Source organism: Delphinus delphis, chromosome 6 (assembly GCF_949987515.2).
Source record: "Delphinus delphis chromosome 6, mDelDel1.2, whole genome shotgun sequence".
Lineage (NCBI taxonomy): Eukaryota > Metazoa > Chordata > Mammalia > Artiodactyla > Delphinidae > Delphinus > Delphinus delphis.
This window is the reverse complement of record NC_082688.1, coordinates 19341222-19412091: the sequence shown is the minus strand read 5'-3', so window position 1 is coordinate 19412091 and position 70870 is coordinate 19341222. Positions and strand designations below refer to the sequence as shown.

At 45.5% G+C, this 70870-nt stretch overlaps 3 protein-coding genes across 5 annotated transcripts in view; 2 read left to right on the top strand and 1 right to left on the bottom strand.

Moving 5' to 3' along the window:
- Window positions 1-4382, top strand: part of ATP6V1G1 (ATPase H+ transporting V1 subunit G1) — a 6022-nt gene extending 1640 nt beyond the window's left edge. Inside the window, exons 2-3 of the mRNA XM_060014263.1 lie at window positions 2083-2183; window positions 4084-4382. Of these exons, the coding sequence (XP_059870246.1) occupies window positions 2083-2183; window positions 4084-4257 (275 nt within the window). The 3' untranslated portion in view covers window positions 4258-4382. The remainder of the gene's footprint in view (window positions 1-2082; window positions 2184-4083) is intronic.
- A 7526-nt stretch (window positions 4383-11908) lies between these two features.
- Window positions 11909-40947, top strand: TMEM268 (transmembrane protein 268). Of its 3 annotated transcripts, none has more exons than XR_009519811.2 (10): window positions 12051-12151; window positions 15389-15575; window positions 20660-20769; window positions 23204-23311; window positions 24369-24518; window positions 28867-28977; window positions 29785-29865; window positions 31085-31270; window positions 34038-36650; window positions 36893-40947. XR_009519811.2 is itself a non-coding variant. In XM_060014261.2 (10 exons), the coding sequence occupies exons 2-9, from the start codon at window positions 15467-15469 to the stop codon at window positions 31255-31257; spliced, it is 906 nt and encodes a 301-aa protein (XP_059870244.1). In that variant the 5' UTR covers window positions 12051-12151; window positions 15389-15466; the 3' UTR covers window positions 31258-31270; window positions 34038-34170. The 3 variants fall into 3 exon arrangements, 2 of the variants coding, with proteins under 2 accessions (XP_059870243.1, XP_059870244.1); XM_060014261.2 differs by lacking the exon at window positions 36893-40947 and adding an exon at window positions 25544-25607 and having other exon boundaries at window positions 34038-34170; XM_060014260.2 differs by having other exon boundaries at window positions 11909-12151; window positions 34038-40947.
- A 2620-nt stretch (window positions 40948-43567) lies between these two features.
- Window positions 43568-58940, bottom strand: TEX48 (testis expressed 48). The gene is given in 4 exon segments (XM_060013661.1): window positions 43568-43671; window positions 45068-45196; window positions 47502-47624; window positions 58772-58940. Coding segments are annotated over 4 exon segments (525 nt in total).
- Between the last annotated feature and the right edge of the window lie 11930 nt (window positions 58941-70870).

The following is a 70870-nucleotide window of genomic DNA, read 5'->3' as shown; positions in this document are numbered from 1 at the left end:
TCTTTTACTTTTTCAATTAGGGGTTGTGTGGTACTCTGTATTTCATTGGAAAAGCTTTCTTTGAGGGAGCTGGAGATGGGAACAAGTCTTCTATTCTTGCTCTGGTGACTGGGAAGTTCTGTGTTCCTCATGGAGTATTTCTGATCATGACCTTGACGCAGTATTTCCAGAATGACTTCTCAGAGTTTGTCCTGTGATGGCTCATCAGCAGCGGAAGTTGTATCTGTTGGGAAGCATGTGAGAATATTTGGGGGAAGTGCAAGAACAGGTATTGGGCATATGGTAAGAATGATTCTGAGTGCCTTGGAGGTAGGGGTCATATTATACATCTTCCTTTATCCCATCAGAACTGGTGCAGGGACTTGTATATCTCAGGTAGCTATTACATAGTGACTGAAAGAACTTGTTTTAAAGGAGTGAGTTTATGGCTAATATACACCTCAGAATTTGCAGTGGTTAGGAACAGAAGTATTGAGCAGACATATAATATGAAGAAGTTACTCTCTTTCTTGATCTGTAATTATGGTTGACACACCCAGTTAGGAATTGGGAAGAGGCAGCGCATGATGTGGTAAAATGGTTCAACCCCAGTTTTTCATGAAATCATTGCTTGGACCATAAACTTTTTAAAAATTTTGTATGTGGTTTGTCATTGGGAGTGAAACAGAACGCTGGCCTCCACATGTAAGGCCCACAAAAAAACAAGATTTAAAAGAAATGATTTCCTCCTCAGATATTTTTAGGTTTTCAGAGAAGCCAGTGAAAATTGAACTTTGAAGGTGTTTGCTGACAGGCGGAGAATGGTTTACTAAGTAATTAATTCAGGGAGCCATAGTTGTTGGGAGTCATCAGGACAGTGGTATTGTGAAATTATGTGGAGCTACTGCATAATGTTCAGGCTGTGTTAAAATTTGTTGGTTTGGAAAAGAACCTTGACTTTGGAATATGGCTTTGAATATATAGCAGATGAGGAAGACAAGCATGTGGGGCATTGGGATAGAAGTTGGCTCCAGCAGACCTTAAATAGTAGGCACTAAATAGTACTGGAGTAAATATATACTTGGAGAAATAGTCCTTGTGGGGCTTAGACACCTATTGTTTTAGACTAGCCTCATGGAGGATTGATGTCATGGGGTCATCACCAGTTCAAAATCCTGTTGTTAATCAGGAGGTGGAAGGTTAAATTCAGTTTCATTCACCTACATGGGTTGACTGGGATTTCGGCAGTTGCTATACAATGAATTATAACAGCTTGCTTTTAGATGCAGGATGTCTTTTACTCTGAATTAAATCCTCAATCGATTGTCTAGGACCTGCCCCCCTCCCCCACCATCCCATTTGGGTGTCTTAGAAGTTTGGTGAACAGGGAAACTTGTTGGTTGATCTTGTGGTCTGTTTTCATAAAGCCTCTGATAGAACCTAGAGAATTTTTCCAGCTCTATGTTAAACTATGCTCTTCTAAAAACCAGAGCCCCTGTGTCTCCTCACTTCTTAGATGCTTGTGCAGTCTTATGTCCAGTGCTCCCCATTCAGAATTCCTTCCCAGAACCACTTTTACTTATTTCCTTGTGCACAGGCATGGGTTTTAGTTTCCAATATTACATCATCTGTTTCATTAGTTACAGTTTAGGTTGATGTCCCTTGGGAGTGTGTTAGCCTCCCTGCTAAGCTTCTAAGCCGAGCTCCAGTTGTAATCAGCAGCATACTTAGGTGTTTACTTCTCAGGAAGAGAGAGAATTCCCCAGATGGCTAATGTCGCCCGTTTTATGTTGGTTCTTAGTAGTTGAGATTGAGAGAATATTCTGACACATTCCAAAATTTTTTGCATCATTTTTACGGTCTACTGTAGGTATAGAAGGCGGTCCTTTTTATCTAGTCACTCCTTCTGAAGTACAGTCTAGTTAAGTACAGGAGGCAGGAGCTTGTACTATTAGTTAGCTCTGAATTCTCTCTCTCTCCCTCTTCCCCATGCATGTCTCTTGAGACTGTATCTTTAAACTTTTGTGCTTGTTTATTAGAATTTACCATCTCAGTCTCTGCTTCCTCTTCTGCTTGTCTCTTAACCACTTCCTTTGAAAACAGGAAAGAACCGGAGGCTGAAGCAGGCCAAAGAAGAAGCCCAGGCTGAAATTGAACAGTACCGCCTGCAGAGGGAGAAGGAATTCAAGGCCAAGGAAGCTGCGGTGGGCTCAGTTTATTTTCATTACTGCCTTAGTTTCCTGAGGCTTCCTTCTCCTCCTCTTCCCCTTAGGCTCTCAAAATATCCAGCGTAGCTCAGAGATTCTGATTCTGGTAGAAATTTGAAAATTTGGTTACTGGATGCTTAGGCTGAATCTCTTAAGGTGATTAATTTTTAACTAACATTTGAATCCTAGTCTTCATTTATTCAGTTAAATTATTAATAGGTATAATTAGATATTAAATATAGATAATTTATAGAGATAAGTTATTTAATATATATATTGAATATAGATATTATTAAATATCTTTTGAACAGTTAATGTGTGCCAGATGCTAGAGGATCAGCTGTGAACAGAAATAGACATGGCCCTCATGGAGTTTAGCGTACAGCCTGGTGGTCAGGGACACTTAGTAATAAAATGTAAGTGATGCAAACCAACAACTGAAGAGGGCTGTAATGGTCATAAACATAAACCACATGGAGCCCCACTTTAGTATAGTCACTTATCAGTAGTATAGGCTAGACCACAATGTGTAAGATGCATATAATAATAGTACAAAAACAGATACAGAAAGTACAGAGGAAGTAGGGAAAATTCTGGAAAAGGGAAAGGATGGAGGAGGTTTCGTAGAGAAAAGAACCTCTATCAGGACTCTTGGATACAGGCAGCAGAAAACAGTTCAAACTGGTTTAAGCAAAATGGAATTTATTGACCTATATGCTTGGAAGCCCAGGTAAAGGCTAAGGTTTTTTTGGGTTTTTTTGTGGTACGCAGGCCTCTCACTGTTGTGGCCTCTCCCGTTGCGGAGCACAGGCTCCGGATGCGCAGGCTCAGCGGCCATGGCTCACGGGCCCAGCCGCTCCGCGGCATGTGGGATCTTCCCGGACCGGGGCACGAACCCGTGTCCCCTGCATCGGCAGGCGGACTCTCAACCACTGCGCCACCAGGGAAGCCCCACTTGGACCTCTTTGAGCCCTGGTTTCCTCAACTGTAGAAAGGGGAGTGATAGCCTCCTCATAGGTTATGGAGGAATAGGTAACAGGTCATATGAGAGAATGCTGTGTAAACTGATGTGTTACACAAATGTGAAGGGATATAGTTGTAAACCTTCATAATGAGGCGACAGCAGTTTAGGTGATGAAAAAATTCAGGCACAAAAAAGTGATACCTTAAGAACCTGATAGATCACATTCTAATAAATTAGGCATAACAGTTAACAATGAGAAGACAGTAGACAGTAAAAGAAAATCTGTCCATCAGTGTGTGTGTTAAGTTGTAAATGGAAACTGAAGAGGTGAGACATCCATGCATTAAAAATTTCAAGCAATAAAACAGGGCAACAATGAAGGGATAGTTTCCCTCTCACCCAGACCCACAGTCCTCTTTAGAGATAACCACTGTTAACAGTTTCTTGTGTATTCTTGTAGAATATTTCTACTTGAAAGAACAGATGTCACGTATTCTTAATACTGGTGAAACCACTGTTGAACTTAAGGGCTAAAACATTAACCAGTAATGGTGAAACTGTATATTCTTTCTAAATTGTATTGCCCTTGTGTTTGTTATTTTTTAAGAGCTTTTTTTTTTAAAAAAAAAAACAAAACACCATGTATCTACCCCCTTTAAAACCACACAAGGAGACATATTACTAACCACCAGGCCTCAGTTGTTAGGTCTTTAGGTTCATTCCAGTCTCTGGTTAAGGCTGCACGTGAGGCTGTAGAGGGATGTGACTGTGGAACCCTGACTTCTCTCACGCTCTTCAGTCATGCTGCTGATTACTTACATTCATTATGAGACTGGGTTTCTTCAAAAGTCAGAACGTTGCTTATTAAATGTTGTTCCTGCCCAGCCAGAGCGTCGTCCTGACGTTCCCTCTGTCATTGCTCCCCGACTCCAGGCTCTGGGATCCCACGGCAGTTGCAGCACTGAAGTGGAGAAGGACACCCAGGAGAAGATGACCATCCTTCAGACCTACTTCCGGCAGAACAGGGATGAAGTCCTGGATAACCTCTTGGCCTTTGTCTGTGACATCCGGCCAGAAATCCATGAGAATTACCGCATAAACGGATAGGGGAAGAGCAAAAGCGCTGTGCTGTGGATAGGCATTTTAGATGCCTTCATAGAATATGAGGCTTCGACAAGGCTTGGGTTATATTCTTGTGAAAAGGCATTAAATTATTTCTGTATATTATATAATAGGTCCCTTCACTTTTTGCAGAATAGCAATCATAGCTTCTTTGTACAAACTTATGGCCTATGCAAAGATTTTATCTTTTTACCTCACATTTCTTAGAAACTTAATGGGTATATGTTGTCTGTTTTCCTGTGCCTTTTCGCTCGAGTGGCATATTAGGAACACTGACTTTTTCTTTCTTAGATATAGTTTTGTTTTTTCTTTTAATTTTATGTCATAGCTTTATGTTGCAACTCTACTTGTTCAAAAGTTAGATCATGAAGGTTCCTTCCTATGACCTTAGATATAGTTTAAAAAAAAACAATTTTCTTAAGAAAGAAAGGGATTAAATTTTTTTTTTTTCCCTAACTCTTTCTTGAAGGTCAGGGGCTTTATCTATGAAAAAGTAGTAAATAGTTACTTGTAACCTATGTGAACAGCCAGCCTTAAAATAGTCCTTTCTGGCTAAGAGTTAGAACAGTGGGGACTAGTATTGGGCTGCTTTTGGTTTCTCTTATTTAAAATTACTAGATGATAGAATTCAAGAACTTGTTGCATGTCACTACTTGGTGTACTGATACTGTACGAATAATCATTTAAAAGTCAAGACTCTGTCATGCATATTTTTCCCCTCTGCTTCATCCTCTTTGATAATGCAAAATGCACTTTGACCCAGATGTTCTGCAGAATTTCACTAAGGAAATTAAATTAGCACATGTATCACACACATTCACATACATACTTAGAAAATATTCATGGTGCATATCTTAGCAGGAAGGAAATCACTTCCTTGGGTGATTTCACCCAACAACTGTTTTGAAAAACAGCAAGCAGGGGACTTCCCTGGTGGTCCAGTGGTTAAGAATCCACCTTCCAGGGCTTCCCTGGTGGCGCAGTGGTTGAGAGTCCGCCTGCCAATGCAGGGGACACGGGTTCGTGCCCCGGTCCGGGAGGATCCCACATGCTGCAGATCGGCTGGGCCTGTGAGCCATGGCCTCTGGACCTGCGCGTCCGGAGCCTGTGCTCCGCAATGGGAGAGGCCACAACAGTGAGAGGCCCGCATACCGCAAAAAAAAAAAAAAGAATCCACCTTCCAATGCAAGGGACAAGGGTTCAATCCCTGGTCAGGGAACTAAGATCCCACATGCCGCGGAGCAACACAGCCATTGCTCCGCAGCTACTGAGCCTGTGTGCTCTGGAGCCTGCTCGCCCTAATGAAGACTCATCGCAGCCAAAAAATTAAAAAAAAAAAAAAACCACACGCACACACAAAACAGCAAGCAACTAGTAGATCTGAAGTTTGCCTTTTATCTAGAGCACCCTGTCCTGGGGCAGCTTTGGACAGGTTATCAAGCGTGTTTCCTTCCTGGTGGGCTAAATGCTGAGTGCAGTACCTATAGTAACTTCACTCTAGCACTTAAGAATTAAATGCCCTCTGGACTTCCCTGGTGGCACAGTGGTTAAGAATCCGCTTGCCAATGCAGGGGACAGGTTCAAGCCCTGCTCTGGGAAGATCCCACGTGCCGCGGAGCTACTGAGCCTGCGCTCTAGAGCCTGCCTGCTACAACTACTGAAGCCCACGCTCCTGGAGCCCATGCTGTGCAGCAAGCGAAGCCACCACAACGAGAAGCCCACGCACCGCAAAGTAGAGTAGCCCCCGCTCGCCACAACTAGAGAAGGCCCGTGCAGCAACGAGGACCCAACGCAGCCAAAAATAAATTTATATTAAAAAAAAATGCCCTCTGACCCACTAGAAGCTGAAAGTCTTCCGCTGCAAGATAATTTCTCGTACGTAGAAACAATTGAAAGAAGGTTGTGCTGAAACTACGGGGGAATTAGAGGGCCTTTTAAAAAATTGTATCTTTTATGTGACTGAGGATGGGTGGATCTCAGGCCACTTCCGTCTCTAGTTGCTGTTCCCTCTCGCAGAATTCCTCATAAGAATTTTCTATACGAGCTTTTCCATTTTTTACTGTTCAGGCACTCCAGTTAGGCTTGCCATGCCATTGAAACTGCTTGCTCGCCAGGGTCAGCAATGATGACCTAGGTGGGGTCCAATCCTCTGCCTGCTTGACTTTCAGTATCATTGGACAGGGTTGGCTATTCCTTTTTGAGCCACCTTCTTAGCCTCCCTTCTGCAGCCGTGTGCTGCCTTGCCTCTCCAGTCTCTTGCTGGTTCCTCCGCATCTTTTCCTGTGGTTTTGTTCTTGTGTGTCTCTACGTCCCCATTTGAGACCATCTACATTTCATGGCTTTGATACCATCTCTATTGAAGACCCAAATTTGTATCTCTAACTGTTCTGAACTCTAGAATTCTCAGATTGTTTATTTGATATTTTCATTCAGTTATCTGGTAAGCATCTCGATCCTAATATGTCCCAAACTATACCTGGTTTTGTTAGGACTTTACTCTGGTATTGCTAAGTGTATCCAGACCACGGTCAGCAGTGTCCTTGACTTCTACCCACTGGATGCCAGTAGTACCCTGTCAGTTGTGACAACCAAAAATGTCCCCAGACATGGTCAAATGTCCCCTGGGGATCAAAACCACCCAGTTGACAACTACTGTTAAAGCAACAACAAAATTATTGAAAGTACCACACGATCCCTGGAACATTCTAGGTACTCAAAAATTGTGTCCTAATTTTCCAAAATTTGGTTCTCCTTTTCTCACCCTAATCATCCTTGATTATATGTCTAATAATAGCTCTTATTTGTTGGTATAGGATATACTCTGAAGTCTCAGTGGCTTAATGCAACAAAGATTTCTTACAATGTTTGATACATGTTGGGTGACCAAGGCAGCTGTTCTCCATGTGGTGATGCAGTGATTCAGATCACCTCCACTTTGTGGTTCTACCATTTTAGCACATGGTTCCCATGATTCCAGAGGCAAGGGAAGAAAAAGTTGGCAAACGTGCACCAGCTCGTCTGTGCTTACATCCTGAAATGAATGACATTTGTTCTCAGCTCATTGACCCTCGTGCATCACGTGAGCCAACCTAACTGCAAGGGAGGCTAAGAGATGAGGCAGATCCTGTGGTTATTTGGTGAGTAAAAAATCTCTGTTTTAATTGCAAACAGTAGCTTTCTCCATGCCAGCTAGTGACCACGTGCATTGTTCACGAGCAAGAATATTTTGAAAGGCATCTTTTTTCCCCAAGTAGTGGGTCTCAACAGTGGGTTTCAAATGTTCGGTAAACCATGTTGTAAACAAATGTGCTGTCATCTAGGCTTTGTTCTATTTATAGAGCACAGGCAGAGTAGATGTAGCACAGTTCTTCAGGGCCCTAGGATTTTCAGAGTGGTCAGTGAACATTGGCTTCAACTTCAAGTCACCAGCTGCATTAGCCCCTAATAAAAGAGACTGTCCTTTGAAGCCAGGCACTGACTCCTCTCTAGCTATGAAAGTCCTAGATGGCATCTTCTTCCAACATAAGACTGTTCTGTCTACATTGAAAACCTGTTGTTTAGTGTAGCCACCTTCGTTCATTATCTTAGCTGGATCTTCTGAGTAACTTGCTGCAGCTTCTACATCAACAATTACTGAATCATGGAGATGGCTTCCTTCCTTAAACCTCACGAACCAATCTCCACTAGCTTCAAACTTTTCTCTGCAGCTTCCTCACCTCTCTCAGCCTTCACAATTATACAGACTTAAGGCCTTGCCCTGGATTAGGCTTTGGTTTTAGGGAATATTGTGGCTGGTTTGATCTTCTTTTTGACCGCTAAAAACTTTCACCAGGGACTTCCCTGGCGGTCTAGTGGTTAGGACTCCGAGCTTCCACTGTAGGGGCCCCGGGATTGATCCCAGGTTGGGGAGCTAAGATTCCGCAAGCTGCACAGTGCAGCCAAAAATAAATAAAAATTTTAAAAAACCAAAGTATTTCTTCTGGTTTTGACCCAGTTTCCTGACAAATAGCATGTGACTTGTCTAACTCCCTGCACATCCCTGCCAAGGACAGTGGTGTGTCTAGGCCCAAGCTCTCGCGTGCATATCTTACAGGGGAGTACTCACTGTGTGATGTGACTCCCAGGATTTCGAATCAATGTAATGGAGCCAGGAGCAATGGAACGTACTGTGGGGCGTGCTTTTGGAAATACCCTTTAAGATGGCTCTAATTAGTGGCCAAGCCTAGATTTGAACCCAGGTCTGCCTGACTTTCCAGCCTGGGTTGCTGTATGATTCAGTTCAGTGTGTTCTATGGCAGTGTTTCAAGCAGTGTGTTTCTAAAAGAGAAAGTCAATGACTCTACAACTGGCAGACAGGTTCCAAAAAACAAGATCTAATTTTTGATCTTTGCCTTTTCACTTACTCATCCCATGGTTCTGAGGCTCTCTCCTGTCCTGTCTGCTGCCACACTTGAAGATTCTTCCAGGCCAGGAAGAAGTTCTTTCCCTCTTGCTTCACCAAGGTTGCCAGCTAATTGGCAGCTAACCCTCAGACATGGGCCTGTAACCCTTGCAAACATGACAGGACGAAGGGGCTAAATGCTGAGTAAGGGTGGCTTTGGCTGGGGTTTGTGGTTATTTGGATTTGTCTGTAGTTGAGGCCCTGATAATTTCATTCATAGCCATTCATTCACTAACTCAGATGTGTGTAACAATAGCTGGGGGCCAGCTCTGAGCATGGGCAGAAACAGCCCTGTGCCCCAAAGGTCTATTCTCCTCTTGGGAAAGGGGACACTGAACATTGACCATAGCGAGTGCTAGGTGTGGCCATAGGTTAAGGAAGAGTAACTATAAGGATGGGGGACTGGCCTGGGCTCAGGACAGGAGAGGGCTCCTAGAAGAAGGGCCCTTTCAGCTGAGACCTGAGAATGTGTCAGTTATCTGGGCAACGAGGTGAGGATGAGGTTTGAGGGTTACCTTCCAGAGGGAGAAGGATGGCAACCACTGAGAACTGGAAGTGAGAGAGAGCACAGGTGTAGGAGGAACGGGAGATGGTCTGTGCTCTTGGAGCTTAGGGTTTTCAGAGGTTGGGGGACAGCGGGTAAAGATGAGTACAGGATAGGCTGGGGGGTGGGGAGGGGCTAGGGCCTACCACAGAGAGCCTTGTGAATCCATCAAGATAGCGCCACTGAAGACTGCTTTCCAGTGGACTTTACTAGGTATTACTCACCTTTTGTCAGATTTCATTCATCTTTCTCCATTCTCCATGGAGCCCCCATTCCCTCACGCCATAGTGCTAGGCCTTGCCATTTACTGTATTTTCGGAGATGCAAAAGAATTGCCCAGAAATGCAGTTCACTTTTTTCTTTTTTTAAAATTTATATATGGCTGCATTGGGTCTTCGTTGCTGCACAAGGGCTTTCTCTAGTTGTGGCGAGCGGGGGCTACCCTTCGCTGCGGTGCGCGGGCTTCTTGCGAGCCACAACTACTGAGCCCTCGTGCCACAACTACTGAAGCCCGTGCGCCTAGAGGCCATGCTCCGCAACAAGAGAACCCACCACAACGAGAAGCCTGCAGTTCACTTTTACTCAGCACTTTCTGCTAAGCACTTCATCATCTCATTTAATTCTTAAAATCTCTCAGTTTAGCAGATATCCTTTTTTTTTTTTTTTTTTTTTTTTTTTTTTGCAGATATCCTTTTATAAATGAGGGAATTGAAACTCAGAGAGGGGAACTGGGCTGTGCAAGTTCACATACCAGTGAGTGGTGGAGCCTGGTCAGCCAGTTCCAAAGGTCCACGTCTTTTGCCTCCTTAGCAAAGGAGGCTGATGTGTCAACATTCAAGCTAGAGAGACAGGCAGTGAGAATGCAGAGTGAAGGTAGCTCAGCTGAAAGGGCAGGAGTGTGACATCTGGCTTCATGTAGGAGGTAGGCCTTGCTGGGGAGGCAGGATTTATTTATTTATTTATTATTAAAAAAAAATTTAAACCTATTTTAATTTATTTATTTTTGCTGTGTTGGGTCTTCGTTTCTGTGCGAGGGCCCTCTCCAGGTGTGGCAAGCGGGGGCCACTCTTCATCGCGGTGCGCGGGCCTCCCACTTTCGCGGCCTCTCTCGTTGCGGAGCACAGGCTCCAGACACGCAGGCTCAGCAGCTGTGGCTCACGGGCCTAGTTGCTCCGCGGCATGTGGGATCCTCCCAGACCAGGGCTTGAACCCGTGTCCCCTGCACTAGCAGGCAGACTCTCAACCACTGCGCCACCAGGGAAGCCAGGGAGGCAGAATTTAGATGGTCACCAGTTCACACACCTGTCCCAGGATCCCTTTCAACATCCACTCAGCAGGTGGGAGAACTCCAACAGCCCATGAATCTTGCTCCCATGCCCCCAGATTGTGTTTTGGGAAATTAGGCAAACTAAATAGAGATCTTGTGTGTCTTGCTCAGTGGTACCCAGAACAATGGCTGGCACTCGGCAGGCACTCGGTGTCGATCTTTTGATGAATAAATGAATAAACTAATTTTTAGTAGCCTGCTTCCTGGATGCTCACTTGTCTGATGAATGAGGATCCTGCCTGGGCAGCATCAGCTGCTTATTCCTCAATCACTGCTCTGCTCGTGTCCCCAAGCACTCCACCTCTGCCTCTGGCAGAGCATGAAGACAGCTATATCTGCCTAAATTAAAATTGCACCCATATTCTGACTCGGCAAGTCCACTTGTAGATAGGCAGCCTGTGGCATGTACCCGGCACTGTGGCTATGACCATCCCAGCAAGGCCTGTGAGCAAGAGTGGGAATTCCCCTTACATGTCCACGAGTGGAGAGAGGCAAAGGAAAGAAAGCCTTCCTATTACAATACATGGAGGTGTGTGCGCACCCCTTAAAAAGAAACCAGACAGAGAGGAGTGTTCTGGCATGAGGTGAATGCCAAGGAACTTTGCTGAATGAAAAAGCAGGGTGTCCAACAGAATAGAACAGGTTCCCTTTTGTGGAAATGCACAGTGTACACATCTGTCTATACCTTTCTATGGAAATGTACGCAAGGTTAGTGCTTTTCTCAGGGAAGGGGTTAGTTGTCACTGTAGACACCCCTGAAGTCTCGAGTGATGGTGCTGGGGGTGGCAGCCAACGTCTAGTGAGCGGCCATCATGTGTCCTGCAGTTGTGTACACTTCACACCAATTATCTGATTAGAGCTTTACACAATCCCATGAAACAGTATCATCTGTTGTTTACAGAAAACTAAGGCACAGAGAGGTTAAACACTATAGCGAAGATGACTTAAAAAATCGGAGACACCTGGCTTAGAGCTCAGGGAGCCTGATCCCCAAACCGATGCTGTTAACACAGTGCACATATAACTTTTCATTAAAAAACAAGTCCCTAAGAAATTTCTGGTCCAAATATTTCTTCATCCACCGGGTCCCGTGACTGTCAGACATGGGCTGGACCTCAGAGGCAAGCCGCTGCTCTCACGAAGGGGAGACGGAGGCTCCGAGGGGGGTTGGAACTCTTTCCGTCCGGGGCGCGGAGACCCCCCTCGCCCCCGCGCCCCAGAAGCGACGTGCGTGGTCGGCGAGCGCCGAGGCGCTTCCCGGCGTCCCGGGAGGGAGCCCGGCTTATGAAAGGCAGCTCCAAGCTCGGTTCCGAAGCGGGTCCGGGAGCCGGCTTCCCTCTGGGCCCCGAGGCGAGCCCGGCGGGCGGCTCCTCCCGGTGGGGTGACCGCGCGGGGCCGCCCCGGCCCGGGGGCGGGACCCGGGAGGGCGGCGCGCGGCGCGGGCGGCGGGCGGAGCGCGGGCAGAGGTGCCCCGAGGCTGCGGCGTTGTGGGGCGGCGGCGCCGCCCGACCTTCGGCATCCCCGGGACCCCCGGGCGGCGGTGAGGCGGCGACGGCGGCGCGGACGGGTGAGTGTGCGCGGGCCCGGGGCGCGCCCCCTGTGTTTGCGCGCGGGCCCGGGCGCGGGCGGCCGCGAGCCCTGATTTGAGGCGCGCGGGTCCCGTGCTGCCGCTGGGCTCCCGTGTCTTGGTCTGGGGTGGGCGCCGCGGGCCGCGTCCGCGTTCTTCCTGCGCCTTTGGGCCCCATTTCCCTCTGTCGTGCGTGGGAGCTGCTCTCGGGCGGCTCCTGGGAGCCGGTGGGCTTGGGACAGTGGGAGTGATTTCAGGGTGAGGGAGGCCCAGAGGCAGCAGACCCGGGAGGAGACTTGAGGGCAGAACCTGAAGCTAGACTCAGCTGCCCAAGGCCAAGGCCAGATGCGGCGGAGCATCCCTTGCCCGAATGAGCTCGGTTCCGTTGTGGCTCCATCCCCCACCTGGCTCCTTGACCTTGGAGAGTTCACTTTCGTTTCTGGGTCTTAATTTTCTCATGTGGAAAGTGGAGAGCTTGGAGCCATTGTCTCTCAAGGCTTTTCCACCGCAAAACGACTGTGACAGACCCTCTGTGGTCCCTTGTTGGGACTTTCCAGTTTAACAAAATGAAACCTGACTTGTGAAAACTGTAGGAGTCCCCTTCTCCCCCAACACACACGAAGGCACACATGCACACCCCTCAGTGAGGCACAGGGCCTCCTGGGGAAGCTGGGCACTCAGTGTCTGCAGAAATGGAGACCTTTGCTCAGCGGGACTTTTAGGATATCTTCCTTTGCAGAGGCTTGCCACTCAGCTCAAAAAGATGGATAACTGGAAGGTCTGGTTAAGTGGAATCAGCAGTGGGAGTTAAGGAAGCTGGGGAGTGGATGACCCGTTAGTTACAGGAACCTCAGGGCTGTGCTCGCTCCCTGGCTCTGACTCCACCCCTGGTGCCTCTCCCTCCCTCCCTTGTCCCCTAGGGCTAGTGCAGGGCTGAGTGGGGTGGCAGGTCAGGACACACTGATGGGTGATGGGTCAGCACCTGCCCTTGGCCAGTCTTGCCAACAGCCCTCGTGCCCTCTGCAGCCTCCAGGTTGGATGAGGAGCTGCAGGGTGAGTGCACAGGCTGCCCTGATTGGGCCCATCCTGGCCTCTGGTTTGTACCTCTCCCTACTTGGTAGCCCCTTCTCTTGCTCTACCTTTGCCAAGCCAGGAGCCTCTTTCCCTGCTCCAAGAAGCCTCCTGAAACACTCTTCCCTCATTCCAAGGCGCTGCCGGCTCCCTCTGACTGCCTTCTTTGGTCATTGTCTGTTTGTTATTTCTCTTTCTCTGAGTTTCTCTTTCCCACCAGATGGTGGTACCCAGCAGGGAGGGCTGAACAGGGACTTAAAATTTTATTTCTGGTTTTATAGTTTAGAAAGCACAGGGCCTGGCACTGGAAGGTTCTTAGGGAGTGTCTGTGGAGTAAAAATAATGATTGCTATATTCCTTTTTGCCCCGTGCTGCTCTCAAGTGATTCAGGTATGAATTCTTTAAACCCCACGACAGCCTCGTTACATTATTCCCATTTACATGTGTAGAAACTGAGGCAGGTACAAGTCACTTGCTCCAGGTCGTACGTGTGGGAAGTGGCAGGACTGTGCAGGTTGCTTTTATCCATTATGCTAAATGCCCTTCAGGTGAATGAATTCTCCTGGTTGGGACTTTGTGGAGGCTAATTGGGCCAACTGGGGTGCTGGGATTTCTTCTTCCCAAAGACAATGTCTAGTTGTGGGATTTTGCAGCTAATGAACCTTCCATGCAGTCTGGAAGGATGTCTGTGCAGCCCCAGCTTGTGGGTGGTCCCTCCTGCCTGGAGGAGGGAGGGTGGGCTCAAGGACCTTTCTGAGATTCCAGTACAGCTTCTCCGGGCAGCAGGTTCCTAGCTATGATGTCCCTGGGTTCCTGGTCTGGAAAATGGATCCAAAGATTCTGTTTGTCTCCTGGGCCTAGGATATAATCAGGTGAGGCAGCAAAGGGCCTCAGTTATTGCCAAGTGCAGGGCAGACATCCTTGGGCTGTTGTTGCTTTCATGCCTCTTGGGGGGTACGAGATAAGAAGGAGGAAGTAAGGGGTGATATGACTGACCTGTACTCAGTGATATTTGGGAGTGCCTGCTGTGCGCCAGGCTTGGGCTAGGTAAGGGGAGGTGGTCCCTGCCATCCCACAGCTTGGCAGCTCAGATGCCAACTGGAGCTTGTTACTAGATCACACCTGGGAAATGCAGTCTCCCTCTACCCAGTCTTTTTTTTTTTGTGGTATGCGGGCCTCTCACTGTTGTGGCCTCTCCCGTTGCGGAGCACAGGCTCCGGACGCGCAGGTCCAGCAGCCAAGGCTCACGGGCCCAGTCGCTCCGCGGCATGTGGGATCTTCCCAGACTGGGGCACAAACCCGTGTCCCCTGCATCGGCAGGCGGACTCTCAACCACTGCGCCACCAGGGAAGCCCGACCCAGTCTTTTTTAAGGCGGTTTAAGGAGGAGGCTCAACGATAGCCAGACCTGGGTGCTGAGGTTCAGGGGCATGGGCATGAGGGGCTTGTATTCTGAAGCTGGATAGCCTGGTCCATCTCCTGTCTCCACAGCTCCCAGCCATCCCACCTTGGGCAGGTCATGTTACATCTTTGACCCTGTTAAATGGGAGAAACCTGTGAGGAAATGGGCCTTATGATGAGCAGGGTACTGGATGCCATACTTATGTTTCCTTGTGTTACCCCCACAGCAGCTATGCCAGATAGGCCTCCCTGAACCCATTTTACAGATGAGGTCAAAACGGCTCAGGGAGTTAAGTACCTGACAGTGAATGTCCCAGAGCATGTGAGGGCTGAGTGAAGGTTCAAATCTAGGTCTTTTGGTGCTAAAATCCTTGCTCTTTTCTTTTCATAACATTCTGCTGCTTTGTATAAACACGGCTCCCCATGATGAATATACCTATCCTGTACTCAGTCAGGAAGCGAAATCCCAGATGCCTGGGAGTGGGGCCTGGTCAACTCGTGAGTTCTCTGTGGGTCCCTCGATGTGTCTGAGCTGGAGAAGGTCCCAGAGCAGAGGAGGTCTCAGCCAAGACCTTGAAGGGTTTCAGCCCTTGCCCCTCACTCCCTCTGAGAACGTTCCTCAGCACGATCAGCAAGTTCACAGTCCAAGGGAAGACTCTGGGTGGCTCTCACTGGTCTGGTGATGGCTTTGGCCTTGAGAGCCTGAGGAGCCTGGCCTGCCCAGGACCAGGCCTGAAGTTCTTTCTCGTGATGTTGTTTTCTGAAGGCAGGCGAAGCTGAGCTGGCTGCTCCAGGATGCACCACAGCTCTGAGAAGGGGAAGCAGAAATCCTGCTGGCTCTGCTATGGCGTGTGAACCGCAGATGGACCCCGGCGGGGCGGCTGGCCCCTTGCCCACCTCCTCCCCTGGGTGGAGCGCCCTGCCTGGCGGGAGCCCTCCTGGCTGGGGGCAAGGTAGGATCATGACCCTTAATTCCTTCCTCCCCATCCCCCCAGGATGCTGAACTGGACTCACATAGTATGATTGAGGGGAGGGGAGCGGAGGGGCACAAAAGTGTCTTTAGATAAGAGCGGGCATTTGGGGATGTGTTTCCAGGCCACTTTCTGTCATTTCTACCTCTTCTCTCTGTCACCAACTCCTTAGATTGCCCTCTGCCAGGATCCCTGCTGTAGCTTCCTAGCACCTTTCCTCCTTGCCTCTTCTGTTCTCTGCATGGTGTCTCAGAGAGATTTTTTAAAATGCACAGCCAACCAAATCGCTTTCTGTTTCAGTGTTTCCCATTAGGCTTAGCATGAAGATCTATCATTCTCCAGCTTGCCAGGCCTGCCTAAATGGCTCTTGCTGCCCCTGTTCTCTGTTCCTGCCATGCTGCCCTGCCCCAGGACCTTTGCACCTGCTGTCCCTGCTGTGTGTTATGCCCTTTCCCTGCCTCCTTTTCCCTGCTTAATTTCCATCCATCCTTCAGAGCTAAGTTCAGATATCCCTTCCATGGGGAATCCTCTCCTGATGGCCCAGCCTAAGCCGGGACCCTCTGATATATTCCTGTTTCTCCCTATAGCAATTACCAGTCTGTAATTAAATAATTACCTGTGTAATAAAGTGTTGAATGTCCAGTTTCCTCACTAGAATGTAAGCTCCACGAGTGCAGGGTCCCTGTTTTGCTTTGTTCATCACTGTGTCTATAGTACTTAGCACATGGCTTGGCCCATAGTATTATTATTTTTAAAATTTTATTATTATTTATTTTATTTATTTATTTTTCACGGCATTGGGCCTTTGTTGCTGTGTGCAGGCTTTCTCTAGTTGCGGTGAGCGGAGGCTACTCTTTGTTGCAGTGTGCGGCCTTCTCATTGCAGTGGCTTCTCTTGTTGCAGAGCACGGGTTTTCGGCACCCGGGCTTCAGGAGTTGTGGCTTACAGGTTCTGGAGCGCTGGCTCAGTAGTTGCGGCGCATGGACTTAGTTGCTCCGCGGCATGTGGGATCTTCCCAGACCAGGGCTCGAACCCGTGTCCCCTGCATTGGCAGGCGGATTTTTAACCACTGCACCACCAGGGAAGCCCTTTGCTCATAGTAGATGCTCAATAAGTATTTTGTTGACTGAATGAATGAGTGGCTGGGCATAGGCAAGGGGAGATGGCATTTTGCATTGTGGCTTGTTTCTTAGATGATTTAAAACTTAAAAACAAGGGTTCCTTTTATGACTACTGTTATTAGGAAAGCAGTTCACATACACACATACCAGTAGAATGAAATGGAATGGAATAATTTACCTTCAGCTCTTTGAAGATATAGCTCTACTGGTTTTTGGCAAGCCAGTTCTTGCCCCTTTATAGGAAATAGCTCCCTGTACACACACACACACACACACACACACACACACAATAGCTCCCTGTACACACACACACACACACACACACACACACACACACACACACACACACACACACAGTGGAGGACTTGCAGTTCTCACGTTGAGGAGCAGATGAGAGAGATTATTACCAAGAATCCAGGAACTCATGGTTTGAAAGGGAAACAGAGACACTATGAAAAGTCCTCACATTGCTCAGGCAAACACTGTCCTCATAGTGCAAAGAGCCAGGCTAGGGGAGTGGTTCACAACCTCCATGCCTGGGATCCAGCTCAGTGTGTGTTTTCTGCTCTGTGCTGTGCAGTGGAGGGCTAGTCTGAGGCTCCGCACAGCATGACTGCCTGCATTTTGTATGCTACCCTTTCTCCTCACTTCTTCTCTTCTTACTTTCATTTCCCCTGGTACCACCAGGCAAGCTGGTTCTCCTTTCCGAGGTTCAGTTTCCTTTTCCATTGTAATGGTTTTCCACCTTCTAGGAGTCTTGGAGGATTAAATGGAATCACGACTGTGAGCCTAAGTCCGTGCCTGGTGCATAGGATGGGATCAGTCCCTGGAAGCTATTCTTATCGCATTTTATTGTTCTATTTTATTTTGGTCTTGATCTTCTTTTTGTCTGTTTTCCCTCATTTGCTTATTTTTAAATCTAATTTTATCTTTTCATATTTTATTTTATGAAGCCACCTTAAATCCTTTCTGGAACAAGGTGTGGGAAGGTAAAAACCAACACAGCTCAACTGGTGTGCCTTTATGTTAACTTAGGAGCTTTGACAAGCTGGCTTTTAAATTATGACAACAGTAGCAGCCAGTCATTCAGTACCCATTTTGCACCAAGCGCTTAATTTTCATCATCTTAATTATTTGCAAAATCCTCCGCGGTGGATATAATCATCCTCTAAGGGGATGGCCAGGGTTAAATTGTTTCTTCAAGGTGCTCTGTTAGTGAGAGGCTGAGTTACCATTTGAACCCCAAAGCATCTAGCTTGTGCTTTCCCCACCTCATTTATACAGGAAGCATTTATTTAGTGCCTACTGTACACCTGGCACTGAACCCAGCTCAGGGGATTCAATGATGTGCAAAACCAATGTGGAAGTATATAGTCTGATGGAGACAGTGGACTTTAATCAAGTAATTGCATACACATGTGCTCATCTTTGATAAGCATAAAGGAGGAGAGCATGTAGTTATGGGCAGGTTTATCAGACAGATTTGATCTGCTATGAGTTTAGAATGTCAGGGAAGACTTCCTGGGCAAGGGATTAATGAGCTGGAACACAAATGATGACTTGGATATAACGGAGTGAGGCTAGGTGGATGTGTTCTAGGGAGAGAGCCGGAAGAGCATGCACAAAGGCCCTGGGGTGGGAGAGAACACTACACGTCCAAGGGGCTAAGGAGGCTGGGGTGGCAAGACACAGAGTGAGGCTGAGGCTTCAAGGTGAGCTTGGCAGGAGGCTAGTTCTTCGAAGGGCCAGGGGAGCTTGGTAAGGAGGTTGCTTTTTGCCAGAGGACTGGGAGGCTCTTGAAAGTTTTACTCAGAGAATTTGTATTAATCTGATCTGTGCTCTGGCTGCTGTGTGAATGCATCGTAAGAGGAAGAGCAGGTTGGAGAAACCAGTTAGGAGACTACGGCAGGGAGAGGTGAAGGGAGCCTGGCCTAGGGTTGTGGTGAAGATACCAAGGGGTGCACCGAGCTGGGAGAGATTTTGTTGGCCCAGGTGGCAGGGCCCAGGGATGGACGGGGTGAGGGGTTAGAGGAGCGTTTGGGTGGGCCAGGGATTCCCAGGAAGGTAGAGCTAGTCATTTTGCTTTAAGACTCAGGGATTAACCCCGAGCTGGGCCCTGAGCCAGCAGGTAACATGTTCATGGTTTAATCCCTTCAGTCCTGCCTCCTTTTCTGAGCAACAGCTACAGAAAACGTGCTGAAATATTCAGCTCCCAGCCCTGCGTGGCTGAACGCTGGGATCCTAGAATCTCAGGGCTGGACTACCCTGCAGCAGCTGCCCTGGCTGCTCTCTGGTGGCTCCCTGGGCCTCATACGTGATGGAAGGAGATCTCGGTCCTTCTGTTCAGAGTTTCTCTACTCAGAAGGGAAGTTGGTTTGGCTTCTTTCTGCTGCCCTTCCTCCCTGGACCCGAGGGGATTTCACTGTAGCTGGCCTCCCTCGGGTCTCCTGGTCTGGCTTCATTGCAGCCCTGCAGGGCATCCTCGAATAAATTTGATAGCCATTGTGACAAGCCTGAGATGATGTGTGTTTTTGAGGTATGACTTCACTCGATATATGCTTTTAAAATGTTGAGCGAGTGCAGAGACACGGGGGAGGGCTTGCCCGTAAGTCAGCGGATTAGTTTTCTGTGACTGTTGTAACAGGTGCCACTAACAGTGGTTTAGCAAATGCAGTTCTTCTCTTACAGTTCTGTAGGTTAGAAGTCTGACACTGGCCAGACTGTCGGCTCACAACCTGACAGCCCTGGTCAGCAAGGCTGCATTCCTTTAGGAAGCTCCAGCGGAGAATCTGTTTCCTTTTCTTTTCCAGCATCTAAAGGCCACCCACAGTCCTTGGCTGCTGAAGCCTTCCGCCATTTTTTTTTTAATTTTATATTTATTTATTTACTTGGCTGCGTCGGGTTTTAGTTGTGGCGTGCGGGCGGCACACGGGCTTCTCTCTAGTCGTGGCGCGCAGGCTCTAGAGCACTTGGGCTTAGTTGCCCCGTGGCATGTGGGATCTTAGTTCCCCGACCAGGGATCGAACCCGCGTCCCCTGCATTGGAAGGCGGATTCTTAACTATTGGACCACCAGGGAAGTCCCCTTCCGCCATTTTAAAGCCAGTAATGTTCCATCTCTCTGTACCTTTCTTCCGTACCTTTCTTCCGTAGTCACATCCCTCCTGGCTCTTCTGCTGCCTCCCTCTTCCACTTCTTTTTTTTTTTTGCTGTGCTGAGTGGCATGCGGGATCTTAGTTCCCTAGCCAGGGATCGAACCTGTGCCCTCAGCAGTGAAAGCGTGGAGTCCTAACCACTGGACCGCCAGGGAATCCCCTCTCTTCCACTTTTGAGGATCCTTGTGATTACAGTGGGCCCACCCAGATAATCTAGGATAATCTCCCTATTTCAGGCCAGCTGATTAATACCATTAAGTTCACCTGCAACCCCCATTCCCCTTTGCCGTGTAAGATAACGTATTCACAGGTTCTGGGGGTTAGGGTGGGGACATCCTTGGGGGTTCACTGTTGTGCCTACCACATTGTTACCTCTTACTTAGACTCCGAGCCCACCAGGGATGTAAGTTGTTTGGTTGCACTTCCTTTGCCATCCTCGAATAAATGTCTGCTGGATCATCTCCTCAGTGTAATTAGTTGTTCAATCTCTGTTTAAATATCCCTTGTGAGGGGAGCCCACTACCTCCCAGACTTTGTGTGGACAGAGCTCACATTCTCGAGAAGTTCTTCCTTTGATGGTCTCAAATAATGTCCTAAAAGCCTCCAGCCTCAGTTCTGTCTCCTGGGAGCTTTCCAGTCAAGTCCAGTCCTTCTCCCGTAGGAGTTGGAGGATGGCAAGTCCCTCCTCGCCATGAGAATGTTCTCAAGGCCAGAGGAGGTGATGCCGTCAAGGTCTGGGCTCACCCAAAGTCCTTATTGCTCAGCCCGATGAAGCTCCTGGTCTGCTTTCAGAGCTCCACAACGGCCAGGTCCTCACAGTTCTCCGGATTGACAATACCTGTGCACCCATCTCCTTCGATCTGGGAGCCGCCGAAGAACAACTGCAGACCTGGGGCATTCAGGTGAGCGCTGACTTTATGGAGTCCTTAGTACTTTTTCTTCCATCCATCCATCCATCCATCCACCTGTCTGTCCGTCTATCTATTCTATCATCCAATTATTCACAACATTTTTATTAAATACCTACCCTGTGCTCAACATGGTAGGGAATATAAGGAAGATGTCCTCTCCTTCCAATTAATTTACTTAACAGATGTGTGTTTTGGGGTGTCCACCCTGTGCTGGCCACTTAGGCGGTCACTGAGTACTACAGAGGTGACTAGGTCCCCGTGCCTGGTGTCACACTGCTCACAGAGCCCAGTGGGTGAGATAGACATGCGTCAGGTAAAGCAGAACAGTATGGTATAAGTGCTGCAGTAAAGGGATGCACAAGACATTGAAGACATTCACAGGAGAAAGTGATAAACTCAGCTCAGGGAGCAGTGGTTATGAAAGTGTCCGCCTTATAACTAAAGCAGCCCGTTATTATACTGGCAAAATGGGTTTATTCGGTAATAGCAGAAAGTTGCAATTCGGGACAGGCATGCTATAGTAAAAACTGGGCAAGTCTGGAGAAACGAAGGAAAGGACTGTTGTTTTATAGAGGTTAAAGAGAAGTTGGGAGGGGCTCTTGTAAACAAGGAGGCCAGTGGGGGAAACTGGGGGTTCCAAGTGTAGTGGCTTTTCATTGGCTGAGTTGTGACAGCCTCTGGTTGGCTGGGCTATTGCCAGGCGAGGAGAAAATCTTCCTCCTGCTGAGGTAGTAAAAGGCAGAAACCGACCTTCTTCCTGTTGGAGATGCAAGGTGATTCTCTTCGCGTTTGGAGTCTGCGGATGACAATGAGTGGTAGGGCATGAGAGCACCTCCTTCTGGCCTTCCCAACTCCAGTATAAATGAGCTTTCCTTTATTCATTCTAACAAAAGCTTTGCAGAGGAGCAGATACTTGACCTGGGCTCTTGAAGGAAAAAAAGGAGTTTGCTGGGTGGACAGGAGGAAGGGCATTTTAGGAGAAGGAACTGCTTCTGCAAAGGGAAGGGTGCGTGATCATTAGATGATAATGCAGTACCTTCAAGCATAGTGATTTGAGGCATAGGCTTCACGGGGGTTCATAGATCTGGATGCAGATCCAACTCAGCTGCTTACTGCCTGGGTGACTTTAGGCAGGTGACTTAACCTCTCTGAGCCACAGTCTCATCATCTGTAAAACGAGGGCAATATTAATACCTATTACACAGGGTTTTTGTATGGATTAAGAGAAGTAGTGCTCGAGGAACACTTGCACTGGTCCTGGCACATAGTAAATGTTCAATAAATTGTGGTATTGCTATTAAGTTCCCACAGGTGTGGTTCTTGCCCTTCTCAAATCCTCCAGCATGATGAGGCCTTCATCTTCACTGCCCAGGGAGGATTATTTATGGCTGAGGAAGCTACACTGCTAATTTTACCTTGAAGATTTGAGAGTTTACTCCTTTAAAACAGAATTGCATTATGGTTTAAAACAACATTTTATCACCATTAAAGGGAAACTTTCCAAGTTGACAATACTAGCCCCACATCAGCACATGAGCTGGTTTTGCTTCCCACGCTTCCTTTCAGCCTTTGTACAAAAGAACATTTTTCTTAAACAGTTGTCTTCAGATTGGGTTTTCTTAACTGATGAACAGTTTACATCTTGTTCTACCATGCTCCTAAATATCTCTAATGATTAAATTCTGTGTTCTTAAGCAATCCATTCTCATAGGACCTTTGCTCTATGACATTTTCTGTTTGGGCAGGAAGATGTGAATTTTCAGTATCTTGGGCTGTATTAATAGTTATTGATGGTACAGTTTGAGAATAACACCTGTGTATCAAGTGTTCACTACGGAACCAGCACCGGGCTTGTGTACCCATACACTTAGACACACATATCTATCTAAGTAAGAGAACAGAGGCCCCCAAAGATGTCCAGATAATATGTGTCTACATACTATATGTATATTTATTGTAAATATTGTATATGTATTATCTTATTTAATATGCCTGTCACTTCTACAAGTTGTACTTTGATTATCCTCATTTTATTTTATTTATTTATTTTTTAAAATTTTATTATTTTATTATTGATGGCTGGCTGACTCCATGGCCTGCACCTTAACCATTAGGCTGTCCTGGATCTGCTGTGAGGTGCTGAGCCTTGGGCTACAGGGATCCCTCTCCTGGATGTCCTCCTGGATCTCGAGCTGTCCCACCTCCCCAGTGGTGCCTGTCCTTCTCTGAGCTGGAAGCTGCACCCTGTGATTGCCACGCCGTGCTCCATGCTCCCCATTCTGCCTTTGGGGGCAGCCAGGAATGCACCTCATCCCCCTTCCACGTGATAGCCACGTGAACTGGCCACAACACCCCTGCTGGTGGGAAGGAGTGGGGTGTGGTTCTCCGTGGCTGACAGGTCTCTTTCCCTTGGGTGGCCAAGCAGGTCCCGGCTGAGCAGTACAGGAGCCTGGCTGAGAGTGCCCTCTTGGAGCCCCAAGTGAGAAGATACATCATCTACAACTCGAGGCCTATGCGGCTGGCCTTCGCTGTGGTGAGAGCGAGGGAGGCCTCTGAGGCACTGCTAAATTCGGAGCAGTGCCCTGGAGCCTGCTGGTGTGGGTCACGGGTTTGGGGGCTGGTGGCTGGGCTGCCTGGGAGAGAGCAGTACACCTGGACCTGGGTTTGGTGTAAGAGGAGATTCATGGGGGAGAGTTGTAACCAGCTCCCCATGCAGAGGATGGGAGGCAGGGTTTATTAAGGCCAGAGCTGGGGGATTGGGAATCTGTAGACCCACCCCTGAGGCTCTGGACTCAGTGTCTGGCTTTGTCAAGGCTTTCCTCCTCTCTGGCATTTGGTTTCCCCATCTGTTCAACAGATTGGTCTATTTCGGCTCTAGTCACATATGTGTGTGTGTATACATATAAACATATGTATACACCTATATATATACGTAAACACACACAGGCAGACAGAATATGGCGCAGCCGGTGTTGGAACCCGGGCACCCTGGTTTCTGCATCTGTGCTCTTAACCACTGTGACCTGCCACTCCTCTGTATGTATAAATGGTCAAAAAGCACTCTTGACTCCCATGTCCTGCTTCTGGGAGGGGAAGGGATGGCCACTGGCAGTTACTGATTTCCTAAGAAGTGCTAGGCTGTTACATAGGTTATCTTATTAACCCTTATAACAACACTGTGAAGTAGGTATTATTATCCCCATTTTACGGATGAGGAAACTGAGGCCCAGAGAGTTGTTACAACTTGTCTAAGGCCACCTAGCTGTTGAAGGATGAACGTGGGCTTCTGATTGAAATTTATCTCACTCCCAAGCCCCCCCTCCCTTCTCTGTTTTATTTGAATTCAGAGTAAGCAAGGATTTGGAGTGGCTATTCTAACCCCTTGCCTCTCCCTTTGCTTTTGAACAAAGAACAAGGGCCCATTCTCACAGACCACCCCAATCTCCCGCCCCCATCAGTCTCTGACTGGCCTTGTGAACTCGCACATCCATGGAGGGCGTCAGAAGTGGCCAGAGGGTGTCCCTTGGAATGGAGCTGCTTCGTTTGAGGACTGGTGTTGCTGACGGTGCCCTTTCTCTGGCTTCTTGCAGGTGTTCTACGTGGTGGTATGGGCCAACATCTACTCCACCAGCCAGATGTTCGCCCTGGGGAACCACTGGGTGGGTGTGCTGCTCGTGACCCTGGCTGCCATGAGCCTGACCCTGACTCTTGTGCTCATTTTCGAGAGACACCAGAGGAAGGTAAGACATCCGGGGACTCCAGCCATGCTCCCTCCAGAAAGGCTGTGTGGACAGGATAATCCCAAGTCAGATTTTTCTTTTACCTGCTTCAAAGAATTTCCCCAACCATGAAAATTCACCCTGGCCCGTGTGCCCAGTGACTAAAAGAAATCAAATCACACGTGTGATTAAATCCTTCCTGTTTTTCTCTCTGATGCCTGTGGGTTGTTTTTCTGGAAGCAGGCTGTGTTTTGAGAGAGTCTGGGAGCGGGAAGGATGACACTTTGAGGCGACTGAGCCCTTCCATGCACCTCCTCTGCCTGGGTGCTCGCCACGGCCCTGTGAGCGAGGGTGTTTCCTGGACCCACCTCACAGCATGGGGTACCTGGGGAGAGGTGGATGGACTCTGCCTGGTGCTTGGTTGACAGTTGTGTCTCATTTAACCCCAGTAACGACCTCTGAGGCAGAGAGTGGGTGGGTGATCAGGGAGTTTAGGTAACTTGTCCCAATCCCACTCTGAGTGGCAGAGTGGAGGTTCAAAGCCTGAACCCTGTGATTCCTGATCTCATTCACAAAGGAGATCGATACCCCCGGCTTAATGTGTGGTTTGCTAATTGTCTTCTGCTTCTTCAACATCTGTCTTTTGTTACTGTTGAGCACTTCATATGTGGTAGGTCATCACTAAATGCTTTACATGCATTAACTCATTAAACCCCCCAGTAAACCTCTGGGTAGAGGCTTTTACGTTCATTTTGCAGGTGAGGAACCCGAGGCTCCGAGAGGCCCAAGAAGTAGTCCAAGGTCATGCTGCTAATAAATAGCAGAGCTCGAATTCAAGGCCAGGAGGCTCAGATTCCAAGCCACATTCTCAGTCAATACCCAACTGTATTGGTGTTCTGTGGCTGTAACAGATAACCATAAATGTAGTGGCTTAAAACAACAGAAATGTGTTGTGTTACAGTTCTGTAGTTTAAAAGTTTGACGGGGCTGGGCTGCCTCCTTTCTGGAGCCTCTAGGGGGGGAATCTGTTTCCTTGTCTTTTCCAGCTCCTGGAGGCCACCTGCGTTCCTTGGCTCATGGCCCCTTCCTCCATCTTCAAAGCCAGCAGTGGTGGGTTGAGTCCTTCTCGCATTCTTGACTCTGAGTCTTCTGTCTCCCTCTTCTACTTTCAAGGCCCCCTGTGATTACATTGAGCTGTCTAGATAATCTGGGACAATCTTCCCATTTTAAGGCTAACTGATTAGCAACATTAATTCCATCTACACCCTTAATTTTTCAGTGCCAAGTAACATAAATTCACAGGTTCTGGGAAGTAGGATTTACACATCCTTGGGGGACCCTTATTCTGGCAACCACCCCTCCACTGTCTTTCCAGCTGCTTCAGAAGCTCCCCCAGCACCTGGCACAGAGCTGGACTTTGAGATCTTTAGCAAACACTCCACTCTTGCCTCACTCAGGAGGAGAGGGCGGGATGTTGGGAAATGTGGTCAGGGTTCAGGGGTATGAATTCCATTTAGTGCCTGTGCTCACAGGGACAAATAGGAACTTCATGGCTTAATCATTCTGAAAGGATCTTTGTCGGGCTTTGCGATGAGACTGACAGAATAATGCTGCCCTTGGGCTCTGCTGAAGCTCTCATGGCCCCTGTGTTTGGCCTATAAAAAAATCAGTGGGGCTGGCTGCTTCTGCAGCAAGAACCTTCTCTTGGGGAGGGGGAAGGAGCAAAGTGCCCTGCTTTATCAGGAGCAAGCAAAATATCTGGCACCTGGCAGGTGCTTCAGGGAGGCAGTTCAGGGAATGCCTGCTGTGGCTCTCTGCCTCCTTCCTCCCTTTCTTCCTTATTCAGCTGGCATTTATGAAGCCTCCGCAAGTGCCTAGGAGATGTGCTAGGCACAGGGCACAGAGACAAACAAGACCCTGGATCTTTACGTGTAGGGGCAGCGTGGAGGCCCCAGGTACATAATAGCCCTTCTGTCATCACTGTTTGTTGATCCCCTCCAGGATCCTTACTTTCTCATAAGACCATCGTTTAATGAGCACTTACTATGTGTTCTGTGTTTGGGACCTGATATCCATGCCCAACAACAACCTCACAAGGAGGCAGGTACCTCTGCCATTTGCTAGCCCTGCAGCCTGGGGTGATTTATTATTTAACCTCTCAGGGCCTTAGTTTTCTCATCTGTACAATGGGATAATAATTTTAGCTCCCTCATAGGATTGTTGGGAGAACTAAATGACTTAATACATGCAACGTGCTTATAATCTTACTTGGTGTTACATAAATGCTCACTATGTATCAACTGTTATGATTATTTACTCTTCACTAGTGGTGAAACCAAAGCTCAGAGAGGTTAAGTAACTAGTCTGTGGTCACACAGCCTTGCTCAGGTCTTCCTCTGAGCCTCAGCTCAAGGACTTCTTTATCCTCGGATCCCTCATCTCTCAGGACCATGCAGATCCCCCTTCCTGACCATTGTCACTCTTACTGTTTGTGTCCTACCCGCATCACATAGCATCCTTGAGAGCCTCAGCATTTGTACACACTGCCTTGTTTTCCCCTTGTTTGGGTCATTATTAGCCTTTTTCAAGATCAGAAGGCTTATGAAGGCAGGCAAGACTCTGTCTTTTATCCCCTAAAGAGTAAAACACATCACTAGGGTATGTTGAAAATTCCTAAAAATATTCGTTTGTGGCCAACATGGTACAGTGGAAAACATGGTGTTTTCAGTTGAGTATCGTCATCATAAAGATATTACTAGGTAACATATATCGAGTGTTCATTCTTCCAGGTGTCCTATGTGTATTAACTCATTTCATCCTTATTCTAACCCTTATTGTTCGGGGGTGTTATCTCCAATTTGGACGTGAGGGTGTGGAGGCAGAGATGGTGACTAATTTGCCCAGGGTTATATAGGTAGTTAAGAGATGGAGTCAGGACCTGAAATCTTGGTGATAGGGGTTTCTGAAAGGGTGAACACCCTTGCTAAAGTTCTAGGCAAAACAAAATATAATCACCCCTTGATTTTTATAATACAGGCAAACTTTGGAGATACTGTGGGTTTGGTTCCAGACCACTGCTATAAAGCGGATATCACAGTAAAGAGAGTCACACGAATTTTTTGGCTTTCCAGTGCATATAAAAGTTATGTTTACACTATACTGTAGTCTATTAAGTGTGTAAAAGCCCTATGTCTAAAAAAAAGCAATGCACATACCTTAGTTAAAAAATAACGCTAGTGGAAAAATGGCGTCAATAGACTTGCTCGACTCAGATTGTCACAAACATTCAGTTTGTAAAAAAAAAAAAAAAAGGCAGTATCTGTAAAGCGCAATAAAGCGAAATGCAATAAACGAGGTGTGGCATTCCTGGAAAATTCAATGTATTTTAAAACCTATTCACAAAACACTTTAGGTTTATATGTAAAATGGAATTAGGTTGGCCAGTCAGAGAATTAGGAAGAGAGTTTTTCACATGTGCTCGTGCCCAGTGGGACATTTAGGGTTCAGGTAGGCTGGGGGACAGTTCTTCCACGTGCAAAATTCTCTGTCATGGGACGTGGCCTACAGTGGAAGGCGTGTGTTTAGCATCCCTGGTCCTCGTCCCTAAGTGCCAGCATTGCCTGTCCTGTGCCTGTGACAACCGTAAGGGCCTTCTCACACATTCAGAAGCTCCCTACAGGGATCCTTCCTGTTTTGGGGACCATTGTCCTCGATTGGGTTGCCTTCTAATTGCATCTGAAAGTCCTTGTAGGGTCTTATAGAGCTTTGGGTCCTGTCACCTTTCCTCTCCTCTCCTGCCCGGTCTGCTTAGCACCTACTTTGTCATCCATGGCGTCAGTTGGTTCTGGTGGGAAAAGAAGGAGATGGATTCCCAGAGCCCCCCTCCGAGGGCCAGTCACTGGGTTAGGTAGTATGGAAAGTAGGTGCTTTATTTCCACGATCGATGCTCAAAGCTCTCCAACCCCCTCCTCCCTCAGATATGTGTGGCCCCCGACTGTGTCCCAGGCACCGGGTTAAGTGTGTCACACACACAATCTCAGTTCAATCTCACCATGTTCCTAAGGGCCGGAGATGCTTTTTATCCTTCTTCAACAACTGAAGAAAGCAAGACTCAGAAGGGACACATTTGTCCAGGGCCACACCGCCGGGAAGTAGCAGAGCTGGGCTTCACCCGAAGCTCTCTGACACTGTTGAATTTATTGTCCCAACAATGCCACAGTCTGTTTTATGGGGGAGACAATGGATGTGTCTTGGAGACCAGGATTGTCCCGTGGTGTCTCGGGGAGGGACAGTGTGTGGTTATTGCTCAGGCCCAAGAGCTCCCCGGCAGCATGGAGGTTGGGCCATGGGGCTGGCGTTTGTCTTACAGGCCAACGCCAACACGGATCTGAGGCTGGCGGCTGCCAACGGAGCCCTCCTGAGACACCGGGTGCTGCTGGGGGTGACAGACACGGTGGAAGGCTGCCAGAGTGTGATTCAGGTACTGTGTCTCGGAGTGACCTCTCCAGGGGACCCACTTCGGGGCTGGGCTCTCCCAGTCTGTGCAGTGTCCCCCGGAGTCTGCTAATGGAGATGGCGTCGGCAGCCCCTCCTTCCTCTCTGCTCCAGTGTTTCTTTCTGGAGACTCCTCTCTGGGTGGTAACCAGCAGCCTAGAACCTCCACGAGGCGGGGCTGGAAGGGAAGCTCGGCGACCATCCAAGCCACATTCCTCATTGAACATTTATTCAGCAAAGAGATGGGGCCTCCTCTGTTTCGAGCCCTCAGTACCCAGACAAGGTCCCTGGGGAGGCAGGTCAGACCCTGAGGGCCTTGTCCTCCTGGCATGGTTGTTTTCTTGGCCCCAGGGCAATGGGGAGATCTGAAGTGACTAGAGAGGTCACACAGTGGGTCTGGGACACAGCTGGGCTGGTTGAGGCCCAGGGCGCCTGAGCCTGGCTGGGGTCTGCCTGGGAGGATTGATCAATCTCCTCAGCACCACGTCCGCGTTCTTAGCTGGTGAGGGGCCCAGGGTGTGGGTACGGGTGGGCCCCCAGCGGGCACAGGGTTCGACATTTTCCAAATCTGCACACGAAGCCACTTGTCTACCAGACCCCATCGTGCAGGGGGCGGGGGGGCTCTGGGAGAGAGCAGAATGGCATGCTCACGCCGGAGACCGGGATGAATCTGGTCATCCCCAGAAGGGCAAGCCTGCAGCGAGGAGGCAGGAGGTGAGGCCCGTCTCAGAGATGGAGAGTTCAAGGTCGGGTGGGCTTTGGCCTCAGCAGTCACGGCTGCTTCTCTCCCCAGCTCTGGTTTGTCTACTTCGACCTGGAGACCTGTGTGCAGTTTTTGTCCGACCATGTTCGAGAAATGAAGACGAGCCAAGAGGTGAGATACCTTAAGTGAAAAGCAGAAAAGTAAACCAGGAGGCTAGGTTGTGTAGATTGCATTACCTCAGCGTTGGAACAAGTGTCTAAGGAAAAGTTACTTGGAGGGAAGAATACCTCTGTGGAGTCATGGTTGTTTTTGCCTAGGGAATTATGGCTGTTTTTCTCTTCCTTTTTAAAGAATTTCTTTTTAAATAGAATTATTTATTTATTTATATTTAATTTTTGGCTGCGTTGGGTCTTTGTTGTGGCGAGCGGGGGCTACTCTTCGTTGCGGTGCGCGGGCTTCTCATTGCGGTGGCTTCTCTCGTTGCAGAGCATGGGCTCTAGGCGCTTGGACTTCAGTAGTTGTGGCGCGTGGGCTCAGTAGTTGTGGCTTGCGGGCTCTAGCGCGCAGGCTCAGTAGTTGTGGCACACGGGCTTAGTTGCTCCGCGGCATGTGGAATCTTCCTGGACCAGGGCTCGAACCCATGTCCCCTGCATTGGCAGGCGGAGTCTTAACCACTGTGCCACCAGGGGAGTCCTCTTTTCCTTTTTAACTAGTCGCATTTTCCACATTTTCTACAGTGAATATAAATTTTATCTATAATAATAATAATAAATAACAGTGAGAATATATTTCATTTATAACAACAATAATAAAGATTCTGGCAGAGGAAAATACCGTATATTTAGATGACTTTCACTTGTTTGAAATCCTGAATGTTTTGAGAAGGAACGGGGAGAGTTTGCTCCAGTTCCACAGAGGAGGAAACTGAGGCTCTGAGAAGCCGCATAGCTGGTTGGTGATGCTAAGTTTGGAGCCCAGCTCGCCTGTCCTCGAGCCCTGTGCTTCTTCCCTGGGATCCATTTTCGGGCCCCCGCAAGTGCTGTAGTTGGCTTTGAAGTCAGGATCGTGGCTTAGCCCTGATCCGGACCCATTGGTTCCTGTGTGGCTTTGGGCAATTCCTTTGAGCTCCAGTTTGCTCATCTGCAACATATGGGTAAAGATTCCCACGTCCCAGGCTGCTTTGAGGAGCAGATGAGAGCATGGAAGGAAAAGTGCTTCTGACCATACTTCTGCAGGAATTTTCTGATCTCTCCAGAGTCTCCTGAGGTCAGCATCTGAGTCTGTAGACGGTCTATCCGTCCTGTGTGGGTCTGCGGTTCAGGGAACCACCCGGCATCCTCCATCCACCTAACTTAGGACACCACCGAGCCCCTCTGTGTTTCCTTTGCAGTCCTTGCTGAGAAGCAGATTGAGCCAGCTGTGTGTTGTCATGGAGACTGGGGTGAGCCCAACGGTGGCCGAGGGGCCGGAGAACCTGCTGGAGGAAGCTCCTCTCCTGCCCAGCAGTCCTCGTCCCACGGAGAGGCCACTCATGCAGACCGAGCTTCGCCAGCTTATTCCTGAGGCTGAGCCGGAGGTAACAGGCACCTGGGCCAGTCAGGTCCCCTCCTCCCCAACCAGGTGTTTGCATAGAGTCCGTGTGGGGCTCTCAAGTTCTAGATTCCTGGGGACATGCCTTTACTGGGTTGGTAGGGACCATACACGTCTTCTAGCCTACCAGTTTTCAATATTCTTTTCCTCATGCCAGCACTTTAAAAGATAGCTTAGAGGAATCATTTTATACTTATTGGGTGCCCCCTCACCCCATTTAAAAAATATCTTGGTATTCTTTCGTGTAGTTCTATTGGATATGTAGTTGCATATTGATGGATCATAGCCTACCTAACCATGAACACGTTGATGAATATTTGGGTCATTTTTAAATCTATCAATCAATCTATCATCTCTCCATCCATCTCCTTACATGGCAGTTGGATATTTAAATCTTGTATGCATCTCTGTTGAATTCCATTTCCTCCCGCTCCAGAGTTCTGTTGGGTCCTGCCACCCAAGCTGTCTGTTGGGTATGATCAAGAGCTAGTAGACCAGAAGTCTGGTAATGTGGTTTGCGGCTTGTGCAACCCTCTTCTCACCATGAGGACAGACCCACTGTCTGGGAGACATGCAGTGAGGGGCGACCTGTGGCAGGGTGTGATACAGGAGAGCAGTTGCATTTTATTTTTAGCCAATAGATTTGGGGATTAAAGGTCCAAACCAGCCCAGACTTTCCCTTTTGCATGGATGGGGAGTGGGGGGACCTGCAAATAGGACCATTATGAGAGAAAATGATAAATATATTAATCTCTTCAAAGAGCTGAAAAGATTGATAAGATCACGTTCTTTCTTGTGCATGCATGTCTGGGTTTATGTGGAATAGCTCATTAACTATGATGGGTCTTTTAAATTATTTTTTCAAATTCATTCAAACAAATAGTAATACAATTTCCTGTCATGAATATCAAGTCTCAGTGTGTGTGCACGTTTTTAAAGTAGCTGCCCTTATAAAATAGCAAAGGAAAATACAAGCAATGCCCAAGTCTCAACGTGGGCCAGACTGTCATATTTCAGGAGGAACCCAGTGTGTGCAAAAGGCGGAGAAATAGTTATAATGACCTCTTTCATTTTCACAGGTTTTTATCATGCATAAAATTCTTTAGCATATCCTCTGAAGTATAGATTATTTTCCCTTCTTCCTTGATGGGTGAAGTAAGCTTCCAAGAGGTCCGCTGACTCACCCAAGGTCGCAGAACAAGGGAGAATGTGGCAAAGTCCAAGGCAGAAACCAGTCCTATGATTCTCAGGAGGCCAATTTCTTGTCACAGTTCTTTGTTTCTTATGTTATCAATTTTAGAATAAATGGGCGGGAAGACCAATCTGAGTTAGTAAGTGGTAGGCTGTTTGACGTTTTCAACATTTTTCTAGCACAAAGGATAACTCTAAGGAAACACGGATCCTACAGAGCTAGGTGGAATTTCTGCTTTTTGAATAATGATAATGGTAGTGATATTGATGCCATTTATTGCGAATTAGGTATTGGGCTTTCTATCCATCAGTGCTTTTAGTCCTCACTCCAGCTCAACCAGAAAGGTGCTGTGACTTTCTGTCTTACTGATGAGGAAGTGGGCTAAGCAAGGTGAAGTGACTTTGCTCAGGGTCCGTCCCAGGGTGGCTGAGCTGACATTCCCATTTGGCCCTTTGATTTAAAAGCCTATTCTTGACCCCTAACTGTATTGACGTAAACAGGCTGGGTGTAACCCACACTTTACTTCATTGCATTCAGACTGGACACAAGTACTGTGAAAGACTTCCATGCCACACAAAAGAAACTGGAGCGTCTTTGCTGGAATCCCAACTGCCAGACAGGTGGATGGAACTTTAGAGACCAAATGTGTTAAGAGCACGCATTAAATACAATTAAAAAATTTTTTTTCCTCTTTTTCACTTTTTAATTTTTTTCACTGCAGTCAAATATACATAGTATAAAATTCACCGCCTTAGCTATTTTTAAGTGTACGATTCAGTAGCAGTAAGCGCATTCACATTGTTGTGCAACCATCACTACACCCTCCTCCAGAACTTCTTCATCTTCCCAAATTGAAACAACATACCCATTAAATACAAATTCTTTTACCTTACCCAGCCCCTGAAAACCACCGTTCTACTTTCTGTCTCTATGAATTTATTGCTCTCGGCGCCTCATATGAGTGGAATCATACCGTATTTGTCTTTTTGTGCTAAATCCAGTTTTGATAAGCACGTTTAATATAGGAGTACTGTCTGAAGCAGTTCAGCAGGTACTGCTGTGTATGACTTGAAGAATCCTGCCGTCAGAGGGGTATTCCCCCAACCATGCCTCCATTTACTGGTCATTTTCTTCAAGTGCATTACCTGATGTCATGTACTTTACAAAATCACAGATACTTGAAACTGGAAAAATGTGTGTGTGTGTGTGTGTGTGTGTGTGTCTGTGAGTGTGTGTGTGCACAATTGGCTGGTATAAACCAGTGGTAATTCCTCTAGTGCTTTGAGGCTCCCTAGCTTTTTGTGCACATTATTATCACCTATTAGCAGTTAGGTTACCACCTCAGAGATGTGGAAACTGACGCTGCAGGAGCTCCACAGAGCTTGAGAGCTGGAGTTCCAGACCAGATTCAGGCATCTTGCAGCTGTCCCGGGTGAGGGCCTTGCCGGGTTCTTCCTAGTGAGCATTACTGCTGGTCCAGGGGTGTAAGGACCACTTGGCGTACCCCTCATGCTTTAGACACTTTTCTGTGGCCCTCACTCTTTTTCCCTACCTCTTCCAGGAAATGGCCCAGCAGCTGCTGGCAGTGTTTGGTGGCTACTACATCCGGCTCCTGGTGACCTCTCAGCTCCCCCAGGCATTGGGCACACGACACACAGACTCTCCAAGGATTCCATGCCCCTGCCAGCTCATAGAAGCCCACATCCTGGGCACAGGGTGCTGCCCATTCCTGGCCAGGTGACCTAGGGACGAAGGTACTCATCTTCCAAGGCTGAAGGTGAGAAGTCAGGGAGGCCTCAGGAGCCCAGGGTGGCCGACGGTGAGCCCTAGGCGAGGAGAGCAGCATCTGGGGGCACTCTGAGGCTGTCAGTCGTGTCAGCACTGCGAATATTGTGCTCACTCCAGGACCCTGCACGAGAATGGCTTGTCAACGTCCCACACTGACCCCTGGCCTTTGCAGAAGCTGAGGGTCCCACTCTGAGGTACTTTCTGTGCTGCTTAGAACTGGGCATGGATGAAAGGGCCACCCGCACATCCCTTTCATTGTCTGGAGAGCCCAGGAAATGTGAAGATGACCAGACTGGACTGAATGTGTGTCCCAAGCTTGGTCTCGGGTGACGCTTCTGTCCCCACCCCCTTCTTGTCAGATGGAGACTCAGGGAGGACACTGCTCTTTGTGGCATCGCCTTGGGCCCCTTAGATTATAAGAAGCCTCTTCCCAATCTGAAGTGAAGAAGTAAATTCTGAGAATGTTCTCCATCTTTAAGTTGTTTCTTTCCTACATTTTCTGAAAAAAGATGGCGCTTGGGCTTGTATGCTAGCACCCAGGCCTCGAGGAGCAGGAAACAGACGGCCTGTAACTGCTAATGGGAATATTTGGAAGAGACTGATCCTGTCTGATTGGAGGACATATTTTGTTCACAGCATGCTTGCTTGTGGGATGGTTTCATACTGCAGACGGAGAATGGCCGTGTGTTCCTTGACACTAACACTGTCCTGGAGTGAAGCGTAATCTGTCACTTGTGGACTTCCATGAAGAGCTCAGAGGCTGCCGGGTGCTCTGCTTCTGAACAAGTTTGAAGACCCGTTGTTCCCTAGGCCCAAATCCAAAAGCCCTAGCCTGGCATTTAAAGGCTCCCCAGCACCTAAGACCTGGCCTTCATCTGCAATTTTGGCTTCATCGCCCATAAAAATCCTTCGTAGGTTGAAACTCTTTTCCTGGACTGACGTACCTGTTCCTTTGTATGTGCTGGACTCCTATGCATGCTTTTGTAAAAAAAAATTTTTTTTAATTGAGGTATGGTTGACGTAAGATATATACAAGGTTCAGGTGTACAACATAGTGATTCACCATTTTTAAATGTTATACTTCACTTACAGCTATTATAAAATATTGACTGTATCCCCTGTGTTGTACAATATATCTCTGTAGCTTATTTATTTTATACATGGTAATTTGTACCTCTTATCCCCTCCCCCTATCTTGCCCCTCCCCCTCCTATGCATGCTTTAATGCTCAGCTTTCCTTACCCCTCCTTCAGGAAGCCTTTCAACATAGCCAGACCTGCCACTCTCTGCCTCCTTTATTTTTTTATTTTTTAAAAATTACCTCTTAATCCATGAATCCAAATCATCTCACTTTTTTTTTTTTTTTTCCCACGCCACATGGCTTGGGGGATCGTAGTTCCCCGACCTTGGATTGAACCCAGGCCACCGCAGTGAAAACACCGAGTCCTAACCACTGGACCGCCAGGGAATTCCTGACTCTGCGGCCTTTAAATTCTTGATGTAGTTGCTGCTTTTACTCATGTTTTATGTTATTGATTCTGTTTTCCTGTGCATATACCTATTCTTCTAGCTAGACTATAAGCTCCTCAAGGACAAAGACTGTACCTTGTACTTTTTGTGCATGACCTGGACTTGCTAAGGAAAAAAATCCTGTGGACTGAGTGCTTTGTCATCTCTATAGTAGCTTTTGCAAATTACTCTCTGTACTCAGTTGAATGATGAAGTTGTCACAGACTGGGGTTCTGGTCCTGAACTGCCACTTTTAGCTATGTAACTTTAGGCTGGTCCTCAGTCTACACATCTGTATAGTGGGTAGATTGGATGATTCTTAATGGCCCTTTCAAAGCTAAAGATCTGGGAATTTCCATCTTTTTCTGTTCCATTTTAACCCTTGGCCTTTCTCTCTGTTATGCCTTTATCTACATACAGAAAGGTTCTATAGACCCACACAGGTGAGGTGTCCCAGACCTGATACCCCTTTGGATGGAACACTGGCCTAGCCAGCAGGAGAGCTGTATTCTCATTTCAGATCTGCTACTTCTTAGCAGTGTGACCTTGGCTAGGTTAACCTCTCTGAATGTCAGTTCACTCTATAAATGAATCTGGTGAACATGAAATGTAATTATGTGGGTGACTTACCATGTAAGAGATGAATCTGACTGTTCACTTTCTCTGGGCCAGAGAAGAGAAATCATGTACATAGACCAGCCCTTGGAAATGGCTCTTTTAGGCGTTTCTCGTCAGCCGACAAATGCTGCGGCCCGCTTTGCTCAATGAGAATTATTCATGAAGGCGATCACTGTCTTTCTCACCTGCCACAGCGGAAGTGTGGGCTGTGAATGTGATCAATAGTAGCCCATATTTATCATCCAACCATAAAACCCTGGTAAGTATAATAACAGAGAATAAAAATGTGTGTTTTGACCAAACAGCAGTTGCTCCATTTGACAGCCTCCTTAAAGGACCCTCGATGTGTTGTTTCCTGCCTTTTCCTCTCTTTAGAGTTTCTGGTGGTGTCACCCAGTGGGTAGGGCATTCAGGTGTGCCCATGAGGTACATTTCTTCGCATTTGAGCCTCAGTTTCCTCTTTTAGAAAATTCTGTGATCTCTGTCTTGCCTGCTTCACAGGGTTGCTGTGAAGATGAGATTCCACAAAGGAACGTGTGCGCCGTTTCAAAGCTCTGTGTTGATGGCGGGCGTGGAGCTGGTGAAGTTGGTGCCGTGTCGTGAAGTGGGAGCGGAGGACTTGGATTCTAGAGTCACATGTGTTCAAATCCAAGGTCTGCCACCTCGGGGCCGCGTCCTTCCCATCCTCGGGTCTCAGTCCTCAAGTGTGGAATGGGGATAAGTGTGCCCACCTGGCAGGTGATTGTGAAGATTAAATGGTATACAAAATGTAAAGTGCTTACACCTGTGAGTTGCAAACTTGAGTAAGCGCTCAAGAAATTGTTGCTATTATTATTATTTTTTTATCTCTCACTATGTCTTAAATGCTGTAGGTGCCCGACTTATGCTTTTGTGGATGATGTAGTTCATTAACAGTTAATGTTTATTCATTCTGCGTCAGACCTCAGTTACTCCAGCACCATGGGGTGTATTTATGTGAATAAAGATTCTAGTCCTTATTCTTTAATCTAGGGAAGATTCTGCTTCCCTAGCAGGGAAGTTAAGCACAAGCTGGTTGGTGACGTTGGGCCAGATGCTCACCCCCTCTGTTCTTCCTCGTGTTAAGGGGGCATGTGATAATAGGGAGATGAATTGAGGTGACGCATGCAAAGCACAAGGCCTGATTCATAGTGTGGTCCATAGTAAGGGCTCCATCATCTGATGATGACTTTTCTTCAGCTGCTGCATACTGTTTTCTACCTGTGTCTATTTGTGTGAGTTTTTACTTACCTTATTCAAATCTATATCCTTACTGATTTTGGTTGGTTGGTTCTATCAGCGACCAAGGGAGGAAACTCTCCAGCTAGGATTGTAGATTTTCTGTTTCTCCTTTTACTTTTGACCAAGTTTTTTTTTTTTTAATTACAATTGAGATGTAATTAACATACCATAAAATCCACCATTTTAAAGTATAAAATTCAGTGGTTTTTAGTATATATATTCACAAGATTGCACAAACATCACCACTATTTAATTCTAGAACATTTTCATCACATCTTCCCCCCACAGAATCCCCCTACCCATTTGTAGTCGCCCTGTTACTCCCTGTCCCCAGCCTCTGACAGTCACTGGTCTACTTTCTCTCTCTGGATTTTCCCATTCTGGACATTTCATAAATGGAATCATGCAGTTTGTGGCCTTTTATGTCTGGCTTTTTCACATAACATAATGTTTTCCAGAATCATCCATATTGTAGCATGTATCAATACTGTATCCCTTTTTAATGGTTGGATAATATTCCATTGCACGGATAGAGCAGATTTTGTCTATCCATTCATCCAGCTGGGTTATTCATCAAATCTACTTTTTGGCTATTAGGAATAATGCTGCTATGAACAACTGTGTACAAGTTTTTGTGTGAACGTGTATTTTAATTCACTTCTGACGAGTTTTGCTCTGTTATTCCATGCATACAAATTTAGAATTATTAGAACTGCCTGATGGTTTGACCCTTTTATCTTTATGAAATATCCCCCTTTAGTAGATTTTTGCCTTAAGATCTACTTTGTCTGATACATTAGCTTTCTTTTGATTGGCGATTACATAGTATATCTGGTCATCCTTTACCTTCAACTTATCTGCATCCTTATATTTAGGGTGCCCCTCTTGTGAACGTGTGGGATTAAAAAAATGCAGTCCGTTTTTTAACTGGCGTATTTACTATGCTATGTCCAGTGTGTTTCCTGATATATTAGATAGTTTTGGGCTTAAATGTTCCATCTTACTGTTTACTTACTATTGGTCCTCCCCCTCTGTGTTCTTTTTTCTGTACTATTTTTGCCTTCTTTTGCATTAAGTTTTTGTGATTTGTATAATTTCTCTTCTAGTAGCTTGTGAGGTATGTATTCTTTTCTCTTAGTGGTTACCCTAGATTACAACATGCATCCTGCACCTATGCAATTCTGTTATAAGAGGATCCTTCTATCACTTTCTGGACAATCCAGAGACCTTAGAACCTTTCTGTCTGTGGTGGTCTTGTTCTCATGGATTTCAATTCTTGCTATATTTTAAACCACAACAGACATTATTATTATTATTATTATTATTATTTTTTTTTTTTTTGTGGTCTGCGGGCCGCTCACTGTTGTGGCCCCTCCCGCTGCGGAGCACAGGCTCCGGATGCGCAGGCTCAGCGGCCATGGCTCACGGGCCCAGCCGCTCCGCGGCATGTGGGATCTTCCCGAACCGGGGCACGAACCCACGTCCCCCACATCGGCAGGTGGACTCTCAACCACTGCGCCACCAGGGAAGCCCAGACATTATTATTAATGCTTTGTATAGTCAGTGTTCATTTAGGTTTATCCACATGTTTACTTTTTATTATTCTTCATTTATTACTTTGTTATTACTCTTTATCCCTTCCTGCATTTCCACACATTTGTCTAGAATCATTCACCTACTCCCGAAACTACCTTTGGAATTTTTCTTTAGAATAGTATTTATATTTGGAAGTATTTAGAATACTTCCAAATATAAATTTAGTATTTAGTATTTAGTATTTAGTATTTAGTATTTATATTTGGAAGTACCTTTAGTATCTTCCTTCCAGTACAGATCTTCTAGTGACAGATTGAGTTTTTGTTTGCTGAGAGATCTCTATTGTGTTTTTATTTTTGAAAGAAGTTTTTGGTAAGTCAAGAATTCTAGAGTACTACAGGTTTCTGGGGTTCTTTTCAACCTTTGGAAGATGTCATCGGTTTTCATTATTTGTGAAGTCAGTTATCAGTCTTGTTGCTGTTCTTAAAATTTCCTCTTTGCTTTGGGTTTCAGTAATGGTATTTTGATGTGCCTAGGTATAACTTTTTTTATATTTATCCTGTTTGGGATTTGTAGCACATCTTGAATCTGTCATACAGTATTTTTCATCATAGCTTCTCCTCTTTTTTCTCATCTCCTTCTGGGACTCTAAGGATATGTGTGTTAAGACCTTGTCACTGTATCTCTAAGACTTTCTGTGTTCTTTTGGTTCTTTTGGTTCTTCATGATTCAGTCTGAATATGTTTTACTGACTTATCTTCCACTTCATTACTCTTACCCTCAGTTATGTTTACTCAGTTGTTAATCCTTTGAATTGAGTTCTTAATTTAAGCTATTGTAATATTCAGTCCTGTAATTTTTAACTGATTTTTTAAAAATAGTGTACAGTTCTCAGATGAAATTATCCATCTTGTCATCTGTTTTCTTCAATATTTTAAAGTCCATATTGCTGACTCCAGTATCTGGCTCTTCTGTAAGTATGTTCCTTTTGCCTTTTTGATCAGTTGGTCCTATCTTCCGGTATTCCTGGTAATTTTTTATTGAATGCTAGACACTTTTAAAAAATGAAACATTGAAGAGATGTACAAGACTCTTGATATTCCTTCAGAAAGGATTTACTTTTGCTTCTGAGAAAAGTAGAGTTGGGTTAGTTTGACTCTGGGTTTTAGTCCTAGTAAGACTTAGTCTATTTCTGGTTAGCACTGATTTGCAGGTTCTAGCTCTTCAGAGATTTTAACTGGAAACGTACTTTTAAAAACTTTTAACAGCCAATCCTCTTCCTCCAGGGTGAGCCCTCAGCCTCTAAGCAGTGAGTCTACTGAAAGCTCTGCCCAGTTTTTCAGCCTTTTAGACTCTCTTTAGGAGTTGGCAAGTGCCTTGAGGAGGTCAGAAGACCTTGATGTCCATTTCATCTCTCTGCACTTTCTTTCTCTTGAGGATCTTGGCCCCTCCAGTCCTCACTGCATTGGTAGCTCTTTGACATATTCGGACAGATTTAAGAAAAAGAAACTACAGCCTTTTAAACTGCTCTCAGTAGGAGGATTGGTCTGATACCAGCTAGTTTGCCATAGTCAGAGGTAAGGTCCAGCTGTGGCTTCCATTATTATTTTAATTGTTATTATTTGAAAATCCTCTAAAGAAAGATATCACCCTGAGGCCAAGAGCCCTTTGACAAGTTCATAGGATGTGAGCCTCCCCCCATCTTTCTGTGAAGTGGCTTCTAAATGCAGGAGGTGACATTTAAGGAGCATCTTTTATGTGCAAAGCACCTGCTGAATCTGTTGCAGAAAACAGTTCCAAGACATAAGGAACATAGGGTTTTCTGGAGGTTCCCTGGTTTCCTTTCAGCCATTGTTCTTTTAACTTTACCTGCCACATATTTCTAACCTCCTTCTGGATGTGGCCACCTGGATGTCCCATAGACTCATTTAGCTTGACATAGCGCAAGATGAAACGACCTCCTGTGTGTGGTGAACTTGGCCTCACTACCACCCCCTTCGCAGTTCTCTGCATTGCAAAAGAAGTGAAGAACTTCATTTTGCAGAATCTTCTTCCCTGTGTGGTTCCGAGTTCGAATTGGCCAGCTTTACCTGAGATATATTTTGTAACTTGGGGCTCTCGTCTCCATCTTAGGGATGCTGACCTAGTTCATACCTGTATCACTGTCTGTCTTGATTGCCTAGGCAGCCTCATTTTGGATGTCTGTATCAGTTAGGGGCCAATCAGAAGACAGAAAGCACACAGTAATTTGAATATAAGAAGTTTAATATAAAGAATTATTAACTTTAACAGGGGGTTGAAATAATGGATTGGTGAATAAGAAGTAAGAGCCTGTAAAGGATATAGAAATAACAGGTCTAAGGCATAGCCACCACCATAGAGCTGAGATAGAGGCCTCATCTCCAGCTGAGATATGGACCTTGGGAAGGACATGGCTGTGGCCCGTTGGACGCAGAGAAGTCTCTGAGATGCCATGTTGACAGAATGTTCTAGAAATCTGCCCTCTAAGGTGCTAGGGAAAGCTATCACAGAGAGATGGAGGCACTACCCCATTTGTTGGGGGTAAGTCACCGGGAGAAGCTGCTGGCTGCTAAGTGCTGTCGACCACCATATACAGCAGGATCTGGGTGCTGGAGAAGCCACGTGAACTGCCAGAGCCAGATACCCAAGGAGCTACAAGTGCTGCTCCCTGCTCAGTGAGCTCCGCGGAACAGAAGGAAGGCCCTTCCTCTTCCAGTATCTCCAGCACCGCCTACTGACGAAGCCTAACATTGCACTGGCTGCCGAGGGAAAAAGATTTAAAGGGCCCAACTCCAGTTTCGAAGAACAGGCAATGAACTGTCAATTTGGAGCCAAAAGCAATCACTGAATGTCATTCTGCCATCATTGTGAAGGGCAGCATAACTGGTTGGTTAAGAGTGTCAATTCTGGAATCAGGTGGCCTGGGTTCAAGTCTCAGCTCTGCCATTTACTATTAGTGTAATCTTCAGAGACGTGTTTAAGTTCTCTGTGTCTCAGTTTCCTAATTTGTAAAACCAGAGTAGTAACAGTACTATCCTTGTTGGGTTATTATGCTAAGTGAGTTGATATTTATAAAGCATTGAGAAGAGAAATATACCAGAGTTATACACTGCTGTTATCGTTATTGCTCACACTTCTTCAAATTGCACATCCTTCAAATGGCAGCCAGGATGGGCTTTCCATTGTAGCTATGAATCTCAGTCTATAATATTGTGGTATAAGACATCATCTTCCTTTATTCTCCTCTTCAGTGCTGGGGGCAGACACAGGGAGTGCTACTGTGTTGTCTTAACAACTCACCATGTTCATATTGCAAAAACCAGAAATATGGCTATGTCATTTTGTTGCCTAAACATTACCTTCCCTGGCTCCCCATTACCTTCTGGACAGAGTCCAACTTTCTTCTTCTGGATACAAGGGTCTTAAAGCTCTGTCCCCCTCACCTCTCCCAACACCCTGGCTTAGGTTTTCACTTTCGTCTTTCTAAGCGTCGAAGTTCGCTACTTTATACCCCTGCCAGCTTGTGTCTCTGTTTTCCAACTTTGCTTATTCTGTTCCCTCCTTCTGGAATACAATTCCCCTCTCCTCTTTGCTTGGCTAATTCCCTTTCAACTTTCAAAAAACTCAAGCACCATCTCTTCCAGGAAGGCTTCCCCAAATCCCCAAGTTGTCTGTAAGGTGAAGTGATATGCTTCTGTGCCTGGCTCCCTGGCTAAAGTTGAAGCCACTTGGGGTGTCTGGCATGTTACGTTTGCATGCTCTGCGTTTTAGCACAGACAGCTTTCTACAACTGCATGGGCTGTGCATTGCATCACTATAGGGCTGCTTGTTGCAGAGTTGTGCACTACCTGGCCCACTGTCCACTATGACCCTGAGCACCAAATTGAGTCCCACAGTAGGCGAGCAGTATTGTGCCCTCAAGCTCTAGACAGTTATTCCAGCATCTATTTATAGCTGCCCATTGCTGACCAGCCTCTCCTAAGTACTTCATTAGGTTGGTAAGGAGTGACTGAAAGTGTTTTAGAATCAGACCTCATTTCTTAATAAGAGATGCCTAATTCTAATTGTTCTATATTCAAGGGAATCTCAGCAGTAGGGCTGGGAGAGGGGAATAGAGGAGGGACCCAGGCCTAAGATGCAACTAAGGACTTTAATTGGAGGCAGCTCCTCTGCAGTGGCTTCTCCAGGAGCCGAAGTGACTCTTGTTGGAGGCACAGGGATGGCTCAGACATCTTCTCCTCCTCTGGGGAGTTTCCGAATCAGTCTTCATGGGCCCTGTTCACCGCCCCCTTCCTGCCGGAGACCCTCCAGCAGCCGTGCAGCCTCGGAGACCTGCGAGGGGGCTGCCGTCTAGAATGTTCAGGGTCTCCCAATGAGGCATGGCTGTTACGGCCAGCGATCCTGGGAGTAGCGGCTTAGATTTCTCTTGTGAAATCCTCTTTTGGAAACATGTGAATTCACATCTGAAAGAAGAAAGGGAAAAATCACACTGAGTGAAGGCTTTGCTTTGGGCCTGGGGGGACTGTTCTGGTCGCCTCCATCCCTGGTCATTGTCAGTTTCTGGAATACTGTGTGAGCCACGTGGATCCTGGCCTGGGACGCATTGGTACCCCATTGGAGCATTCAATGACAGCAGGGTGTCTTGCAAAGTGCAGTGGCCTGGAAAATAGAAGAATTGGGCCCATAATGGTTCTGACGTTAACACTACTCTCTGCTGGGCCTTTGGAAAGTCCCTTCCCACTGTGGGCCAAAGCCTTCTCTACACAGTGAGAGGTGTTTTTTTTTTTTTTAACATCTTTATTGGAGTATAATTGCTGTACAGTGTTGTGTTAGTTTCTGCTGTATAACAAAGTGAATCAGCTATACATATATCCCCATATCTCCTCCCTCTTGCATCTCCCTCCCACCCTCCCTATCCCATCCCTCTAGGTGGTCACAAAGCACTGAGCTGATCTCCCTGTGCTATGCGGCTGCTTCCCACTAGCTATCTATTTTACGTTTGGTAGTGTATGTATGTCCATGCCACTCTCTCACTTAGTCCCAGCTTACCCTTCCCCCTCCCCGTGTCCTCAAGTCCATCGAGAGGGGGATTTTTAAACTATGCTCCATGGAGCCCTGTGGAGGGGAGGGGAGCTAGGGGGGCTCCCAGACCCTCACCCCCAATTCGAGTAGAGCAGGACCCCTTAGATTTTTTATAGAAATTGGACTTTGAAATTTTGTTTGCCAGGAGGGTTTAGCTGTTACGAGAATTCTGAGGTGACTGGGCTGGATGACGCTTACCTCTTAACAGCCAGCCTAATAGGGTGGTTGTGAGCTATGTGAGATCACCTGGGTACAGTGTGGGTGCCCATCAATGGGGCTGCATTCCTTCTTTCTGGATGTGGCTACACTCCAGGAACCAGAGGCATTTCTCCCCCCACTGGACTACGCTCAATCCACAAGCATTTTCTGGCATGTTTATTTGCCATGTACCTGGTTGAGTTTGGAGGAACAAAAGTGATGTCGGCCCTGCCCTCCTGGCACTTATCGTCTGGTGGCCGAAGCAGACGTGAAGCAAACAATCACATGCAATACACATATAAGACAGTGCCACAAGGGCTTAGAAGGAAAGTGTGGATATGTGTTCTTTCTTCCCAGACCTCCTGCTCCTCCTGCAATTCCCAGCTCAGAGGGTCCTGCAGCCAGGTCTTAGACCCCTGGACTCTGTCCAGTGTGTCCTAGAATGTGACTGCAGCTTCCTGAAGGGAGCAGTCCTGTCACCCCACTTAGCTCAATATCAAATTGGGGTTTGGTCATTAGGGCAAGGCCCCCTCCCCCAGAGTTTCCTGGTCAGTGTTAGGACCCCAGTTTGGAACTCACCCTCAAACTCACTGCTGCTGAAATAGGATGTTCTCTTTTCTGGATGGAGCAGGGAGTTTCCCCAAATCACGTGGGACGCTTCATTATCTTGCTTGAGATTTTGTCCGTCAAGCTCATCCTTCTGCAGACCTGGCAATGGTAATTCCACGTGGTCATGTGGGGAGGCTCAGAGGTGAAGGCGTTTTGCCAACTGGAGCAGGGCACATGGACCAGTGGTGATTATCGTGGGGTGGGGAGTACCTGAGTCTGCGTCCTCTAGTCTTCTGAGTTCTCTGCCTCATAAGCAGGCACTGGATTCAAAATATGTATTCTTTTTAAAATATAAAGTTTACTTTTTTCCTGTTTATAAATATAATGCATACCCATTATAGAAAAGCTAGGAAATATTGAAGAATATGAAGTAGGAAAAAAAGCCCCAAACACCCCTCCCCTCAGATATGATCACAGCTCCAGTGTTTGCCTATATGCACATTTCTACATAGTCCATCACATCCTGTATATTATGCATGCATTTCACTTTTTACATATCATAAACATTTTTCTCACGTCACTAAATTTTAAGAATTTTATGGATAATTCAGGATTTATTTAACCAATGTTCTATTGTTGGGTGTTTAGACTGCTTTCAAATTTCACTACCGTAAATACCATTGTGATGACCACTGTTGTATTGAAGGCTTTGTTTTGACATACTCCTAGATTCTTAAAAGAATAACATACAATCTTGTCAACAGACTAAGCTGTATTCTGTAATAAACGACTGTCCTTTTCTAGCCGCATACCTTGAACAAATTGCTTCACCTCTCTCTGTCTGTGTTTTCAGACCTGCAAAATGATATATCCATTCTGGATAATCAGGTCCACTTCTTAGAGTTATTACAGAGATTAAATAAGATCACTTTTCTAGTGTGTAAGCTCTGAAACAGTAGGGGACTTATCTGATCACAGCTGGGTCCCTTGGGCCTCGACAGTGCCTTGCATGTAATTGGGGCTCAGTAATTACCATTATTATCATCTTGGACAAAGGGACTGACATTTTTAAGTTTCTTGGTTTTTATCGTGAAATTATTTTCAGGGGAAGTATTTTAAAGGCCCCTGCTATGGATTGCTGGCAAAATATGCCATGAGAATTTTTTTTCTGCCATTGAACTGTCCTGTCTCCTAGTAGGATTGTGCCAGCTGCCTGACCAGCCTCCCTGACCCCACCACTCACCGCCCAACTGTGTGTTTGTCAGTCCTAGCTTTGCCTGATCTTGACAATAATGCTTTTTTTTTTTTCTGTCTGAAATTGCTGATTTTGACCCCCAGTCTTCTCCACTATGACCTTTTTTCCTGGATCATCAAGAAGGATGTAATTACAAACTGAAGGTCAGGATGCCTTCTCTCTCTCTCTCTCTCTCTCTCTCTCCTCTTATACATGGTGGCCTTGGAAACTGTGTGTTCCAGATGCTCTGACTAAAGATGAAAATAGATGTGTGATAGACTTTGCATGAGCAAGAAATACACTTTCGTTTCATTTAAATGATTGAGATTTAAAGGCATATTTGTTTTAGCAGCAGAGCCTATCCTATCCTGGCCAGTACCTATATACCATAGTTTCCATTTGTTGACCTTTGTTGAATGCCTACCTAGTGCAAGCCCTGTGCTTGGTGCTTCTATATATTCCCTCATTTAATCCTCCCAGTGATCCTGAAAAGTAATAATACAGTATGAATATCCCCATTTTACAGGTAGGGACACTGAAGCTCAGAGTGAAAGGGTACGTGACTTGCCCAATTCTGTGGCAGAGCTGATTGGATCTAACCCCAGCCCCAAAGGCAGAGTTTAACTGCTATCTTTATAGTCTTTAGACAAGTGATTCTCAGACTATGATGTATGTTCAGGTTTCCCTGTGGGTCATGTTAAAACGTAGGTTCTGACTTGGTAGGACTGGAGTAGGGTCTGAAAGTGCAGCTTTAACAAGCTCCCAGGTGATGCCAATGTTCCTGGTTCATGAATCACACTTTAAGTTTCAAGATTTTTAAGCTCTATTGTTTATTTGTTTATTTATTAATTTTTTTTTTTTTTTTTTTTTTTTGTGGTACGCAGGCCTCTCACTGCTGTGGCCTCTCCCGTTGCGGAGCACAGGCTCCGGACGTGCAGGCTCAGCGGCCATGGCTCACGGGCCCAGCCGCTCCGCGGCATGTGAGATCTTCCCGGACCGGGGCACGAACCCGTGTCCCCCGCATCGGCAGGTGGACTCTCAACCACTGCGCCACCAGGGAGGCCCTATTGTTTATTGATTTGGATACTTAACCACCCAATCTTCACCTCATTTTGGGTTGGAATTATTCAATCAAAAGCTGAAAGAAATCTGAGGGTATCTCAGCAGGAAGGGGGATGAGCAAAATGAGGCCTCGAGAGGCCAGGCAGGGTGTTTTTGCCTGGTACCTACCATGCTTTGATGGCTGAAGCTCCGGGGTTTGACTGGGGATCTTGGAGTCATCTGTGGCATTGGGTTCCTCACAGCATTTGCAGCATATACAGAAGATCTCCGAGGCCAGGTTTCGGTGGGCTGCTGTATGAAAGAAAGGAATGGGGCCTTGGGTTCTGGGGCCTGAATTCCAGATGCCCTGTTGGACATTTACTGTGATGGGGGTCCTACAGGGTCAGCCTCTCCCAAGGTATAATAACATTTCCCTCTCCCAGATCTCTTGTAGCTCCCCACGGCCAGCAGGCCCAAGCCCTCCAGCCTAGGTTGCTCTCTCTTAAGGTCACTATCCCTATTTTATACAAAATTTTCTTACCCATGGAAAGGAGTTGAAGCCTCTGTTCTTCCAGCTTTGCTTGCAGGGGTGCCTTATTGAATCAACCGATCTTGAACTTGAGCCCAGTTCCCTGGGCAGGGCTGTTTCCTAAATAAACATACGACTGTGCATGAAAAGTGCCAGTCCTTTACCTGTGCTCACACTCCAGGTAGGATCCCACTACAGCAGAATCCCAGCCCATGCGGAAATCCACGTAAACATGCTTGGCTTTTAACCAGATCTGTATTCTACCCTGTTTCTAGGGGTAGGTTCCTTAACCTTCTCGAGCCTCACTTTTATCACGTGGAAAATGGGAAAAGCAGTGCCTACTTTGCAAAAAGTAAAGGTTTAAACATACGAAAAGTGACCCCTGTGGTGATGGGTACACAAAGTGCCCAGTCAGTGGTCATTGTATTTCCTTTCCCTTCCCTTCATGTAGCTCATTGGCTCCAAACTATTCTAGCTGGTCCAGGTCCCATGAGAACATGGTGAGGAAGCACAGTCTTGTAGATGTAGGTCCTGGTTCTGCCACCAACTTGCTGTATGGCTTTGAGTAAGTCCATGCTTATCTCTGTGTCTCAGGCTTCTCATCAGTAATAAGAGGAAGTTAGGTTAGATGATCTCTTCAAGGATCTTCCTAGTTTGGGTGGTCCAGAATGACAAGGCCTTGTTTTCATCCCAAACTCCTTTCACTGTGTATCAACTTTTCCAGGTCTCTGAATGCTTCCTGTTCTCCCTTCCCTTTCTGTGGCAAACCCCCTCGTAGGAAATTCTTCTCACAATACCCAGCTCACTGTGTGAGTTGTCTCACTCATGGGCATTTGCTTCTCATTTTCTCTACTCTCATACCATCCAAGCCACCATCAGCTCTTGCCTGAATTATGGCAGTAGATTTCAAACAGATCTTACTGTTTCTTTTACCCTTGACTTCTTAATAATTAATACAAAATCTCTAACTTCCTGCACATAAGCTATTCAATATAGCACAATTTATATACTGTGGCTAGACACAGCCAGCAGACTAGACACATACGATGTCCCCATTGTGTGGGATCCTTGGACCAAGAGGGGCACTTTCTGGGCCCATTTAGCTTCAATCTCCAATAGTCCTTTGGATCTGCTGTCAAGTGAGTTTTTCATCATAATTTGATCTGTGACATATTTCTCTGAGCTCTCTTTAATGGATCTATTTTCTTAGGATTTATAAGCAAATAGAAATTAATATAAGGCAATTAGATCTTTTGTTTTGGAGATGCACCATTTAGCAAATATGCTTGCCATTAATACGCTGATTCTTCTGCTGCTTGCTATAGTTTCAATCTTCATCTACTTATATAAACTCTTGCTTCATGGGCTTTTGTTTTGTTCTAGATTGCCTTATGTATGTTGAGTGTAGAAGGAAGTGCTTCATAAGGAAGAAATGAAAACATAAGTCTGACCTACCTCCACCGCCAGGCAGCCCTGGGAACTAATGGTTGGAGGTCTGTTAGATTGGTGGTCAGTTTGTATAAAGGAAATTGCTAAAACTTTGCCTTGGGTCTCTCCAAACCTTCATGAGCACATGTCCGTCTTGGTAAAGCAATGAAAAGTCACTTTTCTCAGCCTATATTTTGGAGTTAGTGATTTCTAGGGCATTGATCATATGAAGCCTTTTAGGTTCTCCTTGGCCAAGGAATGCAAGATGTCATGCATAGTACAAAGTTTTGACTAACTGTAGTGTATTCTTTCCTGTTTGTCATGGTCTCAGCTGCATTAAAGTTGCTTCCTCTTCCCTGGAAAAACTCTTGCTTTGTATATATACTCTCACTGAATGTACTCTGATGTGCTTATCTTAATTAATGGCAAAATTTTGCTAGATGACTTAAAATTACAATGGCCATTATGGCAAACTTTCAGTGTCAAAAATAATAGATTTTAAAAAAAAATAATAGATTTAAGAAGGGCGGTAGAAGAGAGAGAAGACAAAAACACCAAACAGTCAGTAGAGGGCTTCTTTGACTGATATGCTCTCGCTCCAGAAAGAAGAAAAAAAAATCTTACCACTACTCAAACTTGAAACCTACTTGCCTTGCATGTCTCTCTCTCTCTCCCCCTAGCTTTATCTCTACCACCCACTTAAACTTCTCTTGTTCCTTTCCCTAACTACCTAAATAAACTTTCTTCATGGTGCATTTCTCTAGAAAAGAGAACAAAACATTGCACAATATTCCCCTAAAACTCCTGTACCAGAAGGTGGATCCAGAGAGGTTGAATTTAAAACCTGGGTGAGAGCTGAATTGAGGAGAAATATTTTCAATCATCTCAAATTTTGGAACAACAGAAAGTTGCTGTCTAGTTCAGGATTCTGTTATTGTTACTTATTGCCCTAGACTACCACATTTGTATCAATTAGTTAACTTAATTGTTAACCTTCAACAATGGAGCAAAATGTTTAAAAGCAGCAGGATAGAAAAGACCAGAAGATTTAAATGACCCATCTATGCATAATTCCAAAAAATTAAGGGCTTGAGAAGTTAAGAAACACAGAAAATGCACCACATAAAATTATTTCAAAAGTTATTTCAAAAGGTAAAACCTTTTTCTTAAGGGTAGATTGGGCAAAGATTCAGAATTGAAAACTAAATCAAGATGAATCAGTAGGAGACTGAATAAACTTCAGGACGTTCTGGGGTAGACGAACAGCTTAAGGGAATCTTTTCTTCTTTTCTTGCAGAGGACTCAGACCTGAAATAGTGAACTTAGATACAATAAATTGGAATGAGAAATGTCGACTTTGATCTCCTGATTATTTTCAAATAGTCCTAAAAATTAATTAGAAATCAAAATAACTTTAAGCCCTCTTGGACCAAAAGTTCCTCTGTTCTTAAAGAACACGGAGCCTGTGGATGAGGACACGTGTGTGTGTGTGTGTGTGTGTGTGTGTGTGTGTGTGTATGTATATATATATATATATATATATATATATATATATATCAGCACTCTCCTGTTCTTCCTCTAAACTCCCAAGGAAAATTGATAAATAAAGGTGGACAGTAATACTGCTTGATTGTTGACATGGTTTATTTCTTACTGGGAAATCAGACTCTTCAGTGCCAACCAGGCCTAAGACCTACTGTTCTTTGTGATGACTGTGTGCCTTTCCAAGTGTGCAACTCCCGGGCACACTCAGTGGACAATGTTTCTTACACAGTGTTGGAAGGGAAAAAAATCCTTCATGGGGTTGTCAATATCCCAGACTTCTGAGAACAGTGAGCCCTCCAAAGGCGGTGGACAACACAAGGGGCTCATTTTCCTTCACCTTGACTGACGTAGTACGCAACACAGCCCACATCCTAGGGCACAACTGACCAATTGAAAATTCTTAGCTCAGGGAATAATGGATAATAGAATACCTTTGGATTTTATTTTGGCTAATCGGGGGATTATGCACCATTGCTTTCCCTTCATGCTGTACCTTGATTAATACCACAGGTGAGGTTGATCTATATCTAAGCCCAAAGAAAAGGCAACCTGGCTATTTGAGGTAGACACAGGGTATCATTTGAAATTTATCTTCTTCCGTCATACCTGGGAAATAGTTATGATTCTAGACTGCCTTCCACACTCTCTTAAAAATTCTTTTGGGCTTCCCTGGTGGCGCAGTTGGTGAGAGTCCGCCTGCCGATGCGGGGGACACGGGTTCGTGCCCCGGTGCGGGAAGATCCCACATGCCGCGGAGCGGCTGGGCCCGTGAGCCATGGCCGCTGAGCCTGCGCGTCCGGAGCCTGTGCTCCGCAATGGGAGAGGCCACAGCAGTGAGAGGCCCACGTACCGCAAAAAAAAAAAAATTCTTTTAATTATTATTGTTTGTCTCACAGTCATTCATTGGCTGTTGTCCAGAGAGTGGAATACTTTTATGCGGCAACTGTTTCAACTTCTGGCTCCACAGATGATTGAAAGACAGAAGCAAGAAGACATCAGGCTGGCTGATGTTCCAACTGAACATCAGATCTCTGTAAGTGGAAAACTGTAACTGTGTCTTCAAGGAAAGTGGCCAACAGTGGTGAAGATCTGGACAGTCCCTGAGGGTCTCTCCTGAGGCTTTGGTTGAGGGAGGGCCGAAAGGGGGAGACGAAGAATAAAAAAGGAGTTCCCACACTCCTAAGCGAAGACTGATTGCTTTGTAACCATGGTAACAGATAATCACCAGAACCTGTTTAAACCCGTTTAATCTGTTAATGAACTTTTATCTTGATGACCATTCTCCTGAAAGTAACATCCACAGACAGTACTTCATGGCCTATGGCCTACCACTCCTAAGCACTCCTGCCTCTGAAATACCACCTGTCCATGAACTCAGTGCCTCCACAAACCCCTTAAATATTAGCCATTAGCTTTGTTCAGAGACTTTGTCATCAGAGCATAGTTCTCTCTTGTTTAATGAGAAATAAATTCAGTTTTTGTTCCACACGTTGAGTGGAGGTCTCTTCTGCTAAAGCAGCTTATAGGTACATAGCATCTTGGAGATCATTCTGTAGTAGCAGCTCAGCAGATATTTTCAAATATAAGTTTATCTGAATCTAGCGCTGATGCTTTTCATATCTTTACTCCCCAGCAATTTCCCGAGAAACAGAGGGGAGTAGAACCACTTTTTCCTCTAAGCGTTGGTAGCCAAGAGTTTTGAACTTTTGAGCCCCTTCAGAAACGGAAAGGATATTAACACTGTAGCAATTACAAGCACGTTCTTTGGGGTATAATTCCTAAGGATTTACAATTTGTTAGCTATGAAATTTAAAAGAATTTAACTTTCCTGAACTTCTGTTTTCTTATCTGTAAAATGGGAATGATAATAATATCTACCCTAGAATGTGGTTGTGAGGATTAAATAATCCTCAGATAACTAATGATGGAAAGTGCTTAGCACAGCTGTCTGGCACGTTGTAAAGGCTCAATAAATGTAAATGCTGATGCTGATGCAAATGTGGAGTTGATTTTGGTTAGGGCAGGGTGGGTGTGGTGTTCCTTGCACTACCAGCGCCCTCCTCTAGGTGGAAGCAGGAGCCAAAGAAAAGGGCCCTTGGGTTACCCCCAGTGGGCTGTGAACTTCAGGTCTTCAGTGACCCCACAGAACTTCGACCAGAGCAGGAAAGATCAATGAGGTCAAACAGGAAGACTTCTGGAGCTGGAGGAGCCCTTAGGGGTCATTCAGCACAGGTGGGGAGACTGGGACCCAGAGAGAGAAACAGTGGGGTCATGGTAAGAGGGATGGTGTCTGCTTCCTGGAGCAACGTGAAAAGGTGCCCAGGAGTGATGGAGACATTGTCCCTTTAAGTATGAAACAATATCCCTCCTGCTCTCAGGTCTAACTTTTGAGCCTCACTCATCTGCGGCTGGCAGAGCAGAGAGGGAACTATCTGTGATGTCACAGGGCCTGGGAACCACGGAATGTTGGGGGCAGAGGGGTTTGGACTGACTGTAAATGCAGGGAGGAGGGAGGATGTCTGCTGATCCTCTCTCTAGTGGTCCTTCCCTCTGTCCACAATGCCATGCTGTCCTTTGGGGCACTGGAATGGAAGTCCTGGTGCCTCTGGTGAAAGCATCTTGAGGATGGCTGGGCCAGAAGGGGGCGGTATAGCACTGGATGCAGAAGACCTTGGTCCACATTCTGTGTCCGTAGCCAGCAGGGTGGTAACCTTAGGCAAATAGACGTCATGTCTTGGTTTCTTCCTCTTTAAAGTGGGAATAATGGGACTTGCCTGGTGGCACAGTGGTTAAGAATCCGCCTGCCAATGCAGGGGAGACGGGTTCAAGCCCTGGTCCGGGAAGATCCCACATGCTGTGGAGCAGCTAAGCAGCTAAGCAGCTAAGCAGCTAAGCAGCTAAGCAGCTATGGAGCCTGTGCTCTGCAGCCCACAAGCTCACAGCTACTGAGCCCACATGCCACAACTAAAGCCCGCGTGCGCCTAGAGCCTGTGCTCTGCAACAAGAGGAGCCCCCACTCTCTGCAACTAGAGAAAGCCTGCACGCAGCAACGAAGACCCAACGCAGCCAAAGTTAAAAATAAATAAAGTTATTTTTAAAAAGTGGGAATAATAATTATTTAATTTTAAATGATATTTTTAGGATTAAATGAGGTCAGGTAAACATTTAACACGGTGCCTAGGTATAGTAAACATTCAAGAAATGGTTGTTATTAATGATATGTGCAAATATAAAGTGGCATTCTCTTCCCAAGCTATCTTTCTGGAAAATTGAGTCCTGACAAAATCTCCCACCTTTGGGGAACTCTCAGTTCCTTTATTTAGGACAACCAATTTCTATTTGGGGAAGCCAAATTAGGTTAAAATGTTCTCAATCAGTGCTATCTTTGGATGCTTCTAGAGGTCACCTGATACAAAAGGAACAGAAGCCAGCAAAACTTCAGCACAGTTTTGGATGTTCTGTTGGAGGGGTGGATTGGGGTTCAGGTGGTTACTTTCAGGAGAATGGTCATCAAGATTAAAGTTTATTAACAGATGAAATGTGTTTAAACAAGTTCTGGTGATTATCTGTTACCATAGTTACAGAGCAATTGGTCTATGTGACCTAAGCCGTACTAAGTATTCGACAGTGGTTAAAACAGTCTTTTAAACCTCAGTTGTAAAGAAGTACTCCTAAGTGGTAATATTGAAGGTTCTCAATTCTGGCTGCAAGTGAGATTCATCTGAGATGTTTTTTAAAACATAGGAATACCCTCAGGCCTCACTCCAGATAAATTAGAATCCTTGGGGATAGCAGTGGGTGAAGCCTGGGCATCAGTGGTTTTACAAAGCTTTCCAGGTGATTCTTATACGTAATCAAGACTGAGAACTACTACGTTACATTGTGGAGATGGCTAATTACACACTTAAGCAGTGATTCTCTGCAAAGGCTGCCCTTAGGGAGGAACATTTAAAAATGCCACGCTCAGGGCTTCCCTGGTGGCGCAGTGGTTGAGAGTCCGCCTGCCGTTGCAGGGGACACAGATTCGTGTCCCGGTCCGGGAAGATCCCACGTGCCGCGGAGCAGCTGGGCCCGTGAGCCATGGCCGCCGAGCCTGCGCGTCCGGAGCCTGTGCTCCGCAACGGGAGAGGCCACACTGTGTGAGGCCCGCGTACCACAAAAAAAAAAGCCACGCTCAGTGCCCACTCTATAGGCCAGTAAAATCACTATTTCTGGGCATTGGTAGTTTTGGAAAGCTCCCCAGATGATTTTCCCCCATCACACTTTAAAAAAATTGAGATATAATTGGCATATAACGTTGTATAAGTTTGAGATGTACAGTGTGTTGGTATGATACATTTATATATTGCAGTATGATAACTATGCAATAGTAGTGTTAGCTAACACCTTTACTGCATCACATAATTATTTCTTTTTTGTGTTGAGAACAATTAAGATGTAGCCTCTTAGCAACTTTGAAGTTTATAATACAGTATGATTTTTAACTTGCAGCCGGCATTGAAAACTAGTGACCTACAGAACAAATTTTAAAAACCTAACTTTTCTTGATGCTGTATAAATGTATTTTTTTAGCTTTTCAGGAACAGTATTATATATGGATTCAATAGGACTATTTTTCAAATAACTTAGAAATGAAAATATACTCTGGAAACCTGTGTTTGATGAAAATTGTAAAGATACTGATGTTAGAGGTATGTGAGAAGCATTTGAATGAAATTGTTTCAGAAGATGGGAGAATGAGGATAGCGGTATTTCTAAATTAATATATTTTATAATATATAATATGCCATTGTATACGCACATCCTGTATTGAATCCTTGTAAATAGATGTTTGGTTATTTCACCTATAGCACAAAACATTTATATATTCAGGTTGGCCAAAATACTTAAAAAGAAATCTTTGCGTGGGGAAATTGGGAGATTGTCTTCTGTTTGGGGTGGTTTACCATTCAAGCTTAGATCTGGGGTAGGAGTCTAGTTAGCAGGTTCCTGCACTAATCCCTGGTCCAGGTAGAGAATAATGAACTAAGGCACTGGCCTAAGATAAGTGGGTGGATTTTGAATCTGGTGATTCCAGAGGGTATGGGCTCTGGAGTTGGGCTGCCTGCATGAGAAACCTGCTGTGGCAACTTGCTGTATAACGTTGGCCAAGGACATTTACCCCTCTAATCCTCAGTTTCCTTACCTTTTTTTTTTTTGTGGTATGCGGGCCTCTCACTGTCGTGGCCTCTCCCGTTGCAGAGCACAGGCTCCGGACGCGCAGGCTCAGCGGCCATGGCTCACGGGCCCAGCCACTCCGCGGCATGTGGGATCCTCCCGGACCGGGGCATGAACCCGTGCCCCTTGCATCGGCAGGTGGACTCTCAACCACTGCGCCACCAGGGAAGCCCTCCTTACCTTTAAAATGGGAATTATAATAGCGTTGATGTGAGGAACACATTAGACCAGCCATGGAATGTCATAAGTGTATAGTTGTCCCTCAGTATCTGCGGGGGGAATTGGACCCCCAAGGATACCAAATCTGAGGATGCTCAAGTCGCTTATATAAAATGGTGTAGTATTTGCATGTAACCTAAGCACATCCTCCTGTATACTTTAAATCATCTCTAGATTACTTATAATACCTAATACAATGTAAATGCCATGTAAATAGTTGCTGGAGAGGTGCAAACTCAAATTTTGCTTTTTAGAACTTTCTGGAATTTTTTTTTTTTTCTCCGAGTATTTTCTGTTGTGGTTGGTCGAATCTGTGGATGTGAAGCCCTCGGATGTGGAGGGCTGACTGTAGTACCTGGTAGAGAAGCATTCAATAAATGTGGCCTGTTACTATTATTATTTGATACTGAGAGTGAAGGGTGAGTCTGGGCTGATGCTTTCACACCTGTGGATGTGAAATAAGAGAATTCAGGAAGAGTACATTTTGGATAAGGATAAATTTAGGTATTTTGTTTTTGTTTTTTAAAACAACTTTATTTTGAAATAATTACAAATTCACAGGAAGTTGCAAAGAAACTTGCAGTTTATTTTCTAATTTTTAAATTTTATTTTATATTTTTATACAGCAGGTTCTTATTAGTCATCAGTTTTATACACATCAGCGTATACATGTCAATCCCAATCGCCCAATTCATCACACCCACACACACACGCACCCGCAGCTTTCCCCCCTTGGTGTCCATATGTTTGTTCTCTACATCTGTGTCTCAACTTCAAGTGCAGAGAGTTTCTATGAATTCTTTACCCAGTCTCCCCCAATGTTAGCGTCTTGTATCACTAATGATATCACAACCGGAAAATTAACATTGGTGCGATCCACTAAGCTCATTCGACCATTCACCAGTTTCGTACGTACTCATATGTGTGTATGTGTGTAGCTGCATGCAGTTTTATCACATGTGGCTTCATGTAACTGCCACCACAACCAAGACACTTAACTACCATCCCCACAAAGTTCCTTATGTGCTACTTCTTTATAGCCACACCACCCCCTTTCCCCACCATCTCTAACTCCTGGAAACCACTAATCTGTTTCCCATTTCTACAATTATGTCATTTCATGAATGTTCACAAATGGAAACATGTATCTTTTTGTATCTTTTTGAGTTTTTTTTCAAAAAACTCAAAAAAATGTATCTTTTTGAGTTTCTTCTTCTTCTTTTTTTTTTGCGGTACGCGGGCCTCTCACTGTTGTGGCCTCTCCCGTTGCGGAGCACAGGCTCCGGACGCGCAGGCTCAGCGGCCATGGCTCATGGGCCCAGCTACTCCGAGGCATGTGGGGCCACTCCGAAGCCCCTCTTTTTGAGTTTTTTTTTTCACTCAGCATAATTTCCTTGAGAGTAATCCAAGTTCTAGCATGTATCAATAGTTTATTCCTTTTCTTTGCTGACTCATAATCCACAGTATGCATGTACCACAGTTTGTTTAACCAGTCATCCAGTGACAGATATTTGAATGGTTTCTAGTTTTTGGCCATTACAAAGAAAGCTACTCTCGGGGCTTCCCTGGTGGCACAGTAGCTAAGAATCCGCCTGCCAATGCAGGGGACACAGGTTCGAGCCCTGGTCCGGGAAGATCCCACATGCCATGGAGCAGCTAAGCCCGTGTGCCACAACTACTGAACCTGTGCTCTAGAGCCCGCGAGCCACAGCTACTGAACCCCGCGCGCCTAGAGCCCGTGCTCCACAACAAGAGAAGCCACCGCAATGAGAAGCCCGTGCACCCCAACAAAGAGTAGCCCTCGCTCGCTGGAGGTAGAGAAAAGCCAGTGCGCAGCAACAAAGACCCAACGCAGCCAAAGATAAAATAAATAAATTTATGGAAAAATACATAAAGCTACTCTGAACATTCATGTACTAGTTTCTGGGTGAAAATAAGTTTTCACTTCTGTGGGGTAAATGCCCAAGAGTACAATTTCTAGATTGTATGGTAAAGCCATTTTTAGTTCTAAAAGAAAAGGCCGAATTGTTACCAGCCCTTCCAAGTTGGTCCCCAACAGGGGTCTTCCTGCCTAGTGTCGCTCGCGCCAATATAACTAGACTGACCTGGGTTCAGAAGCAAAGGAAAGTTTTATTCTTTTTTTTTTTTTTGCGGTAGGCGGGCCTCTCACCGCTGCGGCCTCTCCCGCTGTGGAGCACAGGCTCCAGACGCGCAGGCTCAGCGGCCACGGCTCACGATCCCAGCCGCTCCGCGGCATGCGGGATCCTCCCGGACCGGGGCACTAACCCGCGTCCCCAGCATCGGCCGGCGGACTCCCAACCACTGCGCCACCAGGGAAGCCCCAGTTTTATTCTTTGATCAAAGAATGCAGAGGTGCCAGCTCCCGCTCTAAAGTCTGCGCTCCGCCCGCTCCCGCTCCCCAGGCCATCAGGGCGGGGCTGCTTTGCAGGGGGTGGGTGTGTCTCTTCAGCGGGGGGCGGGGCCGGAGTTCTCCTGGGTCTCGCGCAGTTACGCTACTCACGCTCCAGATCACAGTGCCGGGTGCAGCGTCTCTGCACGCGGCCTGCTGCAGCCATCTTGAATTGAAGTGTCGTGCTGCGCTTCTGCATGGCCCCGAGGTGCAGTGTCGGGCGAAGCCCTTTCGCACTAGGAATTCTGGTCTGAAGTGCCGGGTGGAGTTCTCTGCCCATGGTATCCTGTGAGAAAGTGAAGCTAGACGGGACACAAAGAAAAAGAAAAAAAGGTTAGACTTTATTTTATTACCCAGATTCTATTTTTATTTCTCGGGAATTGTGAATGGGCTCTGCTGTTGACCAGGTTATTTTCCAGAGGGACTGTGCCATTTTACATTTCCACCAGCAACGCTCCTCTTCTCCAGTGTTTTTTTCACTGTTTTTTATTTTAGTCATTCTAATAGGTGTGTCTTGGTATCTTATTGTGATTTTAATGTGCATTTCCCTAATAGCTACTAGTGTTGAACATCTTTTTTTTTTTAAGAAGATGTTGGGGGTAGGAGTTTATTAATTTATTTTTGCTGTGTTGGGTCTTCGTTTCAGTGCAAGGGCTTTCTCTAGTTGCGGTGAGCGGGGGCCTCTCATCATCGCGGTGCGCGGGCCTCGCACTGTCGCAGCCTCTCTTGTTGCGGAGCACAGGCTCCAGACGCGCAGGCTCAGTAGTTGTGGCTCACGGGCCTAGTTGCTCCGCGGCATGTGGGATCCTCCCAGACCAGGGCACGAACCCGCGTCCCCTGCATCGGCAGGTAGATTCTCAACCACTGCGCCACCAGGGAAGCTCTGAACATCTTTTTACATGCTTATTAGTCACTCATACATCCTCTTTGGTGAAATGTCTCTTCATGTCTTTTGCCCACTTTCTAACTGGATTGTTTTGAAAATTCAGTTTTTAAAATGATAGCTTATTGAAATATAATTCATATGCCATAAAATTTATACTTCTAAGGTGTACAAGTCAGTAGTTTTTAGTATATTCATAGAATTGTGCAACACTGTTCAATTCCTGAATATTTGCATCACCCCAAAAGGAAACTCCATGTCCATTAGCAGTCACTCTCCATTCCCCCTTCCTTCCAGCCCCTGGCAACCACTAATCTGCTTTCTGTCTCTATGGATTTGCCTCTTCTGGACGTTTCATATAAATTAGATCATACAATATGATTTACTTTTTCAAGGTACCTCCAGGTTGTACCATATATCAGTTCTTCATTCCTTTGTGTTGCCAAATAATATTCCATTGTATGGATATACCACATTTTGTTCATCTATTGATGGACATTTAGGTTCTCTTCACTTCTTGGCTCAAAAAATACTGCTATGAATATTTGTGTGCAAGTTTTCTTGTGGACATGTGTTTTCTTTTATCTTGGGTATATATACCTGGAAATGAATTTGCTGAGTCAGATAGTAACTCAATTTTAACTTTTCAGAAATTGCCAGACTGTTTCCAAGGTGGCACTACCCTCAGCAATGTATGAGGGTTTCATTTGCTTTATATCCTCAACAACACTTGTTATTGTCTGTCTTTTTTACTTTAACCATCTTAGTGAGTGCGAATAGTATCTCATTGTGGTTTAGATCTGTATTTTCCTAATGGCTAATGATATTGAGCATCTTTTCATGTATTTATTGGCCATTTGTATACCTTGATTGGAGAAATGTCTGTTAAGCTCCTTTGCCCATTTAAAAATTGGACTGTCTTTTTATGGTTGAATTTTAAGAGTTCTTTATATATTCTGGATATTAGACCGTTATCAGATATATGGTTTGCAGATATTTCTCGCATTCTGTTTTTCTTGCATTCTCAATGTGTCTTTTCACGTTCTTGCTGGTGTTCTTTGAAGCACAAAAGTTTTTAATTTTGATGAAGTTCACTTAACCATTTTTTCTTTTGTTGCTTGTGTTTTTGATGTCATATCTAACAAATCAACCACCTAACCCAAGGTCATGAAGATTTACTACCATATTTTCTTCTAAGATTTTATAGTTTTAACTCTTACATGTAGGTCTTTGGTCCATTTTGAGTTAGTATTAAAGTAGGAGTCCCAGCTTCATTGTTTTGCATGTGGATGTCTAGTGGTCCCAGCACCATTTGTTTAAAAGACTATTCTTTCCACATTGAATTGTCTTGGTCTTGACACTGTTGTCAAGAATCAGTTGACCATAAATGTAAGAACTAAAATTTACTTCTGAGAATGTTGCATTTGATATTGTAAGAGAGAGTCAAATGAAGGTTTCCAGAAAGGTCAAATGAGTGTGGTAGATGGCACTGTTGGCCCCAATTCTTTACCCCTGCCAATGGTCATACGTTCTCCATGGCATCATCATAAGCAAAGTGTATTTCCCTGTGTTTGATTTTGGATTTGACTAAGTGACTTGCTTTGGTCAATGGTTTGTGGGCAAAAGGGACAGTATTAGAGTTTTGAGATTAGAATTCCTAGCATGTTGCCACTTCGGCTCTTGCTCTTCTGCCTCTGCCCTGACAGACTATGTCCCCATTAGCCCATTAGTCCCAGAAGAAGAATGAGAGACATAGATCAGAGTCACTCCAGGCAAGCAGTCAAGCTAAGTCCAGCTTAGATCAGCCAACCCCCATTCAACTCACAGACAGTTAGAGGCCTTGGGACGTTTGCTAGGCACAGGCATTCATATTTTCCCAAAGTGTGGGACGCAGTCCCCCAGTGGGAAGTGCAATGATTTAAGGTCAAACATGGACATGACACTATATAGCATTGAATCGTATCATGAGAGAGCAACTCCCTTTAGAGTCTTCAATTACATAAGGGGAGAGAGAAGTCTCTGCTAGGTGTTACCCACTCTGTAATGCCTCCAGAAAGTTGACAATCTCCCTTTATAACAAAAAAAAAAAAATAGCCTGCAGGCTCAGAGTCTTTGCAGGTGACAGCATCATACCAGGATTTCAGCACATTATTTTGTTTTCATTCTGTTTTTTTATGTTGACCTTTTCCATTTGTGGTACATTTGTTTTAGTGTAAAATAATGAGATGGTTTAAAGAAAAATATTAAGGGAATAATAGTAGAGATACTAGGCAGATCCAACAATGTTATGTGAATAAATGCAGTTTAGGAAATACTGATTTGATATACAACATCATGTCTATGACCTATATAATAAATATTAAGAGAGATTTATGTTTCTCTTCTAAGCAGCTTGTGGAAGGGCATCATTTTATTTATTTATTTATTTATTTATTTATTTATTTATTATTGGCTGTGTTGGGTCTTCGTTGCTGCGCGCAGGCTTTCTCTAGTTGCGGCGAGTGGGGGCCACTCTTAGTTGTGGTGCGCGGGCTGCTCATTGAGGTGGCTTCTCTTGTTGCGGACCACAGGCTCTAGGCGTGCGGGATTCAGTAGTTCCGGCGCTTGGGCTCAGTAGTTGTGGCTCGCGGGCTTGAGAGCGCAGGCTCAGTAGTTGTGGCGCACGGGCTTAGTTGCTCCGTGGCATGTGGGATTTTCCTGGACCAGGGCTCGAACCTGTGTCCCCTGCATTGCCAGGCAGATTCTTAACTACTGCGCCACTAGGGAAGTCCCAGGGCATCATTTTAGTTGTAAACTCATCTCTTGCCCGTACTTTTTGAGCTGAAAATTGGGTTTATTCTTTCAAAAAATGTAGGCTTCTCAATTTCCAGGAGTCTTAACCCCTAGACTCCCTTCAAAGCCCCAGGGTGATGGTAGCAAATAAAACCCTTTTGTGGCTCTTACATAATTGATACTTAAGAACCTTTTGGAAAAATACTCCTCTGTAATCTCACATTCTAAAAATAGGCTTGACTTTTGGATTGCTTCTAAATAAAAACATATTTTTCGATTACACTGGAGACAAAGAAAAAAACTTTCCAGTATCTATTTGAGACTTGTGGGAAAACGGAGAGAATCAAAGTTTCACTGTTCTCGGTGAAGGTTTTGGTATTGAAATCTTGTCATGTTGGCTGACTTTTGAGTGTGATGGCGGTGGGGAGGAAGGAAGGGTAAACATTGTCACCAGTCATTTAATATGTCACTTATTACTCAGATCTGACACTAAATGCAAAGGCTTGCGGCAGGAAGACGAAGCTCGCATCACCGTACATGCTGTGGTCCAGGAGAACATCTCTGAAATGCTATGGCTTCTCTGAGTAATTACTGAATCATCTCTTTATTACAGTGAAACTTCACAGTGACACTATTTGCTGTGGAGCAGAACCAGAGGGCTTCATTCTGGGACTTCTTGGGCAGCAACTAAAATGGCTTGGCTTCCAAAGAGGCAAGGCATGTCCCTTTACAAGTCCCTGTCACCTGAGCACAGCCCACAGGACAATGCTACAGTGTAGGCTATTTCTCAAGAACTCCCTCTTGGTGCTGAATTTTGTTTTTTCTCCCTCCTCTTTTGAAACAGTGGAAAGAAAAGAAGGAGCCATGGGCAGTGTAGGGTAGCATGTAATCCAGAGTTAAACTGTGGTCTTTCCCTATTCATTCAAGGATGTTTTCCCCTTACACCAAGTCATCTGCTAGGTCCATGGTCTAAAAAATTACTTACCCTATGTGGATTCAGACTTCTGCCTTTCCCATTCACGGCAAATCACTTCCCTTCTTTGAGTCCCATTTGCTTATCTCTGAAATGGGACCCATAATTCCCACCTCTCCCAGGGCAAGAAGAACGGGCATCTATGAAATTGCTTGTTGAACTGCACCATGTGTGTATTTTGGAAGAACATCTGGGCCTTCCCCAGTGTCTCACCAGGCTGTCTTTATATAGCCACCCACCTCTCTGTGCTCTCTTTGTAAGCTTTTGTGCTCACAAGGCACCATCATATTACCTGACCCAGAGGGGTATAGTGTAACTTGACTGAACGATAAAGGGGGAAGCTTGATACCTCACCTTTTTTTCCTGACCTTTGAACAGCAATATTGTTTATTATGTCTCTTTATATTACAGATCCCAGCAGAGTGCCATATACATGTGGAGGAGGGTACATAAATATACTTTAATTGGATTTGAGTAAGAATCTATATTTATTGTTGCCTCGATGCTTGAAAGAAGTAAACAGAGGGGATATAGGAAAACATACTCACACAGTGTCAAGCTATAGGGGGATAGAGAAGAAGTATGTTACAAGACAAAGGACAAAGTCTTACAGAGAAAAACATTTAACAAATGAGTTGAGAAAGAGAGATTCATGGTTTACAAATCAGTGGATTTGGATTTATCTACTGGTGTATCCACATATGTTCTTCCAGTATTTTCTCTGGTCTACTCATGGGCAAAGATGCACCATTAGAATTGATAATACATCCATGTGCAACGTACAGAAAGTCTTCCATTTCTAACATCCAGCCACCTGAACTCCATCAGTCATCTCTTCAACTGGATAAATTAGAGGTTGCTCTTTGTAAAGAAAGATTGGAAACTACCAATTTGGAGTTCCACCCTTTCCATGGTGATTCTCCACTTAGCCTTATAACTGATTTCAAGACAATTTGCCAACTTCCCAGGCATACGGAAGAGATTATTTCTTAAGATTGTTTTAAAAAGCCCTAAAAAGTGAAATCCAACATTCTCAAAAACTAGTACAATAACACAAATCCTTTGACTTTGGCAGGGATGCCGGAGTTCTACAGGAGAACTTATGGGCTTCTCCCATGGAAGTCAGCTAGATGCTGTGGGTTAGAGGATCCCTGGGGCCACCTTGCCTAAATATAGGCAAGAGTCATTTTATGGGGAGTTAGCACAATAGTAACATGAGTGGAAACTCTGTGCCAGGCAGTGTACTAAGGGCTTTGTTTGGGAGAAACTACCTAGGATGAAATATGACCTTGTACATGTTATGTGGTTTCTCTGAGCTTCAGCGTTCACGCCTCTAAATGGGGTCAGAACACCTAACTCTCAGGAATTTTTAAGGATTTGTTGAGACATTGAACTCAAAGTAATAGGTACAGAGGAAACACTCAATACCTAATGTTGCTGTTTTCTTGTTATTCATACATTTCATACAAACTTCAGGCAGCCATGAATTTCATGGCAGATGGAGCATTCCGCCTGGCCCTGGGCTTTGGTGCCATTTTGAAATTTTCTCTTCCAAAGAGAGAGATATTTAAATTTTAAAGGAAGAGGATTTCTGAGTTGTAAACTAAATGAGTCTGATTTATAAAAGTAGAACAATTTTGACTGCAAATCCAATGACAATGATTTCAAAGTAGATAAAGACAAAGCCATAGACCTAGGCTTATTTTGGAAGAAGAGATTCTTATGTCTATCAGATGGAAGAGACTTTTACTCTAAGATTTGAAAACCTCGTAATATTATCCTAACCTAGAAGGGAGTAAGTAGTTTATTTCATCACAGAATTGTAAGGCTTTATAAGACTTGTAGAAGAATTTAATTAGACTCTGAGCAAAGGTTTATTTCCTCTTTATAAAGTGCACATATGGGCTATATAATTTGATGGTGGTAAATTAAAATGTGTTTGTTCTCTATTCCCGCTCCAAACAGGGTCACATAAATGTCGCCTGGCTGGATTTTGAATATCTGACTGCTCCCTTCACAGATCTTTTTGGATCGCATAGCTTCCTTGCACTGGGTCAGGAGCGGGCGTTGAGCGGTGTAAATTGATCTTTGTTCTCTGACCACTACTAGGGTTATAGCTAAGATCAGCCTTAGGACCTCCTGGGCTCCCGAGACAGCCACTTCTATGCAACTCAAAAAGTAGCAATGAGAGAGCTCAGGTAGATCTCTCTCTTTATCCAACGCAGGTTTATATTTGGCATTTTTCCTTTTATTCACTAAATGCTTTCAGACTAAAGAGGAGATGTCACCTGGGTTCATAAATAGGTATATCTCTAATGGAAGGCTAACCCACTCAGAATCTTCATTCTATGATTCTGGAAAGGGAAGAGCCAGAAGGAGATTAAGAGGCCATGCAGACCAACTCTCTCCTTTGCCCCCATTGTATAGGTAGGAACACTGAGGCCTGAAGAAGGAAAGAATTTTCCCAAGTTTGTAAGTTGAGGTCCTGGTTGAGCTATGATATGGATCTAGGTCTGTTTGATCCAAAACCTGTTTGGACTTGCAGCAGAAACTACTAGTTGTTTCCCAATTTCCATCTTCTACTTCTCCCTTATTAATAGAACCTCCAATTTGTGGCTGAGCATATAACTGTCTGGAAAACGATTTATTTTCCACTCTTCTTTGCAGTAGAGGTAGTCAAGAGACTAAGTTCTGGCCAATGACAAATAAGTGGTAGTATCCTATGCGTCTTCTGGAAATATTACTTGGTCCTTCCTCCATCTTACTGGTTGTAATATGGAAGTGAAGGCTGGAGCTTGAGCAGCTGTCTTGGATTATGAGGTGGAAGCCAGGTGTTGAGGATGGGGGAACATCCAGATAGCAGAATCCTGGGTGCCTGACTTCACAGAACGTGATAGCAGCCCTGAAATGCCCATCCCTGGCCTTTTTATGTGATTGAATTATTTTTTTAAAAATTTCATTTGCTTCTGGATCTTATCTTTACTGATACTCCACTACCTGGTTCTGCCTCCAGTTAAGTTTTCTTGTTGTTAAGAAGACAGAAATTAGGTCTTGGGAGTTCTGCAGGGGGATGGTGAGGTAAGATCCTCATAGATAAAGAAAAAGATGTTCGTGTGTCTCTTTCAGCAGATTGGGATCCCTAGGAGGTAGGACCATGACTAAATTTTCCTTGTGGCTCAGAACCCAGCATAGGATACAGAAGACGCTGGTAAATGTTGTTGGATCTTATGACAGTAATTTATTGCCAAAGTAACGCTGAGTAACAAATAACCACAAAACCTCGGTGGCTTATGACAATGCCTATTTATCGCTCATGTGTCTGGGCTGGTCAACTAGGCAGCTCTGCTGAACTTGGCTGGACCTGACCACACGTCTGGGAGATTGGCTGGCTACTGGATGATCTAGTGTGGCCATGGCTTGGGCAACTGGGGTGACTTGACTCTGCTTCACATGCCTGTTATATCCTACCAAGCTAGCCTATGCCAATGGAAGAGGCCACAAATGATGAGTAGAAACATGCAGGTAATTTTTCTTGCCTCTGCTTGTGTCATATCTGCTAACACCCCCATTGGCCAGAGCAAGTGCCATGGCTGGACCCAGAGATAAGAGTGGGAGGCCACTTAACTGTGGCATGGCAAAGGCATTGGTACAGGGCGGGATGAGAACTGGGGCCTTAATGGAGCCAGTCTACTACAGATGGATGGAGGGATAGATGGAAAGAGAGAGAGAAAAAAGGCAGGCAAGGGTAGGAAGTTCTAGTCACTGTGTCCAATACAAGGGAAAAGAGGCACTAGAGGGTGGTTTCGTAAGCCTCTAGTGCTCTCTGGGGTGAGCAGCTTTGGGCTCGGGGGTGCCCATGGCACATGGGGTCTGCAGCTTTGGCACAGACCCAGGCTATGGGGCATTTATATTGTGACTTGCTTCTGTGCTGGGGAATCTTTTCTTCTGAGTGAGTCATTATGAAAGGCTTCGCAAGCTTTACCTAGTGGTTGGGAAGAGTCTATTTTGGAGACGAGAAGCCTTTTCAGAGAGAACTAATTCATAACATGAAGACTGTTGTGTCGTGGCCTGAGAACTGAACTGGGAAGCAAGGGGCGTAAGTTTCAGTCCTGCCTCTGTCAAGTCAGGAAGAAACACCATATATACAAGCTTCTCTTAGGCAACTTCTGAGCACTATAGTACTTGTCAGCAAGAGAAAAGGCTAAAAAGAAAAAATAAGTTTTAAAGAATACATTTTTCTCCCAGTCTTTATGGTTGTTTGAGCTCCTGGAAATAATCTTATTATTACTATTTTTTAGATGTTGGGGGTAGGAGTTTATTAATTAATTTATTTTAATTTTGGCTGTGTTGGGTCTTCGTTTCTGTGCGAGGGCTTTCTCTAGTTGCGGCAAGCGGGGGCCACTCTTCATCGCAGTGCGCGGGCCTCCCACTTTCGCAGCCTCTCTTGTTGCGGAGCACAGGCTCCAGACGCGCAGGCTCTGTAGTTGTGGCTCACGGGCCCAGTTGCTCCGCGGCATGTGGGGTCCTCCCAGACCAGGGCTCGAACCCGTGTCCCCTGCATTAGCAGGCAGATTCTCAACCACTGCACCACCAGGGAAGCCCTGGAAATAGTATTTTTTAAGAAGATGAAAATTCTCTAGTGCTAATAAATTTGGTAACTTAGTTTTCTGTTATATATATTGAAGATCCTTTTTCATTTGTTGTTTCAAATGCTTTCAAAATAATGCTTAAATGTTTATATCATAAAATGATGGCTAGTATGAAAATTAAACATTATTAATGTGAACATTAACAATGATTCTAAATTTCATAATTGTTGATGCAAGAGATTTACTGGTAAGTCTAATCAAGTTTTCCCTCAAAGATGGGAAAAAAAAAACTCAATTGGTTCTGATGGTGTTAGGATGAACAATTCTCTTCATTTTCCTTCTGTTGTAGAAATGAAAGTGATCCTGGCAATTTTCCTGAATCTTCAACACAAAGTAAATGCTTTGTTTGTTTTCTCAGCTTAAATGAAAGGAAAATTAGATCCAATTCCTTGGCAACTGAAGATCCTGCAGGCTTTTCAGAGTCAAGGTCAGGAGCACCAAAGTATGCCATCTTCCAAGGGATTGAATTCTGCAGGCCTGGGACAGGTCTTTCTGATCCTCTTTTTGATCCTTCCCCCACCTTTAAATTCCCGGGAATCCTGTGGCCTGGAAGAGGAAAGAGACTTGCCTGTGTGAGTCTCAGAGGGCCACCGGGAATACTGGATCCTCATGCTGGTTCCCTGTACGTTGCACGAGATCTTGTTCTTCCATCCTACACAGCTTGTGTCCCTTTAAATAGTGACTTGCCAGTTCCGAGATGCACTAATTCAAAACATATTTCTATATCTGCTTTCAGAAGAGAGCAAGCAATGTCATATAATGTTGCCCCCGAGGAAAGTGGAGAAATAGCTATTTCATTTCCTTATTACTCGAGCATACTCAGCTTAAACCCCAGAAGTTTGTTAACTAGAGCCAGGGCCTGTCTCATTCTGTCTCAGTCCTTTTTATCCCTCTCCTCCATGGCTTGTACTGAAATATAGAAAAGATGCCTTCTTTTTGCTGGTGCATGGTTTGTGATTTCACTTCATTATGCATTCAGGATAGGCATGAGATTGAAAGCATCAGCACGAGGCACTGACAGCTGTGGGATGGAAGGGCTCCCGGGAGTGTCTCAAATCTCCCTCTATCAGACGTCAGATAGATCTTACAAGGGCTTCTGTTCCTGCCACTTTGATTCATGTGGACAATGATGCCTGTGTGCAGAATGATGGCTTCTAATACAGGAGGTGATCTTGAGATTCATCTGCTGATTCCTTGAGTCAAAACCTTGCATCTGGAGTCTTAATTCTTTAGAGAGAAGCAACAGTCCCCATCTCCCTTGCTGACAGTGGCCAGGATTGGGTGTGCCTCTGGTATCAAGATTCATAGCTGCTTCTTTAGATTTTGTGTTGTTCCAAATAGGATGAAAAGAACCACCTCCAGACTATTGGCCTGGAAGGCATCCAGGGTTCTGGAGTTCGGAGTGAGTCTTCAGAGACCTTAAAGTCCCATGGCTTTCTCACTGGAGTCTGTAGTCATTTTCCCTTCTCTGACCTCAGTTTTCCCCCCTGCCAAAACTGATGGCCATGTAAAGACCACCCCGGGGGGTTAAGGAAAAGCTGAACAGAAAGGGCCCTGACGTCTTGCATAGGCTTTAAAAAGAGCACATCCAGTCTTAACAATTTCATAAATTGAGGATACCTGTAAGATTGTGTTCAAACAAAGGGCTCTGCTATTGAAGAAGCTTGAACTCTTCCTCACCTCTTTTATCAACGTGACCTATGCTTGATATCTGAGAACTTCTGTTCTTAAATACTCCCAGGGATGTGAGGTGGTAGTAAGGAAACAAAATTCCCCAAACTCTTCATTGTTTATGACATCTTGGCAACGAGTGTGAAAGGCCAACTGGCCCAAGGCAGGGGAACGCAATCAGATTCACAGGTTGCATCAGACCGAAACCCTCCGGACCACCCAGTTCCAGAAACTGCCCTGGAGACATTCCGGACCACCCAGTTCCAGGAACTGACCTGGGGACTTTGAACCCAGCCCAGCCTTCCCACCTTTCGAGGGGCGGGACCAACGGTCCCCCAGGATACCCGAAAAGACCACCAAATAAGGAATACCCTGCGCCCTCCCAGATTCACCACACCCCTTTCCCTTCTTCCCCTATAAAATCTTGCCCAACCCTCGCCCGGGTGCGACTTCTCTGGCCCCTTTCTCTCGGACCAGTGAACCTCTCCCGGGAGCGCTCCCTAATAAAGCTCACTTGAAGCTTTCCTCTGTTTCGCGGTGCCGTTTGTTAAGATCCGACCTTACAGAGTGGACTTCTGCAGTATATTTTTTTGTTCTCTGTATGTTAATACTTTCTTCTTATCTCTGCTTTTTGGCCCTGGATTGAACCCCTGAATCCCTGAGTAGTGATTAGCCTTGGGAGTAGACATATCTTATCCAAGTTCATAAGGGACTAATGTACAAACTGGATGCCGTGGTGTCAGTTTACAATCTATATAAATAAAAATATTTGTCCATTTGCCTGTTATTACATGATATGAAAATATTGATTGACTTTAGAGATTATGTTTTGGATGGAATAACCTAAATAATAGTCTCTGTGTCCGTATTAGTCAATGTTTTTTGCTTGGTAATACTGCATAACAATCCCACCTACCCACCCCCATATCGGTGACTTATGATAACGTGTATTTTTCTTACTCACAGATTTGCTGGTCAGTTCACGTGTCTCTGTTGGGCTTAGCTTGGATCAGCAGGGCTTGGCTCTAGGATGAAGATCAGTGCAGGTCTGCCTCACATATCTTCATTTTAGGACCTGAACTGAAGGGGCAGAAGCTGCTTGGGGGAAGCTTTTAACGTGGCAAATAGCAGGAGTACAGGAGAGGTGAGCAGAAGCGTGTGATGCCTCTTAAAGCCGTTGTTAGAACTGGCACTTTGTCACTTCCACCCACGTCCCACTGGCTAAAACAAGCCTTATGGCCGAGTCCAGTGTTAATGGGCTT

What these genes read in the sequence shown, in the direction of transcription:
- TMEM268 (XM_060014260.2), top strand. Translation starts at nt 15,467, where the DNA reads ATGGCGTGTGAACCGCAGATGGACCCCGGCGGGGCGGCTGGCCCCTTG. An exon ending in CCCTCCTGGCTGGGGGCAAG is followed by an intron (nt 15,576 to 20,659) that starts GTAGGATCATGA and finishes GTCTGCTTTCAG; the next exon opens with AGCTCCACAACGGCCAGGTC. An exon ending in TTCCTGAGGCTGAGCCGGAG is followed by an intron (nt 31,271 to 34,037) that starts GTAACAGGCACC and finishes TACCTCTTCCAG; the next exon opens with GAAATGGCCCAGCAGCTGCT.